At 48.2% G+C, this 51,979-nt stretch overlaps 1 protein-coding gene, 1 long non-coding RNA gene and 1 pseudogene across 4 annotated transcripts; 1 reads left to right on the top strand and 2 right to left on the bottom strand.

Moving 5' to 3' along the window:
• Positions 1-6,909: 6,909 nt before the first annotated feature.
• LOC146754966 (man(5)GlcNAc(2)-PP-dolichol translocation protein RFT1-like) lies at positions 6,910-16,832 on the top strand. Of its 3 annotated transcripts, XM_085526580.1 has the most exons (13): positions 8,214-8,327; positions 8,446-8,531; positions 8,641-8,757; positions 9,145-9,334; positions 9,960-10,061; positions 10,506-10,640; positions 11,335-11,413; positions 11,684-11,734; positions 12,472-12,602; positions 13,724-13,868; positions 14,481-14,586; positions 15,662-15,911; positions 16,363-16,832. In XM_085526580.1, exons 1-13 carry the CDS (start codon positions 8,265-8,267, stop codon positions 16,525-16,527), a joined length of 1,620 nt encoding a protein of 539 aa, XP_085382706.1. In that variant the 5' UTR covers positions 8,214-8,264; the 3' UTR covers positions 16,528-16,832. The 3 variants fall into 3 exon arrangements, with proteins under 3 accessions (XP_085382704.1, XP_085382705.1, XP_085382706.1); XM_085526578.1 differs by lacking the exons at positions 8,446-8,531; positions 8,641-8,757; positions 9,960-10,061; ... (3 more) ...; positions 15,662-15,911; positions 16,363-16,832 and having other exon boundaries at positions 6,910-8,327; positions 11,684-12,406; XM_085526579.1 differs by lacking the exons at positions 8,446-8,531; positions 8,641-8,757; positions 9,960-10,061; ... (3 more) ...; positions 15,662-15,911; positions 16,363-16,832 and having other exon boundaries at positions 7,158-8,327; positions 13,724-13,743.
• Positions 16,833-18,776: 1,944 nt separating this feature from the next.
• Positions 18,777-24,781, bottom strand: LOC146754965 (maestro heat-like repeat-containing protein family member 7; annotated as a pseudogene).
• Positions 24,782-41,995: 17,214 nt separating this feature from the next.
• Positions 41,996-45,639, bottom strand: LOC146754964 (uncharacterized). The gene is made up of 3 exons (XR_014938549.1): positions 45,488-45,639; positions 44,893-45,047; positions 41,996-42,056 (listed from the first exon to the last, which is right to left on the bottom strand). It is a non-coding gene; the product is annotated as an uncharacterized LOC146754964 (long non-coding RNA).
• Positions 45,640-51,979: the final 6,340 nt, after the last annotated feature.

Raw genomic sequence — 51,979 nt, 5'->3', positions numbered from 1 at the left:
GGTGTTCTGCTTCACCAGGCAGAGTGCATCACAGAGCATCCGTTTAACGTGCGATTAAGAACCTATGAAGCTTGATAGATCAACTGCCCGGGGAAATAAAGTTCACTTTGTTTGGAAGCAAAGACAGAAGTGGAGCACTGTGTTCACAGTAAGGTTTGTACTTCTTTCCCCTTTTTAAGAAGAATAAGAAAAACAACTGAGCACCTGCCTGGCAGAATAGTTGTTCTCAGTCATATGAATGGTAGTAACTACTTTTGGGATGTTGTCTTAGATCTTCAGCACTTCAGTAGTGTTTAGCATCTGATTTAGGCCTTAAAAGGTATGCAAATCAGTATTGGTACTCCCCAGAACCTCTTCTCTAGGCTGAACAAGCCCAGCATCCTCAGCCTGTCTTTACCCGGGAGGTGCTCCAGCCCCCTGAGCATCCCAATGGCCCTGCTCTGGGCCGGCCCCATCAGCTCAGGGTGCAGAAAATGAAATCCTTCTGGGCAAACGTAAGCCGTGGTATTACTGCACTGATTTCATTTGCCCTACATGTTTGCTTTGGATTTTATGCGGGGTCTCATACGGGTTTTATGCTAATCATGCTAATGGTTTTGCAGAAGAAAACGTCTTAGAAGCACAATTTCCTTGTAGTATCTAAATCTCCGTCATGTAGAACAGTCCCAGGTTGTACATTACCTACAGACAAGGCCGCATTTAAATGCAGAATAACTGGGGGAAGAACCTGTCTTTACAGTGGGGTTGGGAGCACGTGATTAATGAGCTGGAAGACTTGCTGGAGCTGAGCCCTGACAGTGACCGTTCTTATTCCTGCTCCAGATAACATTATGCTTGCTCCATTTTATTGGCACACATGAAACACCTAAGCATGGTGCCGTTGCATCCCTCCTACTATACTAGGATAGTTGCCACCACAAATTACTGGGTCATGACTGACCGAGAAGGGCAGGGCTTGGTCTCTTGTACCTTTTTATGGTATTGCAAATAGCTATGCAGTCATCCTGGAGGAACAGTGCAAGAAAACAAATTACAGGCTAAGCCAGTCTGCCGGTGTCTCGGTGCAAGAGTTTGTTTATGTTAGTTTCACTCTGCCAGTTCTTCCAGAAAAAGGAAATACAGGGAATGCTGCCGTATCAACAAGATCTTCAGCAGGTGTAAGGTTACCAGTGAAATAAGCCACCTGGGAGTGCGCCCTGGGTGCTGCACTGGGGTAGAACAGTTAAAGACACTCGATGGTTCCTTCCTTGGATAGGAACGGGGAAGTGGACTAAATGAATGTGAAGTTCAGTTGGGACAAACACGCTTCTCCAGAAAATCATAGAATGACCCAGGTTGGAAAAGACCTTGAAGACCATCAAGTCCAACCGCAGCCTAACCAGTACCCTAACTCTAAAAACCCTCCGCTAAATCATATCCCTGAGCACCACATCCAGACGGCTCTTAAACACATCCAGGTGCAAACAAAGAATCCTCTATAGAAACGCAGTCCAGCAGAGAGAGATTTGAGAGATGCAGTGACTTATAGCCTTACTAAAACAGAACCATGTGAGCTGTGATCCTCAGGAACAGCACAAGTGCTGTCCTGGCCTGCAGCGTCACTGTCCTTTATGTCTCATGGTACCCGTTTTCTCTGTAAAATGTGTGTATTGTCAGCAGTTCTTAGTCTGTTCTTGTTACAGTTAATAAAAGATAGGATAGAATATTTTAGCTAACCATTGCCATGGGGTGTGGTTTATTTTAGCTCTCTGCTGAGTTATTTCTGAGAATGGCCATCCTTCTTTCAAACATGTTTTACGTTTTGTTCCTATTCTCAGATACCGGCTTCTGCTGAAGTCTTTGCAGGGCTATGCAAATGCTAGTTTTAGCTCTAAATAGCTTCTCTATTTATTCAGAACTAAAGATTTGTGGCAAGACAAGCTTTTTTAAGAGCAAGTCTGTATCTTAGAACCAGTGATTTGGCTGCTGTGCAAGAGTTGAACTGACCCTAACCGATGCAGGTGAGGATTGGCCTCTGCATGTCCCACATCTCTGCCTCATCTCTGGAGGCGAATGGTGCCTTCAAGGCCAGGTTGGATAGGCAGCCTGAACTAAGGGGTGGAGACCAACCCAGCCCATGGCAGGAGGTTTGGAGCGAGATGATCTTTAAGGTCCTTTCCAATCCAAGCCTTTCTATGTGTCTGGGACAAATAGGCACAAATAAGCAGTTAGATGAATGATTACAGTCAAAACCGTGGTCATTCCTGAACAGGCTGTTTGCTCTGGGAAAAAAAGGGGTGATGAAAAATATATGGTATGAAGTTCCATGACTGCTGACGTTCTCAAGCCCCATAAATAGTCCGTGACTGCAAACACAAATTCAGATTTGTTAATCAGCCCAATCCCTGGAGAGAAATGGGAGAAAACTGTATCGCAGATACTGCATCCATCATTGGTGTCATTACTGTCGCTTCCTATTTGCTCTAATAAAGAGACAGAGACCTAGAAAAGGAGTCTAAGGCTGTGATTGGCAGCACAGGGAGGAACCTTTGCAAAATGGAGCCAGCTTGTTTCCAAGTCACTTCAAAACTAACAAGCTTTCTGCTACTTTTAGACTGCAAAATATGTAATGTCTCCTGTGCTCACCCTGATACACGGGGTGCTTTTATCGTCATTCTCATCACAGTCATGCTTTAAGAAACCTCAGAAATATTGTCTTATCTGTCATAAAATCTAACCTTTTATAATAGCTACCAAAACTCTTAATTCGTGGCTGCTCTGCTTCATAGCAGGATTATGGTTTCCATTTAAGAGGAAAGAAAAAAAAAGCAGTTTGCCCAAGATTAGTGACAAGAGGCAGCAGTTTCAGTAGCAGCTATAGCCATTAAGAGTGCTTTCTTGCTAAGCCCTGTCACCTTTCTTTTAAGACAAGTGTTTCTGCATCTTTTTGATCCTGTAGTCTATAAAACAGTACCATATTTATTTGGCACACTTGTGTTTTTCTTGTTAGTCAGATTTTTCTCCTTTCTAACTTGAAGGCTGTAAACTGTTTCCAGTCAGTCTGATGCTTAAGGGCCAGGAGCCTAATGAGAACAAACGAGAGGCTAAATTTTGCTTTTGCTTACAGTGGGTTTGTGCCAGAAAAACTCAGCTGAAGTTACTGGAGTAGAGTTACCCTTGTGCAAAGCCAGAGTAATAGAGTGACCTGGATTAATTCCACTCCATTAATTACAACTTTCCCTCTAGTCTGATTTTCTCATTTCAGCAGTAATAAAGGCTGGTAGTGAGAGGGACTATCAGAATGAAGACTATGGTTTTTCATTTCCACCTTACAAACGATGCTGACTTTCTGTGTGCTTTAGTGACCCGTTACCTTTCCTGTTCACAGCTGACTGTAACGTTCAGTCACCTTCAAATCACAAAACAGACACTGGACACTCAGCAGTGGAAAGGAATCAGAACAGATGGACATTTACATAGGTTAATAGCTGCTAAAAACAATTCACTGCAGCAGTTCTGGAATTAACTTTCCAGTAATTGTAGAGCTGCTTGAGAACCTGCATAATTTCAGAGTGCCACGTTTGGACCAGCAGCTGAGTGTCCATGTAGTAGAGCTATAGAACAGGGACTTCTCATTGTCAAGATTTAGTTGGACTGTGGATGGATTTGGAAGTCGAAAGCTGCTTGATTTCGGTCATCCTAGCACAGAAAACAGGCAGCTTTCCCAAAGACATCCAACCCAAGAACGTCAGTAAGGAAGAGTACAGAGCACTTTCTGCAGGCGGTGCTGCACAGTCTTGGAGTAGTTGCTGGCACTCACTTGGCAGTTCTCTTCTGCAGGGATGAACCTGTCCACTGCCACGGACTGAGCCTGTTTATTAATACTGGGTGTGGGCACAGATTTTAACCATATTCAACCCAAACAACAAAAGCTAACTGTCGTTAACCTTCTTGGCCTGTATCCCTAAAACAGTTCTATCTAAAGCTGGAATACTCACGCCAGTAGGCAAGAGCAGCAAGGCAGGAGCAAGACTGTGGGTGGTGAGAACAGATGCAGCACGCAGAAATATTTTAATGCTGCAGTTTTACTTTAGCATGGAGGCGGGCTGTGTGTGTTTGGGCAATGCTGTGAGCCAGGAGAAGAGCCCCAGGCTGCCACCCACATTTGTCAGTATTCTCACAAGGGGAAAAAAGAGAATATTTTCTGTGGGGGGGTGGGCTGAGGCCAAACACCCCATGGTGAAGCTGGGAGGAGTCTTTATAAAGTCTCAAATAGGTTGTGGATTTTTGGAGGGTTTCCTCCCCTGCCCCAAGTTTTTATGTGCATGTTTGTTTCACGGTTTGTGGTGGGTTGGCTTTTGTCAGATCTGCAGCATGGCTATTTCTGTACAAGTTATTAAGCAGTAAAAAGGGAGAGAAAAGGAAGGCTGTTTGCAGTCTTGGAGGACTTTGTTACAAAAGCAAACATTAGAGTTTAATAGATTTTCACGGATGTGAAAACAGCTCCAGCAGGGGAGCTGAAGAGAGGATGGTGGATAAGATTCTGAAAGAGTTTTTGACTGCTCAGCCTCTGATCAAACCTGGCTGCTAACAGCATCAGTGGGGCCAAGCAATCACAGGTGTGTGTCTGTACACCACTTCCTTGTCTTCGAAGTACACAGTGCTTTGTGGGTATGTAAAAGGACCAGGAATCTCTGAATGCTGCGTGCATCCTGGATGACTTCAATGAACGTTGGGTACTTTCCACTGTGCAGGTGTACGTGTGAGCTCTGATGCTCATCGTTTTATAATGCAACAGGAAAGATCTCAAGAACCCCTCTGTGAGTGAAGATCAGTCAGTCAAGACTGCTGTGATCTTTGTGACCTGACTGTCCTGGCTGCTTTCAAAAAGCACCGTAAGGATACTGGCTGTTAAACCCCTGTGCTGTATGACATGTGTGTGCTCCCTGCTTCTATACACAAGTCACTAAGCAGCGCGTCCCTCATTCCAGTGAGTGGCCATGTGAATTACTAGCAAAACTGCTCGTAGTTGTGGACAGCTCATCCTTGCTGTTTAGCTGAGAAGTTAAAGCAGTAAACTGAAAACATCATTTGTCCTTTCAGCCTCAGCTTTTTCAGTCTGTTTCCCAGAGAGGTGAAAGTAGCTGCGTTGGCTGCCTCAGTACATGTCTTCCCATGCATCTCCTGGGAGCACTGTGCAGAGTTCTACTTGTGCTTACTCTTTGCTTGGAGGGGGGAGCAGCCTTAATGAGTCCTGTGAGAGTCATTCTTAGGTTTTTGCCTTGGAAAACGAGAGGATCAGAGGCATGCTATGAAGGAGCTGGCGTGCTCCTTCAGTGACAGAAAGGGAGACAGATGGTGAGCTTTGGTTCTTGAAACCTCCATCCATTTCTGCAAGGAGAGGACATTCATTCTTTTAGGCTTTCTGCATTATTTCAGTCTCTAAATGCAGTTAACAGTTTCACTTAGTGAAGTGTGCTTTAATTCCTGTCCTGTGCCTTCCAGCTGTAATGCTTGAGCAGTGGAAATGCTGTGTTTTCCCCAGGAGGGGAAGACGGTCTTGTGAAGGACAAAGTGTTTGGGAACCATTGGGATGAAAAGGAAGTTCAGGAACCGCATGGCATAAGTTTCAAAGAAAATCCCCAGGATGGTTTTTTAATCTTATAAAGGAATGATCTGCTCCACTTCTCCCTTATTTGTGACTTGTGTTTAGTTATGTCGGTGTGTGCTGTAAGGTGTGCTGCTTCAGTTGACGTTACCCAGGCTGAAAACACCAGAGGAGAGCAACAAGGATGAGACAGTATCGTGGAATACAGTGCAGTTTATAGCATGCATGTGCTGTACAAGCATTCTGACTATCAATATGCTTTCCTTGTTGTCCATAAAATTCCTCTCATTCACTTCCAGGAGAAGACTGGGAAGTCCTTCTTTTCCACGTGTTGTCTGTTCACCTTACAGACTGCATTGGAATAGTTAGACTGACATTTCCTATTTATGCACAGCTGGGTACAGGATGGGCAGTAACACACGAAGCTGTCTCGGATTTGCCCACCTGGCTCTGGTGATGTCAGCACATTTCGGTCCCTGTAGCAGTTCAGTGCTGCTGGTTTTTGCACTCTGCTGGTCAAACACTTCAGAAATAGTTGCAGAGGAGAGTTCTGTGTTTTTTTGTTTTGAATCCACCTCGGTGTGTGTGGGGGAGGCAGCTCTCGGCCCTACAATGACTGCTTTGGCAGACCCATCCAGTTTCCTCTGTAGTGTTCTCCACATGTGGTTGTGAAATCCAGTGGCTGACCTCTTTTCTAAATACTGAGTCACCATTCTTTTAAAATAAGTGATGCCAGAATTCTCCCTTGTTTTCAGGACCTTTCTTTCTACTTCTGCAAGTATTGAGCATTTCTCCCTTGTCCATTCTGCACAATCACTTTTCAAGTAACTTTATTATTCTTTTTGCTTTACTGTGTTCTGGTGTAAGTAACTGTTTGGTTTGTCTTCCAAGCAAAAGATCTGCTAACAAAGACTGCTTTCCTTCAGCAATGCAGGAGCAGCCACCGAGGAGTGTGCTGTGCCCCACAGTTAGCACAGAGCGTGTTCTTCACGTGGGCACACCTTCTGTGTGTAGAACACGGACAGTAACGATGGTGTTAGCAAAGATGAAATGTTCTGTTTTCTCAGTTCAGTTCTGAGCAAATAGCTGATATGTCTTCACTGCACTACCCAGCTGGAACCACCTGATGTCCTGCATTATTAACGTGGTTAAATGGTATTGCGTGTAAGTAAATGTCTTAGCTTGGCCTCTTGCTAACGATGCTAGACTTTGGCTCAGAGGTAAAAAGGGACCAAATGTAAGCCTGGGCTGCAAAACAGCCAGCAGACTGAATGAGTTCACTTTTTATTGGTGAGTCGTCATATGCTTCAAGAAAATGACACGCAAAGCTCATAGCAGCCTCACATGGATTTGGTTGAAAAACCCAGTGTTGCACAGTGAAAAGGGCTGCTCACCCTTTTATCTGTATGGTTTAACAAGGCAAGTCTGATTTTGGGCCTCCCCTGTTGCAAATTACACATTCCACTCTCTGTACCGCTGATCTGATCTCATTGTTAAGCACCACAGTTCTCTCTTTTGTTTTAATAATCACACAAAGGTCTGGAAAACTGCCATAATTCAATAAAAAAGCAAGGCTGACTTCATGGTTTCCTGGCTAGCTCTCTCCTAGGCTGCAGTGAACCTGCATATACCCTTCGGAAACGTTACTGACAACATTACGGGGTTTCGTTCTGTACAATGTAATGTTTGTGAGAGGATGAAGTGATTCAAGTCACAGGCTCGGGGTATGGTGTCACTGCAGTAGTCAGAAGTGGCATTTGTGCCTTGCTGCTCCCATAGGGATGCTGTGGGGCTCTGTTTCTGTTGGAAAGATTTCAGGTTCGCCACAGACAGAGAACAGGTTTTTGCTTTCTGTATTGTGCTTTCAGCATAATTGATCGCATCAGGTTTTGTGTGCGGATGGACAGGAGTTTGCTCCACATCAGACATGGAATGTTAGGAGTATGGTGTGCACGGAGGATGTCAGTGCTGGTTTAGCCTCAGACGTGGGGTCAGAGCCTCTTCTTTGAACCTCTCCACATTCCTCAGGATGCGATGGGAGTGTTCTACCGCTTAGAACAGCCTGAGGTGACTCCTGAAGTGTCTCTTACGATGAACCTTCGGTACTATTGGATTCTCAGAAAAGAGTCTTACATTTTAGGTAGGATGATAAGGCACAGATAAAATGAGGTGGTGAAGTTGTATTGTACGGGCTGCTCCAAAAGTAATGCCTGCCGTTTATTTCCATGGGAACTGCACCGGGTGCAAAGAGCACAACAGCACAGTTGTGTGGAGCAGTGTCAGCTACAAAGCGCCGTGTCTCAGCACTGTCACTACCAGCAGCTCCGTGTTTTGGCCAGCAAAGAACAAGAGCCGAATGCGGCGCTGCTAAAAGCTGCATGGCCAGATCTGGGGCTTTTCTTTCCTGTCCGTGCCCCCAGTGCTGCAATGCACCACATCACTGCGCTCACACGCGCTGCTTGTGCTCCATCCACATTCACAAGTGGAGCTGGACGCCTCTGGCTGCCATTTCCCCGCACACTGAGGCCGTACATTGTATCGCTGCACACCCCGCTGTGTCACCCCGCCGCCACCTGCTGACAGGCACCACACGGGTCGGGTTCAGCTCTGCTGCCGTCCGCCCCCTCGTGACGTCATCGCGGCGCGACGCCGTCCTTCCGGCCGGTCGCTCGGTGTCATGGCGGCCGTCGGTGCTCTCCGTCAGACCGCCCGCCTGGCCTCGTCCAGCGCCCTGCTGCAGGTGCGGGCCGACCCGGGACCCCCGGCCCCGCCTCCTCCCGCTCCTCGCCCTCCTGGGCGGCGCCCGCGGGAGCCGGCCCGGCCCCCCGGCAGCGCTTTCCTCCCCCGTTCCCCCGCAGGTGCTGTTCCGGGCGGTCACCTTCGGGCTGAACGCGCTGACGCTGCGCTACCTGTCCAGGGAGCTCCTCGGCGTCGTCAGCGTGAGGTGACGCCGCTCTGCCCCGGCAATGGGAGCCGCCGGGAACCGCCTCTGGTGGCCGGGTTTCCTTGGCACGGAGCGGGGCCGACCCCGTGTCCCGTCGTGTCTCCCGCAGGCTGACGCTGCTCTATTCCACCGCGGTGTTCCTGGCCAGGGAGGCGTTCCGCAGGGCCTGCTTGAGCGGCGGCGCGGAGCGGAGCTGGGCCGCGACCATCAACCTGCTGTGGCTGACGTGAGAGCGGCTCCGCTTTGCTTTAGAGCTCACTCCTGGTTCCGGCTGGAGGAGGCGGCGGGTCCTGCAGCGGGACCTGCACGAGGCGGCCCGTGTCTGCAGCCCGTGTCTGCACTGCATGCCGTGCATGTTTTCTTCTGCTGACTCCACTGCCGTTGCCTGGAAGGCTCACTGTAACAGTTACATTGGGGCTATCAGACTCATAGCTGCAAGTAGTAGCTCGCACTGACAGGTTTTACACCAAAACTTGTAGCTACAATAGCAATGAGTTTGTCTGATCTCTTTCGACATACGTAAAGTACAGCAGCGTGGGAAATTTGAATCAGATTTTCTCTTGTTCTTTTTTCTGCTGAAGGAAACCTGACTGTTTTTACATTAACTTTTTAGAGTCCCTCTTGGTGTCTTCTGGTCTGTTTTCCTGGGCTTCGTCTGGCTGCACGTACTTGAAGTTCCGGATCCATCCGTGGTTCCTCACTATCAGGCTGGCGTGGTGGCGTTTGGCCTCTCTGCAGTTGTTGAGCTTCTAGGGGAGCCATTCTGGGTTTTAGCCCAGGCTCACCTGTTTGTAAGGCTTAAGGTTAGTAGGGAAGCTGTGAGCATAGGGCTGTGTGGGACGGAGAAACTTCGTGCTGAAAAAGTGACGTAATGGAAATGAAGACCAGATTCCTGAACTGGATCTGTGCATGTTCAGGGGTGCTTAAAAAACAAATGAAGCTATGGGTTGCTTCGTGCTGTACGATGTAGTCATAATGTATTTGTAACGTTAATTTGCTCCTGTTTAAAAAAGGAAGTTAATTTGTTTAGAAGTTACCTCCCTAATGCTCATTAAATGTATAATCACAAGTGTTGCTCAGAGGGAGGCACAGACACCTTCCACACTTCTGCTTTTCACTGTCGGTGTGAGGCTGTGAAATGCAGCAGCTGGGGTCACGATTGTGCCAAGCAGGATTTACTCCCATGTGGGTCCCACACAAGGGAGCGGGGCAGTGTGATGGGGGAAAAGTGCCCTATAAGACTTGAGAATGTGCAGAGATGCTGCAGCGTGAGGTGGTCAATGCAGCAGCAGAACTGTGGTAGCCACACTGACTGTGAATGCCTTACAGGTCCTTTGTGGGTTGTGTGTGTGAAACTGGAGTGCTTTGCCTTCCTGTAGGTGGTTAAGCTGGCAAAAATGAGCGTTGTCTATTTTCTCTTTCTTGAAGGCAATTGCTGAAAGCCTTTCGATAGTGTCAAAATGCACTTTGACACTTATCTTAGTCATCCTTTATCCGCAATGGGGCCTTCACATTTTTTCCTTGGCTCAGGTAAGTTTCCTGTATTCTGTATATAAATTCTTGCTCTGAAATGTTCTTTGCTGCTGTCTGTGACATTTAACCTGCTAGATAACACTGAGGAGGTGAGAGAATGTTCCTCCGAGGTGAGGGTTTAAATGTGAAGGATTTTGGTGATAGACGTTACTTGGCGCGTTGAGCCCAGTCAGTTTAATGGGCACCTTTGTTGTGTGCCTAAAGGTACATTTTGTGAATAAGGTTGTTACGTTGTGTGTGCTTTAGCTGTTCTTGAGGGCAGAGGGCTGTGATGCTGATCTGCTGATTAAAATGAATTTAAATCAACAGTACTCTGTGTGTGGGGAGGGGAGTTACAGTAACGCCTTCAGCTAGGTTCAGAGTTGACAGGAGGAAGAACTGCCTTCACTTCTCACTGAGTTCTCACTCATTCTTTGTTTTTTTCCTTCCTTGTCTTTCCAGCTTTTGTACACCAGTGTTCTGGTGCTGTGCTATGTGGTTTGTTTTGCAAAGTTCTTGGGGTCTCCTGAAGCAACAAAGAAGTCATTTCCGATTACAAGAATGAAAGGCCTGTTACCTAACTGGATGGCGGATAAGGTGGGTCACACAGTTCATTCTTAAGTCTTTGACGAGAGCGCTTTGAAAACTGGAGTTGATGGAGTGACTGAGAGATTATTTCTGCTCCTGGACACCATGGCTGGTTAGGAAGCATGGTTGCATAAAATTCCATTCACAGTTGTTGCATTCAAATCCTTGTCAGAAAACCACAGTGAACCTGGAGCTCTTTGTTTCTGGGCCTCGTTGGCTGCCTCATCTGTTGATTGGAGATGGAACATTTACAGTGTTAAAGGGAGTGAGCTGGTATCAGGTAGAAGAGAATCCAGGGTTGTCTTACAGAGCTGGTACTTCAACTTCTCCTCAGACAGAACGTGGTGGTGCACAGCGTCCTGCAGATACTCAGATCTCTGATGTCCTCCAAAAAGGAAATGGGGCAAAGAAAGAAATGAAAAGGCAAAGATGAGGAAGAGACTGAGAGATTGAGGACATGAAGGCAGTTCTGTCTTGTGAGGCTTGCAGGAGTGCTTTGAAGAGCACTGAAAGATGTACAGTACTGTGAGGGGCAGAGTTATATTGGTCTGCTAAACAACTTTTCCCCCCTCTCTGGTTACTGTTGAGTGATTTACTCTGTAGAAAACTTATGCAGTTCCTTTGTGTATCTGCAAAGATGGTGATTTTCCACAAGGGAGAAAGTCAGCCAGACCAGGGTGACGCTGCTTCTTTGATTTTGCAGGCTTTCCTTAACTGGAAGGAAGCATGGCTGACTTGGAGCTTCTTCAAACAGTCCTTCCTGAAGCAGATTTTGACAGAGGGTGAGGCTCGATGTGTGGGAATGCTGGGGGAAGGAAAGTGGATACAGGTCACAAAATGGACAAGGAGCCTGGGAAGGCTGGGAGGGGATGGTGGTCAGAGCGGCACCAGCAGGTGTTGGCAACCCAGGTGCAGTTACGGAAGGTTTGTGGAGGATCAGAACTGTACCGTCCTGCTGGACATGTCTCTGGAATGCGTCCTGTTAGCAGGGCCTGGACACACACGGGGAGAGATGTGGGGGTTTGTCCTTACTTCTGTGTTTTCAACTTCAGGTGAGCGATACGTGATGACTTTTCTGAATGTGATAAACTTTGGCGATCGGGGTGAGTGTGGCGATGCTGTGCAACAATGACATCATTTTCTAGTTGCTCCTTTTTGTCTGCTTCTGAAAATACTGAAAATATTAGAAACCATTTGAAAATAACATGAAAATGTTGGAGGATTTCAGTGGCGCTGGGACGTTGAGGTGCATTTCAGAGAATGATGGGTAAATGGTTATTAAATATAACACACACCAAAAAACAAGAAACAAAACCAGAGCAACTTGTTTGAGGGTCGTGGATTTAAGGAATGCTTCTCCCTTGGATCAAAACTTGGCAGTTGTGCCTCTTCTGCTGTGCGTCTTGTTTCTGTTTTAAAAACTTGGAAGGAGGCAGCATAGTATCTGATACATTGCAGTTCCTTCTCTTCATTTTCTTGGCCCTGTTGTCTTCCTTTGCAGTCTGTTAGCTGTTACAGCAGGAACACTGTTGTTTGTAGCATCACATCTCCAACTGAATGTGCTCCATAAAAGCAGTGTCCTTACAGAGTAATGAATGGCAGCAGCAGTTCAGGTGACAGCACTGGCTGTGCCACAGGCTGATTCTCTTGCATCTGGATCTTTTATCTTCCTCTGTAGTAAGAACTGAAGGGGCTGCCTGGGGGTGTCTGGGGCTATTGCTAGATTTGCTCTAATGCTGCATTAAGTTCCACTGGTTCTCTCTTTGTTTATCAGAAATGTGGAATAGGAATTTGTGCCAGAAAAAAAGTGACAGCTTGTTGGTGTGTTTTGTTTGTGAAGGTGTGTATGATATCGTGAATAATCTCGGGTCGCTGGTGGCCAGGTTCATCTTTTTGCCTATTGAAGAGAGTTTTTATGTCTTTTTCGCTCAAGTATTGGAAAGAGGGAAGAATGTAAAGGATCAGAAGCAGGTACGTTTGTTAGTATTGGTTCCACATGAAATGCTTACCTTCTGTTGGAGATCAATTGTATCAGGAGTGTGACTGACGTGTGTTTAAATTACTGAGTGTAAAGATATTTGGAAAGAAACTTGAAGTGGAGACCATGCCGAAGGAGTCTGGACAAAAAGCAAATGGATAAAAAGGTAGCGAAGTAGGAGTTACGAGGTGCAATGACATAATGCTGCATTGTCTGGTAATTGAAGTTAAAATCCTCTACTCCAACAGCATGGTGCTTGTGCACCATGTCTGTGCAGCTGTGCTGAGGCAATTACTGTAGGTTCAATCTCTTTCCAGCAAATAAGTGGCACTTGACAATATTTGACTGACTTGAAAATACAACAGGCTGGTAAGCATTGAGAGCTTCAGAGGGTGCCCTTTCCAGAGGAAGACAGCTGTGTTTTGGCTGAGCTTTGGGATTGTTTGCGCAGTAACGATGGTTACATGAAGGAGAGGTTTCTGTATGCTCTAGAAGAAATTCTTGGTCAGATAGGAAGGTCCCAGTCAGCCAAGTGTCGTGTCTCACGTTAATGGTAGGCTGACAGAGGTATACCTGTGTGTGTGTTTGACGTGGAGTGTTCATGGTGTGTTTGTGTGTGGGCTTATCCCGTGACCTGGCAGGAGGTTTGACTCCTCATGAGGGGTGTGGGCAGCTGCATCTTACCATGTACAGAACTCACAAGTGGCTCCTTATGCTGTGGCGAAACTTGTAGTCCAGTGTAACAATGAAGACGTGGCCCTTTTGGTGATTCAGGCTGTGGCCCTGGGCAAATGCTGTGCTTTTCTTTGCTATTTACTGGCTGCTGTTTGCCCCTTTCCTTAAGCCCTGAAACAGAGCTGTCAATGGCTGATCTTTGTTGAGAGTTCTGCATATAATACGGAAGAGAATAAGAATACCTGAGCACAGCTGGAAGCCAGGACCAAGTGTGTAGGTGTGTCAATACCAAAAAATAGTCTTGGCTGTGCCTTGCATTGTGCCAGTGGACTTTTTCCCCCTGGAACAGTTTCTCTTGGTGACAGCAGCAGTTGTGCTGGTTCTAGTTCGTGTAATTGACTGCTGGGTTTTGTTGTTTTGTTTCTGTTTTTTTCTCCAGGATGATGTTGCTATGGCTTCGAATGTGTTTGAACTGCTGTTGAAGCTGGTGCTTCTGATTGGCCTTACCATTGCTGTTTTTGGATGTGCCTTTTCTCAGCTGGCTCTGGATATTTATGGAGGTTCAATGCTCAGTTCTGGAACAGGTAAAAAGCTTTAGCTGTGTTTTTTGTTTCTCAGCTCTGTTCTGAGCTCTTGGCTCGGTCAGCTTTCTGTCTGAAAAAAATCAGCTCAGGTTAAAAGGAGCTTCAAGTAGCCTCATTCTGGTAGAATTATTTGATTGCTTTGCCCTCCTGTAGATGCATGCATTTAGAATATTCCAACTGTAGCACCACAGCTCCCAAAGTTACCTGCAGGGATGCTTGCAGAGGCTGGAATGTAGCCCAGCAGTAGTTTTAACAATATTAGGAGGTTTACAAGGAAGGAAGGATAAAGCATTGGCTTTTCCTGACTTGTGTCATGTGTACCAGCTTATGGCCCAATAAATACAACCACCACTTTTGTGGAGGAGATCTTGTCTGTTACATTAATAGCTGCTGCCGCCTTGTACTTTGTGTTTGGGTTCCCCTTGCTTTGTTTATTCTGTTTGTCATCTTGTCAAGATGTCCAGACCAGAAGCTTCTCGAAGGGACACAGAAGTTGCTGTTATCATCGGTGATAATGTTACAGCTTCTGTTGTGGAGTATGAAACTGTGGCTTTATAAAAGAAATAATGATCTCTTTATCCTTGTAATGCTGCTGTCTTTATTTTGTTGTAGGTCCCGATCTTCTCCGGTGCTACTCGTTGTATGTCCTATTTCTTGCTGTCAATGGAGTAACAGAATGTTTCACGTTTGCTTCGATGTGCAAAGAAGAAGTGGACAGGTGAGGAGTACCCCCAGTGCATCTGTGTGTGATTTGCATGGAGTTAAGCATGCAAATGGGGAACAATTGTTCTGCTTGGATATTCGCTTGGAAATGCTTTTCTGTTACTGAGAAGGCAGTTTCTTTTTGCAGTCATTTTAAGGACTGTGTGCAGACCTCGATGTGAAAGCTTTAGTTTAAACCTTTGGGTAAAAAGGATCCGAACTGACAAGGTTATTAGCTTTTAATACACAGCAAACTGGGAAAGTAATTTAATGTGAAGTCTTATTTTCTGTACATGTACGTGAATAGAAGCTTCAGTTTTTAAGGTGGACTGTTATGTTAAACTCCTTAAAGTCTTGCAGCTGTTAAAACTTCTCAGTCACAGTTTCTATAGATCACATTTGGGATGACATGAGTTCAGTGGTTTATCGGCCTTGAGGAGAGCTCTGGACAAGATGACTTCCTGTGATGTTTTGCAGCCTGGATGTTTTCTTGGTTCTCTGTTGTGGTGTGTTGGCACTGCAACCTGATGGCTGCCATCGGACTTGTTTCACTTCCGTGGCTGTTGTCTATTACAGCTCTGTTCCAAATTAATTAGGCCTTTATTTTTTTTAGGTCATTAATTAAAAGAGATCCTCTTTTAGCAGTTTAGCAATTGAGCAATTCTTTTTAGATGTGCAAGGACTGCTTTTGTCCCCCTTTCCAAGTGTGATCTTCTCTTTAAAGCCACTGTTTGGAGCAGGACTAAGTGTCACCCTATTGAGCGTTATTGTTCTTCAGTACCGAATAGAGAAGGAAAAAGTCCTCAGTGTTTGATACTGCTAATTATTGTTAGTAGGTTTTCTGAAGTGAATGCACAGGTGAATAGTAGGATAGAATTTCCTTCACTTAAAGTAGTTGTTGGTTTAGTTTACTCAACGTATTTTTCATTCTTGTGCTGCATTTCTTTTCTCAGCCTTGCCGGCTGTTAGCAGATGACAGGAGTTGTTGCTCCCATGTTTTAGAAAGCGAATGGATTTTTATCTTCTGAAAATGAGTTTAGTAATTAAATAGTGCAACTGCATATGTTGTTTATATTGTTTCTTCTTCCTAGGTACAATTTTGTTATGCTGGCCTTGTCCTTCGTGTTCCTGTGCATCTCTTATTTCTTGACCCGCTGGCACGGAAGTGTTGGCTTCATCCTTGCCAACTGCTTTAATATGGGTATTCGCATTGCTCACAGCATCCAGTACATCTATGAGTACTTCAAGGAAAGCTCCTACAGACCTTTGACAGGCTTGCTTCCCTCACCGTTTTTAATACTCGCTTATGTCATAAGTGGAGGAATTACTGTTTATTCAGAGGTAAGTATCTGCCTCGGGATGTTCCTTTCACTACGGAGGTTTGTCAGATGGCTTCATTACCAGAAGGAAAGAAATATTATCAACAGGAAAGGCTTACAACCATAGCCTTGGAGATTTCCATTACATCTTGCAAGGCTGCGTATAGATCTATTAAAAATGAAACAAAGACATGCAATTATATTGATCTTCAGATGTGTGCCTGCTTGCCTTCTCCAGGTGGCAGAGAACTGTGTACCTAATGAGTCAGACAGTTCTGCTGGCCATCTGTATATCCACATTCTTAGTTCTTGGTAATTGATGGTGATAGTGCAAAGAAATGGTCACTAAAGATTCGGTTAAAAAAATAAAAAAGCAGTGCAGGGGGAATAAAACAACAACATCTATCATGTATGTAGCTGGCCTACCTTGTGCCAACTGGTTTTCCTTCAGTTGCTGGTTTCCTTTGTTTTAGGCATTCTTCTGCTGCGATAAGGGTTGGATGTCAAGGCTGATTCACATCAGCATTGGGGCGCTGTGCTTTGCAGCTACCACCATTACCATGTTCTGCACAGAGACCAAGCTGGTCCACTTTGTCAGAAGCCAGTTCCTCTCCCAGTATATGAAGAAAGGAACATGAAATGCTCGTGGGCAGAATAATTCTTGTTCGTGGCTGCAGTTATGGAGGGTTGTATTCTTTGCACGGGTCTGCCTGGATAAAGGTTTCCACATGAGTTTGTTGGAAGTATTGATAGTGACAGTATAAGTGGTTGCTGACTAAACTACTCTGTACAGTGAAAGAGAGCCGAGTAATTTTCTCTTCATGCATCATTCGTTCTTAGCTTTTCTTCCAACAGCCTCGTTGGTGATGAAGGTCTGTAGTGCACCTGCCTGACATGAACTGATGGCCAGAATTAATGTGGGGAGCTCCCATTCTTACTGGTAGGGAGATGCTGCATATGTGATGGTGATGAAGGTGATGAAGGTCTGTAGTGCACCTGCCTGACATGAACTGATGGCCAGAATTAATGTGGGGAGCTCCCATTCTTACTGGTAGGGAGACATATATGAAGGCATTGTATGGCTTACGTCTTAATTAACATGTAATTAAGAATACCCTTATTGAGGATGGTGGGCTGTTGAAAAAGTTAGCAAAGAAATGGTTTGATGTTGAAAAACAAAAACCAGAACCAAAACCTGAAGCAAACACTGGAGCGAGGACCAAGCACGAAACCAGTACCAAAGTGGAACGTAATGCAGCGCAGAAAAACCTGAGTTATCGGTGCCCTGAAGTGAGAAGCATTAAACAGACAGTTCTGGTACTTGCAGGGAAGCTACTGGAATATGCAGCATGTCCAAGTCCAAGCTGGCTGTGTGAGTTTACTTCTGTCAGCATCATTCATGTAAGGAGAGAATCGATTAGCTTGTCAGAAATGCTCTGAAGCTTTTCTCTAGACAGAAGTGTGGTGGGTTTTTGAGCAGTGCCGAACAACAGCTGTGAATTACAGTCACGTCCAAGTTCCAGAAGGTAGAGTTAAATATCATTGACTTCACTGCTGTTCTGTTCCTACCTGAGGTGATCAGTGCAGTTATGAGCAGATTTGTCTCGCCTTTCTGCAAAGTGGAACGTTGTGTATGTTGAATGAGATTTCCTTCTGGGTTTGTGCGTGTTGGATCTCTTGCTGCTTTTTCTTACAACGAGGTTTTTCATCTGGTTGCTCCTTTTTGTGTTTGTTATAAACCTTTGTGTTGATTTAATTTATTGAAAATGTCAATGCTCAGAAGCAATAAAGCATTGAATTTTGTTTCCTAAGGGCGCCATGTCGTATTGCTGGTCTAAGATGTGACTTCAGAGCATACGAGCAGCACGTTGTAACAACCAGCATTCCCTTCACATGGTTTGAGTGGAGCAGGAAATGCCGAGTGTGCTGAGACGTACAGCATGAAGACTTCACTGTCATCACATAGCAAACTCCACAGGTCCTGAGACAGCTCTAGAAGCATCTTCACTTCCAATGGCAGTGAGGAGTTGGTACCAATGGACAGAGCTGACGGGGTGAAATGCTTTCTGGTATCACTGTGGTACCGTTAGAAATGTTTGGTTCTGTTAGAAATGTTTTCTTAACTGTCGCCTCCAAATCCGGCGACAAGTCAAGGCTGCGTGTGAAAGTACCGTGCCTCCGCACATGGGGAACAGATGAGACTCACACACAGTGCGTAATGCCAAAAGAACAATTTTATGCCTTGCAACAAATAGTATATACCGGTACATGTGACCGCCCCCATCAGGTACTTGTGACCTCCCTGACTCCAGCCCAGGTGCACCCAACAGCTTTGTCTCAAGTGATGCACGGTCATAGTTTACAAATCCTGATGAGCGGGCTGAAAGGAAGTGATCACACTATGATACAGGAACATCCCCTTCACCCGAGATTTCTGTCCAGGTTTTGTCTTCTCCAATTTAGAAAAGGCTCATTGGTAGGCTAACAGCATTGTAACCAGCATTACTAACACATCAAATGCCTATTCCCATAGATTCCAGCATTGGTAACATTAGATCCTATTTGATTCACATCCGATTTATTAATAAAATAGAAGCACACTGGATAATAACCTGGATAATGCCTAATAATTGCAGTTCCTGAGACTGCATTGGAAATGCTAGAAATTCTCCCATTATGTCGCTCCGCTGTTATCTGCAGTATAACAGGTTACAAAGCAGCACACGGGCCCAGTCACTATGAAAACTGGATACTAGGGCCAGTCCTAACGACTCCCATTTACTTTCCAAAAGCACAATTTGTGCGGGCGATGGGGCAAAGGGAAGTGATGTGCCCGAGGAGTGGGGCTGAGCAGCAGGCAGGAGATGCTGGGAGCTTTGCAGGGCGCTCAGCTGTCTGCCCGGGAGGAGCGCCACCTCCTCCATGTGCCACGGAGCCTGGTGGAGAGCTGCCCAATGGCTCCTTGTGGATGTGGCCCCGTTTCCTTCAGGATCTTCAGGGCCAAGGAAGCGACAGCTGGACTGGGGTCATGCTTCATTCCCTGAAGGCCTGCGATAAGAGGAACAGAGAGGCATGATGACCCAGCTCTCCCCTCTGGCAGGAGGGAGCGAGGGACAGGCATGTCACCTGCTGGCTGCCCCAACATCCCACTCCCTGGCTTACTTTGGTAGATGTGCTCTCTGTCAGCCCGCTGCTCATCCCTCATGTGCCGCCCTAAGAGCCCTGCGAACACAAAGCCCCGTCAGCGACCCCCGCTGTTCCGTGGGTGCAGCATGGAGGGCCGGGGATGGGGGAAGCTCAGCCTCGTGGCTCACCGATGAACCTCACGGCCTCCAGTCGCAGGGTTTCCTGCAGGCTCTGCAGGTAGAGCAGGCAGTCGCCCAGGTAGTCCTGCGCTGCACTCTGTCTCCTCCTCTTGGTCAGCTGAAGAGGGAAGAATGTGAGGTCAGTGCAGGCTGGTCCCGACCCTGTCCTGGGGTGTGGGAATGGGCATACTGTTGCGCATACACACCATGCAGTTGCTGATCTGCCAGAACTGCTCTGTCTGCACCAGGTGCTCCAGCTTCCTCCAGCGCAGGAACCGTGCAGCACCAAGGAGGGCTTTCTGGGAGGCCTGCCAAAGAGCTGAGATAGCACCGCAGCCCGAGCAGCCGCAGAGCCCGTGTCCCCAGAGCCCCTCTGCAGGGAGGATGCAGCAGCAGGGGCTGATGCTGCTGTGGGCTGCAATACTCTTGATGTGTGGGGGGCACCACGGGAGCAGCATCACCCTCCCCCAGATGAACCTGATTCCCACCTTGGACACGTTCTCTTCCTCATCGTGCAGGTGTAGATACAGCAGGACCAGGTTCCTGCACACCGTCTTCTGCATCTTCCTCTTTTCTTGGCCCTCCACAAAGCTCAGCGTTTTGAGGAAGAAGTCGATGGAGAGCTGACGCACCGTGCCGGACTCCTGTGGAGGAGGAAGGAAGGACATCTGTGTCAGCAGCTCCAAGTCCATGGCAAGCAGGGACAGCACCACCAGTGAAGTGGGGGCAAAATCTCCGAGCTGAGAGGATGCAGATCTTGAGGATGCCCTCAGAACTGCTCCAAAGTGTGCAAGCTCTGCCCAGCGGAAAGTCTGCCCAGGACCACGCAGTGCCTGAACCTGGTGAGCGGCCAGGAAAGTCCCCTGGTGCGCTGTCACAAGGCAGCAGGCATGGGCACGCTGGGCTGGCAGCCACATCCCTCGTGTGCTGGACTCCCTATCATCCTTACATCGTTAAGCAGAGCTGGGAGCTTGCCGGCCAGCTCCAGAGCCATGACGCTGAGCTTAACCTCCTTCAGGAGGTGCAGCAGGTTGCTGAATATTGGTAGGGCCGTGGCACGGATGTCACTATCTGCATCCTGCAGCTGCTCCATGATGCACGGCAGGAAGATGATCATTGTCCTTGCCTGTGGGGAAAAACACCCCATCCTTTAGGTACGGCAGCAAGCGTAATGAGGGCAAGGCTACTCCAGTACCAGCCCTGAATAGCAGGCAGTGATGGGGTGGGCAGAGCGCACCAGCTCCTCACTGCCTGAAGAGTTGCCGAGTTGTACATGGCCCCGCTACAGCCCCATGGCAGGCCCAGCCCAACCTGTGGCATTCCTGGCCACCCCTGCTCACCGTGTCCTGCCTCTTGCTGAGCTGCAGGATGCCCCTGAGCACCAGCTGCTGCATGCCCACCCTCTTGCTCTGCAGATAGTGGGCAAAGATTCCTATGATGCGGTGCAGCTCTTTGCTGAGGTCCATGCATTCCAGCATCTGCAACAACACACGTGGCTCTTAGTGCTGGATCTAACAGTCAGCTTGGGGAAAGACAGCAGGCCCCGAGGGAGGCAGCAGGGCTCGTGCTGCCAGTGGCCTTGCAGCCTCCAGTGTTCTCTGCTTCTGCAGCTGTTGCTCACCTCAACGAGGAAGACCATGGCCACCATATCCCAGGAGTAGAAGTTGGTGCTGAGCAGCTCAACCAGCTGCTGGAAGATGGGGTCACGCAGAGCAGCAGGCAGTTCCCTCATCACCCTGCAGGGATAAGAAGGCACCGTGAGCCCTGAACCAGGCAGACGCAGCTCTGGCTGTGCAGCCCTCTTGCCACTGCTGCAGGGGCCACAGGCTCTGGTGCTGTGGCTGCAGTTTGGCTGAGAACTGGGGACCCCCGTGACACCACAAGGAAGGGCTCCCACCTGGCCACCACCTGCACACCCTGGAGGTGGGTCACAGTGCTGAGAAGCGCGTCCCAGCCCCCCTGCTCCTGGATGGCCTCCATCTGCTTCTGGAGGCCCACGCTGCAGAGCAGCACCTTCAAGGACTGCACCGCGGACCTGCAGGTGGAGAAGGGTGCGAGTCACATCAGGAGCCCCAGCACCGGGTCCCTGGGTGCAGCAGGGGGACGGGGATGTGGCACCTTATGGGAGTGAGCTGGTGCTGCTGTTGCCCCTCCCAGAAGATTTCCACCTCCTGCAGCGTCAGCTCCGTGGTGAAGGACACTTGCAGGAGAAGGGCTGGGAAGAGCTGGGGGAAGATGGCTTCAGCCTCCTTGAGGACCAGAGGCAGCTGGAGTATCTCTGGTAGGATCCTTGCTGCCTGAAGAAAGCACCCGGATATGATTCTTGCCCTGTCCCCTGGGTTTCCACCCCGTCTCTAGAAGTGTAGGGATGGAGATAGGGAGGGGGGGGGAGGGAGACCCCCAGAGCCCCAGGCAGGTCTATGGATGCATCCCAGGGCAGGAAGAAGGCTCGGGGGTGGACAGGGAAGGGGAGTGGGGACTCAGCTGGGGTTCAGCTGGGTGAATGAGGAACTCACGGCCAGGGCAAGGACACGTGGCCTCTCCTTGATGAATGGGGAGGTGTGCTGCAGAGTGTGGTTTATGAGCACTTGGAACACCTCCTGCAGCACCGTCTTCACGGTTGAAGACTCCGAGAGCATTTCCCTCCACATGGTGACAGCAACTCTGCAGGTCCCCAGGGCTGTCAGCGTGGCTGCTCCTGCCTGGCTGACGGCCGTGGGGTGGGGAGGGGGGGGGAGAGGAGCCCTGAGGGCTGTGGCCCCATACCTGGAGCAGGTGAGAGAGCAGACCAGCAGGCTGCTGACCATCTCCTTTGGGAATTTGCTGGCCAGCACAAGCAAGGCCCTGCTCAGGCTTTCAAGAGCTGGCTTGGCTTTGATGGAAGGCAGGCTGCTGTGGATCGCCTTCACAATCTTTTGCACCTGGAGGGGGGGAGCATGGGTGAGAATGGGATGGCACCAGAGCAGGGCCCTGCTGCCATCCCCACTGCTGCCTGCTGGCCAAGCGCAGTGCCAGGGATGGAGCAGAGCCCCCAGGGCTGGAGCAGAGGCAGCAGCAGGTTCCCACCTGCTGTGGAGGGAAGCGAGCCTCTCCTGCAAGCACATCCACCATGTGGGCAGCCAGCTGGGTGCTGTGGAGGCTCGGTGCTTTCATGCTCTCAATGGCTGTGAGTAAAATGTTGACCTTTTCAGGGTACAGGAGGTATTTCAGAAGGACCTGTGGGAGGGAGGAGAGGAGGGATGACTTATCCTCTGCTTGGCTGCTCAGCTGTGCAGGTGTCCCAGGAGAACTGGGAGCAGAGGCTGTGCTGGGTGATGCCAGGGATATGAAGCGTGAGGGCCCCAAAGGCACCAGGGCTGCTCGGGGACAGTGCGTGCACTCTTCCTGACACTGCAGGCCTGGGTTCTCCTGTGGGCTCAGGGTTTGCTCTTTGTACCTCGAAGATATTTCTGGCTCTGTCCTCACGGGAAACCTCCTGGTGGAGCGAAGTTTGGCTGTCCCAGAGCTGTGGTACTGTGCGCTCCTCCGGTTGCCATGGCAGTCCTGGACAGGAGCACACACGGTGTCAGTGAGGGGTCTGGGCATCTGGAGGGACCTAGCCCAACACAACTCCTCTCACTTGGGGCAGCGATGAAGATGAAAAGCTGATGAACAGCATTAATCGCCTCATCTCTGGTCCTGTCATCCGTGGAAGTGCAGGACAGGATGAGGTGTCCGACCAGCTTTTCCAGCACGGGGTAGCGTTGGTTCTCCTGGCACTTGTGCTGGAACACCGCGGTTCCAACGAAGCAGGTGCACAGCTGGGGAGAGAGGCAGCACGGCTGAGTGGGCAGCAGGGCCCAGCCCAGGCTCTGTGCAAGCCTGGACACAGGTGGGCTCTGGCTGGGGAGCCAGGATGTGGTCCCAGAGCTGAGCGCGCCGGGACTCCCTACCTCAGGCAAGACGCAGGTGTTGCTGAAGGCGAGCAGCCTGGCAATGCACACCACAGCCCTCTCCTCCACGGCCGCCAGCTGGCACGTGGTGAAGGGCAGCAGGAGCTGTGGAGAGAAAAGTTGCTGTTGTGCCCACAGCACGGGGCACTCGTCCTTCCCCTTGCTCCCCAGCTGCAGCGGGGTGGGTGGTTGCGTCCCTGTCCTGCTGCAGCCCTGCCATCTTCCCGCTGCTCCCCACCCATCCCTCTAACACCACACGGGCTAGTTTTGGGCCAGCAACCCCTGCCCGCAGCAGGCCCTGGGGGGACCTCGTGTGGATCCCTCCTTTGTGGCCTTGAACCATCCCCACAAACCCCAGCGTTGCCACATCCAAACCTCCATGATGTTCTGCAGCTCCACGAGGACAAAGCGGCCAGCGCTGCTCACCAGCACCTGCAGCAGGTGGTGCAGGGCTTCCATGGTCTGCAAAGGAGGACAGGGGTCAGGGCGGCCTGCCCTGCTGCGTCCTGCTGGCAGCAGAGGGGCATCCCGGGTGCTGGTGCCCAGGAAGCGTCCCCAGGGCTCAGCTGATGCGCACCTCCACGTAGAGTGCCGCATCCAGGTCCGCGTCGTCCTCGTAGCAAGGGAGGTGGAGGACGCTGCCGAGGCAGGCACGCAGGAGACCGTTCTTCTCCTCTGGAAGCAGCCATGCTCCACTGCGAGGGGAGAGAGGGCAGAGGTGTGATGCTCCGCTCAGCACCCTGTGCCCTGCAGCCTGTCCCGCTCAGGGCCCCGGCTGGGACCGATGCCTCCACGCTGGCAAAGCCGTGCTGGGGCGGTACCTCATGGCGGCGATGGTGCTCATGGCCTGCTGCCGGAGCTCCGTGTCCAGGTGCTCGGCGGGCTCCTCCTGCAGCAGCGCCTGTGGGCACAGCAGGATGGGATGGGATGGGATGGGATGGGATGGGATGGGATGGGATGGGATGGGATGGGATGGGATGGGATGGGATGGGATGGGATGGGATGGTGCAGTGTGCCCTGCTTGGTGTGCAGAGCCCAAGCACCCCATCCAGGCCCCCAGTCCTGGCCCTCGTTCAGGGCTCCCCAGTGATCCTGCAGTGGAAGGGCTGTGCCCTCAGCCCAGCCCTGCAGTGCTCCATTACCTCAATGCACAGCACCACCTTCAGCACGTAGTCACACAGCTGGCTGTGGACCACGCTGTCCGTGATGGCAGCTGTGCAGGCAGTGCGGACGCAGGCCAGAAAGCGCAGCTTCTGTTCCTGTGTCTGAGACAGGAGGGGAGTTACAGGGGTTGGCATCGGGAGACCCCGGCACCCTCTGGGCACAGCCGGGCAGGGGCAGCCATGGAAGCACAGAGTGCACACTACCTGCGGTCTGCATGCACAGCAGGCGTCGATGTAGCTCAGGGGATCCACGTCCCTGAGGTGACACGACGGAGGCAAAAGGATCCTCAGCTGAGCCCACGGGCCCCTGCTGGGGCTGCACCCCATGCACCTCGCCGGGCCCCTGCGGGGCCGTGGGGGTGCGGGATGCTCCGTGCCTCTCTGGCCAAGCCTCTCGAACTCGGAGTGGGGGTCTCTGCTCCATCTCGCAGCGAGGAACAGCGGCGAATGAGCCTCGTGTTCCAGCTCTGCCTCCTGGTGGTCAAAGCCCATTGTAACGGGGCTGTGATCTCAGCCCGTTCCATCCGCCTCCACATAGAACTCCTCCTCTTGCCCTGGGCTCGCCCCAGAGCCCCACAGCCGTCCCTGTCCTTGGGCAGGTTCGGTCTGGAAGGAGCCCTTGTATTCACTGTGTGTGTTTGCCACAGCTGCAGTGTTGGGATCCGGGAGTCCTTCTTCAGTCCATCCCCGCATCCCCCCCTGTCAAATTAAACCATGTTCTGGTCTCCATTGGGACGGAGTTGATTTTCCCTTCTTGGCATCTGGTGCTCTGTTTCGGCTTTAGGAGAAAAACAGTGTTGGTAACGCAGCAGTGTTTCTAGCTGTTGCTGAGCTAGATGGGATGGGATGGGATGGGATGGGATGCGATGGGATGGGATGGGATGGGATGGGATGGGATGGGATGGGATGGGATGGGATGGGATGGTGCAGTGTGCCCTGCTTGGTGTGCAGAGCCCAAGCACCCCATCCAGGCCCCCAGTCCTAGCCCTCGTTCAGGGCTCCCCAGTGACCCTGCAGTGGAAGGGCTGTGCCCTCAGCCCAGCCCTGCAGTGCTCCATCCCTGCAGGCATTCAAAGGCAGGCTGGATGTGGCTCTGGGCAGCCTGGTCTGGTGGTTGGCGACCCTGCACATAGCAGGGGGTTGGAACTGGATGATCTTTGAGATGCTTTTCAACCCAGGCCATTCTATGACTGTACAGTTCCATACTGGAACAAAGATAAAATGCTAACTATGTAAAACATGGAGTCAAACCTGTGTGATTTGTCCACACCAGGAGGTGATTAGAAAACAATCTGTAAGCTACAAAGCTGCTTGCATGAAAGGAAAAGAAAATGTATAAAAATGTATGAGGGAAAATTGTATCGCATTGAGATTTCCAGTTTTTACTCTTTGCAGATCTAACTAGCTGCTGGAAGAATCCTGTACGCCATGTTCACACCATTTTCAATGAGCTGGATGAGTCTGTTGTTGGCATTTTAATACCACTGACCAGGCAGGCAATATGTATGGAGTATTTGGCTCTCTCTACAGTCATGAATGTTTGAGTATCTTCAACATGTGGCTCATTGCTTCCATTTAGGCTGCCCAGAGAAGCTGTGGATGCCTGTCCTTGGTGTTGAAGGCGAGGTTGGATGGGTGATGGGCAGCCTGAGCTGGTTAGTGGGCAGCCAGCCCATGGCAGGGTGTTTAGAACTGGATGATCTTGAAGGTTTCTTCCAACCCAAGCCCTCCCGTGATCCTATGATTCTGTGATTTCATTCAGGTTTATTAAGATGAGATGAGTTCTCCTAAATGCGCTGTTCTCCATATGATTATAATTGGAGTCTAGATGGATGACTTAAACCAGACACCAAACTTTCTGATGGCCAAAATGAAATGAACTCAATCCTTTACTGTGTCAGTAGTCTGTAACTAGAGCCCATCAGGTAATTCCCAGCCTCCTGCCTGTATCAGAGGCTGCACACGGTGAAAAAGTCTGATGGGATTTTAACCTCTAAAATGTTCAGAATCAGCCAGAGGGTGAATATATTCACTGTGCAAATACCTGCAGGAATAAGCTTGTCATGTATGTCCTCAGGTACCACAGTAGTTAATGGTGGGACTCAGTAGGTCATGCTGAAAGTTGAGTCTGCTGATCTTGAAGGCCTTTTCCAGCCTAAATGATCTTATGCTAATATTTCTGTATTTATTTCTGTTCAGCTCCCAGAAAACCTCCCACCCAGCCCCCAGCTGACCCCGTGGTGAAAAATAAAACAGAAACCTCAGTGACGCTGGCATGGTCCCCTCCGAAGATGCAACCCCCATTCCAGTCGATGGCTACATTGTGGAACCCAATAAACTAACTGGCTTCACGTGGGTGAGGTGCCACGAGTCTCATGTCCCCGTCCCAGAGTTCACGGTGAGCAATCTGTCTGAAGAGGCTGATGATCAGTTCCGAGTGTCTGCAGTCAATGCACATGGATAGAGCCTGTATCTGGAATTCCCAGGGAACGTGCACCTTGGTAAGCACAAAAACCCCAATGGAAATGGGTCAGTGTGTGCTGAGCAGCTGTGTTGGTTCCCTAAAGATGTTTGCTTTGACTTTAAGGATAGTAGTGCATTAACACACCAAAGGCTTTCCCTTCTTCCTAGTTCTCCTATCAACCTCCAGCTACCACTAAAGTGATACAAGTTCTGTTTCTGTGACAGAGACATGAATATCCTTATCTTTTGATATCTCACATGTGCAAGAGGCAGAACTTTCTGTAACAGATTTGAAACATAGAAGTGCTTCTTCCAGCACTCATGCAAAGGGTGAAGTAGAAATGTCCCTATGATTTAAACTTCCATCTCTAAATGAGATACCAGACTTGCATCTAAAGAGCATTAAGACATACATACACTTTGGTTGGCCAGAAGAGTTGGCCAGAAGAGACAGGCCAAAATGGGCGTGCCTACTCTGGTAAATTTAAAAGGAGAAATGGCTTCAACAGATAAAGAGAAAGCTGAGGTGCTGAATGAGTTCTTCACCTCGGTCTTCACTGGTGGCCAGGATTCTAGTCTTTTTCACGTCCCTAAGTCTTGCACCCCCATACCTCCATGTGGGGACCAAGGAGGTAAATCCCTCCTCACTGTAAGGGTAGAGCAAGTCCGAGAGTGCCTCCTTAGACTGAATGAGTATAAGTCTATGGGGCCAGATGGCGTGCATCCCAGGGTCCTGAAGGAGCTGGCTGAGGTGGTTGCTGAGCCGCTCTCCATCATATTTGAGAAGTCGTGGCTGTCAGGTGAGGTCCCGGATGATTGGAGGAAGGGTCACGTCACTCCCATTTACAAGAAGGGGAGCAGGGACGACCCGGGTAACTACAGGCCGGTGAGTCTCACCTCTGTGCCTGGGAAGATTATGGAACAGATCCTCCTGGACAACATGCTTGATCGCATAAAGAACAAGCATGTGATCCGAGACAGCCAGCTTGGCTTCACCAGGGGAAGGTCATGCTTAACTAATCTTGTGGCCTTCTATGATGGAGTGACGGCGTTGGTGGATGAAGGGAAGGTGACCGATGTCATTTACCTGGACCTGAGCAAGGCCTTTGACATGGTCCCCCATCACATCCTCATCTCCAAATTGGAGGGAGGTGGATTTGATGGGTGGACAACTAGATGGATAAGCAATTGGTTGAAAGGCCGCAGACAGAGGGTGGTGGTCAAGGGCTCTATGTCCAGGTGGAGGCCGGTAACGAGCGGCGTCCCTCAAGGGTCTGTCTTGGGACCGGTGCTCTTTAACATCTTTATTAATGACATCGATGAGGGAATGGAGTGCACCCTCAGCAAGTTTGCTGATGACACCAAGCTGAGTGGTGCAGTCGATACGGTGGAGGGAACGGATGCCATTCAGAGGGACCTTGACAGGCTGGAAAGCTGGGCTCGGGTGAACCTAATGAGGTTCAACACGGCAAAGTGCAAGGTTTTGCACTTGGGCCGGAAGAACCCCAGGCACCTGTACAGGCTGGGAGGAGTGGTCCTTGAGAGCAGCTCGGCTGAAAAAGACCTAGGGGTCCTGATAGATGAGAAACTTAACATGAGCCAGCAGTGCGCTCTGGCAGCTTGGAAAGCAAATGGGATCCTGGGCTCCATCAGGAGAGGGGTGGTCAGCAGGGATAGGGAGGTGATCGTCCCTCTCTACTCTGCTCTTGTGAGGCCCCATCTGGAGTACTGTGTCCAGGTGTGGAGCCCTCAGTACAAAAAAGATATGGAGATTTTGGAAAGGGTCCAGAGGAGGGCCACAAAGATGATCAGGGGGCTGGAGCACCTCCCCTATGAGGACAGGCTGAGGGAGTTGGGTTTGTTCAGCCTGGAGAAGAGAAGGTTGCGGGGTGACCTCATTGCAGCCTTTCAGTACCTGAAGGGAACTTACTCCCAGGAGGGGAGTAAACTCTTCGAAAGGGCTGATAATAGCAGGACTAGGGGAAATGGTTTTAAGTTGAAGGAGGGAAGATTTAGGTTGGATGTTAGGGGAAAGTTCTTTACTAGAAGGGTGGTTAGGCCCTGGAACAGGCTGCCCAGTGAGGTTGTGGATGCCCCGTCCTTGGAGGTGTTCAAGACCAGGTTTGACAGGGCCCTGGGCAACCTGATCTAGTAAATGTGTATGTTTGGTGGCCCTGCTAGGCAGGGGGGTTGGAACTACATGATCCTTGAGGTCCCTTCCAACCCGGGTAATTCTGTGATTCTGTGTGTGATTCTGTGATACATGTTGTTCTTCCTCAGAACCAGTCCTGGCTGTGAAATCCCCCCTAACAACTGGTGAAGCTGTACCTGGAGGGGATGCCATGTTTACTATTGACCTTATAACAACGTGTTGCAGCACATGGTACCTCTATGGTAAAGTCTTACAAGAAAGTGAGACCTGCATCATCAAGAGAACCCAAACTACTCACAGCCTAATGATAAAGAACGTCACCAAGAACGATGATGGAGCAGAAGTGAAATTTGTTGCCGAAAATGTTGATGTCAGCAGCAAGATGAGAGTGAGAGGTATTTGCTTTGATCCTTCTCCTTTCATCTTACAGTCAAGGCATAGTTGCTGTGATCTGTTGATTAGAACTGGGGCTGCAGGCATTCACTGCCTGTACCAAATACCTGAAATTGCATCCCATGGACTGACGTGAGTCCTGGTAATGACCTAAACATGATAGCACTGAGTGTAGGGTAAGCCAGTCTACCCAGCTGCTTGGTATCTGAACCAGATTGCTTCATGCCAGCTGATGAATGTCTGCAGTTCACAGGTATTGGCCAGTGCATTCAGTCAGCAGGTTTACCACTGCATCACCATAGAGCAGTACTTTCAGCTCCAGGTTCAGACAGCCTTTCTGATTGCACTGGAATAGTTTAGAAGTAGGGGAGCAATCATTCCAATAATATCTCTATCAATCAGCTTTGCATGACAAAATAGAACAAATAAACATTCATTATGGGAGGACCTGTTTGTCATTGGGTGGAAACCTCTGCAGAAGCATGTTTAGAGCATTCTTAATCAGTAGAAGGAGATGTTTGGTTGATTTTTACTTAGTAAATCCGGCAAGAAGACCAAATGAAATATCTTGAATTGCTCAGCACTGACCCAATGATGAGTGCAGGAACAGAAGGTGATACTTTTTCAGAGATGTTGCAGCAAACATTGACCACGTTAGCCTGATCTAAATTGAAATAACGAGGTCTTTGCTCCTGACAGGTGCTGCAGTGAGATTTACCAATAAGAGCAAAGATGTAGAAAAGATCTGCGCTCGGCTGTATGAGGAAGCCAAATTGCAGGCTGAGCTTTCAGACACAGGCGCTACTGTGGGGTGGATGAAGGATGGGAAGGAGCTCAAGGCCAGTGAAAATTATGAACTGCAAATTGTGGGGAAGAAACACACCCTGAAAATTCACAGCATCTCAATGGATGATGCTGGAAGTTGTCAGTGCATGTGTGAGGGGGATAAAATGCTCTATCAGCTTTCAGTGAAAGGTATGTGACAGTCTGGGCTGTCCTCTTCCTGCCCAGGGCCAGCAGACTGCATTCACCTGACTCCCCGACAGTCCAGCTGTTGTCAGACAGCATCTGGGGTGTTTTCAGTGGGTGTATTGACTTGAACTGGCCAATCTGCTTTGTAGAGCCATTTGATTTCTGTGTTCTGTGCTGTGATTCGTCCCTAAGATATAGAGGAAATCAAGGGAAAGATAGGAAAAAGAGCATCCCAGCCTTCCTGCTCTTCTCTCAGGTTGGCCACGAGAGATGATGTCAACATCTCTTTTTGTAGCAGTGATCCCAAGTGTAGAAGAGACCTGTGAAGAGTCACAGGGATGTTTACTTAGCTGTCATTCCATGGTGGGCTTTTTCTGACACAGATGTAGAGAGAAACTGAACTTTCCCACGCAGGTCTCTGTTTTGCTGCAGGGTGTAGGTCTGATCTCTGAGATCCACACGCTGGGCCTTGATTGCAATAAATGAGAGCCCTTTGTTTGCTCCAGTGGAAGACTTTCCATTTCTGCAGTACCCTCTGCAGATGACACAAATGCAAATGCACCTTCTTCCCAGCAACAATTGCCTTTTTTTTTTTTTTACACTGAGTATGCATGAGGCTCTTCATCATATTCTGCTGGCTTGTCACCCTTGTTGATCCATGGAGAGACGAGAAAGCCCTAGAGTAGTGTATGCACTTTGGCATTGGAGAGCTTACTTAATTGCTTCTTCTCAAAGAACAAACTCCAGAGAGGCATGGAGACAGCTCCAAAGAGAATTGAATAATGGGTATAAATTTAAGGAGAGCAGAACACCCTGCCAAGGCTTGTCAGCTAGTCTTAATTTTGCTTTTCTTCTCTTTCTTTGTCACGATAGCATAATATTTCATACTGGCAGTTCTGCCCACAGAATTAACTGGCACAGGCTGCCCGGGGAGGTGGTGGGATCCCTGGAGGTGTTCAGGACCAGTTCTTGGGACCAGTGCTTTTTTACATGGTTATCAGTGACACCAATGATGCAATGGAGTGCACCCTCTGCTGTTTGCTGAGTGGTGCGGCTGATGCAGTGGAAGGAAGGGATGCCATTCAGAGGGAGCTCAACTGAGAGGTTGGCCTAGGTGAATCTAATGAGGTGGAACACAGCAAAGTGCAAGTTTTGCACTTGGGCTGGAGGAATCCCAGGCATTTCTACAGCCTGGGAGGAGCAGTCCTTAAGAGAAGCCCCGCAGAGAAGGACCTGGGGGTCCTGGTGGATGAAAAACAGAACGTGAGCCATCAGCGTGCTCTTGCAGCTCAGAGAGCAAATGGTCCCCCTGGGCTCCATCAGAAGAGGGGATGGCCAGCAGGGACAGGGAGGTGATTGATCTTCATGATCCTTGAGGTCCCTTCCAGCCCGGGCCATTCTATGATTCTGTGATTACACTTGCTGTCAGAAATAACGGCAGCTGTACAGAAGCTGGATATATTGTGGGACAGTTCTTGTAACCAGCTGATTTTAAGACCCTGCCAGAGTTGAGAGTCTAAATTGCATGTCAGAAGAAAACTGGGAAAGTGGTTATTGCTCATTCTTTTTCATTTGCTGATTCTTTCTTTAGTGTTCCTTTTCCAAAGGAGATTCTGGTGCTGGAAGCAGTTGAAGAAAGAACCTAAGCAGCTCTTGCCAAGAGTGCTTGAAGTCCCTGTGGAGAGAAGCAAAGAACTTGGGCTTCCTCTGGGATGCTCCCCACCATGTCTCAGGAAGGAGACAACTGCTGTTCCACTTTCTGCTCTGTGTGTGGAAAGGTACGTCTGGGTTTCTTCTGCTTGTTTTTTCTTTCTTTTTCTGGCTTTGAAGGAGAAGGGGTGGAGCAAGGGGAGACCCACTGGTCATTTGTTACCTCAAGAACAGGATGGATTTTACATTCATTGTGAAAAACCTGGGCTAGTAGCATGGGCATGTTTCAGGCTGGACTCTTCTTTGGCTGCTTGGTTTCCTTTTGGCTACAGGGAGACAGCTGTCTAAAGGTGTGTTTTCAAACCCACTCTCCAAAACCATGTTTCACTGTTGCAGGTGGTTCAGTGTGCTCTTGCAGTGCAGATGCTGTAGTTTGCTGTAGAATCTGAATGGTTTCTGTTCCTAGGGGAGGACTGGGAGGAGGTAGTGAGAAGAGAATTCAATGCCTATGGGGAGGGGAGATCGGGGATTGGTGGGAGAGGGAGCCAATAGGAGGGAGAGAGAAGTTGGGCGCAGGGTGATGGTAACATCCCTTTGTGACGTCATAATGCTCCTTTGTGACATCATAATGCTCCTTTGTGACGTCATAATGCCCCTTTGTGACATCATAATTCCCCTTTGTGACATCATAACGTCCCTTTGTGGCGTCACAATGCCCCTTTGTGACATCACAATGCCCCTTTGTGACATCATAATGCTTCTTTATGACATCACAATGCTTCTTTGTGATGTCATAATGCTCCTTTGTGATATCACAATGCCCCTTTGTGATGACGTAATGTCTCCCCTTTGTGACGTCACAATGCCCCTTTGTGACATCATAATGCTTCTTTGTGATGTCATAATGCCCTTTGTGATGTCATAATGCTCCTTTGTGATATCACAATGCCCCTTTATGACATCACAATACCCCTTTGTGATGTCATAATGCCTCTTTGTGACATCATAACGATCCTTTGTGACGTCATAATACCCCTTTGTGATGTCATAATGCTTATTTGTGATGTCATAACGCCCCTTTTTGACATCATAATGCCCCTTTGTTACATCATAATGCCCCTTTGTGACATCATAATGCTTATTTGTGACATCATAATGCCCCTTTGTGACATCATATCACCCCTTTGTGATGTCATACTACCCCATATGAAGTCCAGGCAGAGTCAAAACTTATGGACCTGCACGAGGATCACTTTCAAGACAGTGGCTCTGTTGCTTCAAGCTTATTTGCTTCGTCCTGCCGCCACTCTATTACCAAGTATCAACAACCTCTTGCATGATTCAACTTGCAAACGTTTGACACTAACCCTTGTGTTTCTGTGCCTTCCTAGATAATTCGAGCCCTTGTCAACCCCAAAGATCCAAACCAAGTAGTGATGTGCAGTGTGTTTCCATCAATGGAGAGTTCTTATTAAGCACAAATCGCTGCAATTTGGATGACAGCCTTCCACATGGTAACAGTGATGGACACAAGGGGCTCATCCACGTTCATGCTCTCATATCTCCTGGCTCTGCTGAAGCTCCTGACCTGAGCCTGCCAGACACCACAGTCACCTGCCTGGATTGTGACCCAGCGCCTTTGCAGTGCTGCCCATCCCAAGCACAGCCCGAGTGCCCCAGCAGCAGCACCACCATGCAGGAGCAGGGCAGCATCAGTGAGGTGAAGCTGAGCATCTTAGATGGGGACTTAGAGTCAGGCTGCCAGTCCCAGGCACCAGGCAGCAGCACCAGCTCTGAGCCACTCTCATCTTGACAAGAGGAGCCCTATCTTCACCCTTGACCTCTCAAGCCCTCCTGTCTTTTATTGAATAAAGTCACTCTCATGCTCAATCATCACCTTGACTGCATTCCGAGTCTTCATTCACAGGGATTGGGATGAATGCAACAAACAGCAAGGCAGCTCAGCTTGCAATGCTATGGCTGTGGGGTTCGTGCAGGCAGAGCTCTGGGTTCCCATTTTGCATGGCTTTGGGATGTCAGCAGCAAGATCTCTACCATTTTGTATGGCAGCAAATAATCTCTAGCATCCAGGTTGCTGCTCATGATAATCCCAGTCTTCCTGGCTGTCGCTTTGTGATACCTTTTAAAGCCTTTTGATACTCTTTGATGCCTTGGCTGCTCCCTAACACCTCTGTCCTCCTGCCATGTTGACTCACGTCTCCCACTTTGAAGCTGGCTTTGCAGATCATCTCCAGCCCTGTCATCATCACGCTGCAGCAGGAGGTGCTCACCTGGCCCAGTGTCTGGCAGTGCTGCTTGTTCTGCAGATGAGCAGCTGCCTCCTCATCTCTTCAGCTACAGTAGTTTTTCTCAGGGCAGTTAGATGCAGTCATGTTCCTCTGGATTTGGTGTGTTAAATCCATGCTGCATGGCAGCAGTCAGTGCAATACAAAGGTGTTCTGTGTGCCACAGCATTTCTCCAGGGGCTGCCAAAGGTAGAAGCACAACACAGCACCATCCTTCTGACAGTAATGTCTGTGAGTGTTAGACATGTGAGCACTGCATCATCCCCAGCGTGTCAGTGCTTTTCCACACCAACCTGACTCTCACACTCTGCACTGAATGTAACTCTGCTCTTGTGGAGACAAATGCTTTCTGTCACATCCTCCATCCCTGCAACCATTTGCCGGTAGGCAGCTCTTGCAGAAGAATCAAGCAGCAGAACCTTTTGCTCACCTTACAGCATGCAAATGCTATGAAAGCAGAAATAACCTGGCGTGCTCTGGGTCTGCAAGGCTGCACAGATGGGAGAGGTAGATTGTGTTTTTGCAGTGGAGGTTTCCAGTATTTTCAGTACATAGTGTAGGCCCTAACTGAATGTATAACCCTCTTGTAAAACAGCTGTATAAGTAGTTTTTGCACCAAGAAAGTTGCTGAACAGAGTTAAGTTCAGACTGGGGGCATTCTGACATGGGTAGAATTGAGACAAGCACAAGATAAATACAGGGTGGGTAGAGCCCAGCACAGCACAGAATGAATGTACTGACTGTTGGAAACATTGCCCTTCTCTCTCCGCAGAAAAGTACAAGGCAAACCTAAAAACAAGAGGTTGGTAATTGACCTTCTATGGAAATGAATCCTAGCAACAGTCTGGAGGAGTCTGTGAGCCTGAGATGAGCCAATGAGAGCCATGAGAGCATCACCTGACTCCCTGACACTCATCCATCTCTCATTTTCAATATCCTTAAACAATTCTCTCACTGACTTCCTGCTGTTCATCTTCATGGCATCTCGCTCAAGCTGAAACCCATCAGAAATTCAAAAAGGTGCCACTTATCCTAAAGACCGGGAGGTGGGAGCTGATTTTACAGTTCAGTGTGAAAGAACATGAATGAGAGGAAGCAAGTCTTGAGAAACAACTTCACCAGCTGGAGTCAAACAGGCACATCTGGAAAGGACTGTCAGATGCAGCTTTTTCACTTATCAATTCAGATCCAAGCATGACATTCAGAAGACAAACGCAAAGTGATGCTGAGGGAAATAGAGAACTGTGGTAGAGGTCATGAAATACTGAGACAAACACAGGGTTTAAAAAGAGATTTTCAATAAAAGAACTACATAATTTCAAGTTGTATATTTTTCTCAGGTTGTATTACATGTCTAATGTCTGGACTGTGGCAGAAAAGAGGCTGCAGTGTTGTTCTCTGTAGGAAGAGGCCAGTAGTTGCCCCATGTCAGACAGAACCATTTCAAGTGCTGGCCAAAGCTGAGTCAAGGAGTGATGCTGCTGGCACTTCTGTGATAACTTTGTTAAGGAAGGTTCAAACCACTGCATAGCATATGTGAGAGCTATGAGCAAGAATGATGTGAGACAAACAGCCCTGCAGTCACCAAGGTCAGTGAAGAAGGAGGAGAGGAGGCTTAGTGGACATGGTGGTGATGGACTGATGATTGGGCTGGATGATCTAAGTGGTCTTTTCCAGCTCTCATGATTCTATCATTCTGTGACAGGTGATGTTAGTTTTGTTGACAGGTTCAGCAAGGTGAACTGGGACCAGAGGTACATCCCAAAACCTTTGAGTTGCTGGACTGGAGATAATCTTCCCAAAATAACTAATGAAAATAGTAGAACCATAAAAGGAATTTCTTTATCACTACGAGAAAAAGGGAGGGATCCTTTGGCTAATGAAGGCCTGATTTGGCAAAGCCAGAGACAGTTTGCTTTGCACCACATTTATTTGACTTTCCAGAATGGTGTACTTACTTTCCAGGTATTTCTAAACAGTGATTTTTTATTTACAAACATGGCTAACAGCAGGTTAAAAATTCTTTCTTTTCTTTGTTTCCTTTCTGCTAAGAATGAATGAATTTAATGTAGTCTTTTTCTTGCTTCCTTCTTTACGAAGGAGACAGCTGCTGCATCATGGCAAACAAACATTCAGATGGTTTGGAGAACAAGTCCTTACACAGACTACAGTGTACAGCAATAAAGGGCACACACAGCAACATGCAAGTGTGTAGTCCAACCACTGACTCATCCCCACCACACCCACTAAATCATGTCCCTCAGTGCTATATCAGGGACTGCACCACTTCCCTGGGCAGCCTGTTCCAAAGCATTGCAACCCCATCTGGGAATCATTTTTTCCTAATACTGAACCTCTCCTGGCACAACTTAAGGACATTACCTCTGGTTCTACGACTATCAAAAAGAGAATTCAGTAGATATAAACAGAAACTTATCCACCTGATATCTGATAACAGACACTGGGTTCCTGTTTCCTTTCTGTTAACCTAATCCATGGCAATGAAAATTGGCACTAAAAATCTTCAGCTACAGGACAAGAGGTAATGGCCTCAAGTTGCACTAGGGGAGTTTCAGGTTGGATAGTAGAATAAATTTCTTCTCATCAAGAGTAGCAGTGCACTGGAACAGGTTGCCCAGTGTGATAAAGTGTTTGCTCATTAAGACCAGGATGTGGTCTTAGGAAAATTGATGATCATTATGGTCCTTTTCAACCCAAGCCATTCTGTGATTCTATGATATGCCTTGAATAGCTGAGACAATGCATCCTTTCTTGTTTCCCTCTCTGTGTTACACAGAGACAAGACTGATGGTGAACTGCCAGCACTGCTGAGCAGAGATGCAGCTTTAGTCTTCATTTGTGTGCATGCTTTTCTACAGGCCCACGCACTGCTAACATCACAGAAGATGAAAGTGGTTTTAATCAGAGCAGAAAACGTGGAGAAAAATATCACACTGTAGCCAATAAAGAAAAACTTTCAGTGATACTCAGTTCAGAAGGCATTCATTCTGGCCTCCTTTGTAGTTTGTTTCATTTAGGCTCTTTTTGTTGTTATTACTGTTGTTCAGTTTTCTGCTAGAAAGAGACTAAATGAATGGAAATTGATTGGTGTATCTAAAGTTATGTACAGGGATAATAATAATAATAATTCTATAATCAGTGATTCCCATCTCACAGTAACCTTGAAGATAGAAATGTCAACATGGATGCATGGATACACCACTGTATAAACGAGCATTGCAGTCATTTCAACTTTTACCTGTTGAAATTCTTTTGTGGAGTAAAATTCAGAAGGCAAAATCAGCCCAGTCAAAGACATGTCCCTGTAAGGTAGTCTCGTAGAGAGAAGCATGCCGTACTTGTTATGAGAGAAGAGTTGACGTCTACACTTGAAATGCCTGCCAATTTAAGCAGGCAAATCGATACTCATGGTATTGTCTTGCTGCTCAGCTTTTTCTGACTCCCTATGTAGACCAGCCCTAGGCAGAGAGGTAGGGTACATTCTTATGTGCATCCCATAGTTTTAGATATAGTCTCAGTACAGCTTTTTGACAGAGCAAAGTAACTCCTCAAACAACTACCTCCCATTCTTTCAGTAGACTGCTGAAATCCCATTGAGCACATTGTCTTTCGCTGGCCCTGCACAAGGGATTCTCTGAGAAATTTCAGGCAAAAATGTTAATTCCCAACAATCTCTAGCTAAATTTAATATAAGGGTAAGACTTGTACGGCATATCTACAGAATCACAGAAGCGTTAAGGTTGGAAAAGAGCACTAAGATCATCTAATCCAACCATCCAACCATCACCACCATGCCTGCTAAATCTTGTCTGTTAGTGTCACAGGGAGCATGAGTTGAGATGGAGAAGACAGAAAGGGAGTAGACGTGTTCAGGGTATTCCTGCCACCCTTTCTAATGACACAGCTGTGCCATTGGCAGTCCCAACTTCATATATGCAAACCAAACAACTTAGCCAGTGTTTTCCTAGCCATACTGAAAAGAAGTCTTCAGTATTCACAGAATTAAAGAATCATTAAGGTTGGAAAAGACCTCAAAAGATCAAGTCCAACCATCAATCATATTGCCAAGGAATACTGTGTTAGTAAGACAGTTCAATACCTACCATCTGTCTGTGGATTGCATCACAGGTGTCTGGATACAAAACCTACTGTGCCCTTACCCCATACCTTTCTGTTCCATTGCCTCCAGCAGTGGGTTCCTAAAATTTGCATTAGATATAATGTGAAAGCAGTATGATACTCAGCAAGTTGAACTTTGTAAAGCACCACAAGCATTAAAGGCATTCAGTAACCAGTAACTGCTGCTCCTGAGCATGGGCTCAGGTCCATTTTGATACTTAGGCTGGCTTTCGCAAAGGCTGAGGAAATTCTTTCCTTTACAAACAATTAGAGAAATCATGTGTGTATCCATGCACAGCCTGTTCTCCACCAAGGCAAAACGTAAGTCAATTGCTAGTACCACAAATCTTAGAAATGGCAGGCTTCCTCATCCTACAGTTTAATTCTTGGCAGTTTTGATAGATTTCTAAGGCAGAGGTAAATAATCTTGAAGAGTCTTTTAAGGTGATTGTGCCAGCATCAAACCACCCTCATTTAAATATACAAAGAAATCTAAGGTAGTATCACAGACCATGTCTGAAAGTACTTTAAAAGGAGGTGAATAAATTAGAAATGTTTTATTTTTACACTCTTTCAACACTCAGAATAATTTCTTCCCATAGATTTAAAATAGGATGAATAGGCCCAGTGCTTTCCAGCTAGGGATCTCTGAGGACCATTTTCAAAACGGTTACTACAGCTACAGAAATTTAATCTCATCCAAATTTCTTACTGCTGATGCTCTAAGAACTGCATAGATTCGATATGAAAAATATACCATTTGTTGCCTCCACTTTGTATTGGTTTCCAACCTGGATTATCCCCATCTGAACTTTGCTGTTTTTTATTCTAGTTGGCTACAGTACTGAATGGGAAAGAAAGGAATTCAGCAATGACATTCAGCACAAGTTTGGAACTCATTCAGTCATGACCCCAGTGGAAGAGTTCAGACTAAATATCTCAATGAATTTCACTGTTTCTTGTTTAAGTAGTGATTACATGAGGGCAATAGGATTCTATGTCCCAACTGTTGGCTGAGTGATGCACTTGACTATTAATCTAGAGTTACAATGCAGGTTAATGCTGTTATCTTTACAGCTCCTGCGAGAGTTGGGGTCTGGGTCAGGTGTTTAAAAAATGAAATGAAAAAAGAATTAAAAAAATATATTGAAAGCTTCAGATTTCCTTAATCTTTGTGGGAATCATATAATGTGCAACTCAAATCTACCTCTTTGTGCAGTGACTGCCTGTAAATTTGCTAGAGCCTGATATAATATGGCCTTGTGCTTTCCGCTAACTCACCTTCATTTCATTTTCATTACATTTGCTTGGTAGTCAGATTTTGGTGTGTGGATATTTTAAAACAATCTAACTGACACTGGCAAAAAATTAAGAATACAAAAAAAAAAAAAAAAAAGGAACGACAGCATCAATTGTATCAATTTTTATAGATAAGATAAAGAAGAGCAGTTTTCCTTAGTTTTCTGTGCCTCTTTACTTTCTTACCCTCTCCCCTTGTGTGAGAAACTCTCAAAGTCAAATATTTCTAGTTAGGCAAAGATGGCAGCGATAGCAGCAGTGCTTATTCATTACTGCAATACTGCGCGCACATCCCCTGTTGGCAAGGGAGAAATTGCTCACCAGTCAGTGACATTAATTCTGTTCTATGCCCTAAACCCAATGCAGGTGATGCTCTCATGGCTCTCATTGGTTGAGCATCTCAGGCTCACAGACTCCTCCAGACTGTTGCTAGGATTCATTTCTCCTGGAGAAATGCTGTGGCACACAGAACACCTTTGTATTGAACTGACTGCTGCCATGCAGCATGGATTTAACACACCAAATCCAGAGGAGCATGACTGCATCTAACTGCCCTGAGAAAAACTACTGTAGCTGAAGAGATGAGGAGGCATTGATGGAAAGACACTGCTTGGTTTGGATCTTTGGGGTTGACAAGGGCTCGAATCGAAACACAAGGGTAAGTGTGAAATGTTTGCAAGTTGAATCATGCAAGAGGTTGTTGATATTTGGTAGTAGAGTGGCGGCAGGACGAAGCAAATAGGCTTGAAGCAACAGAGCCACTGTCTTGAAAGTGATCCTCGTGCAGGTCCATAAGTTTTGACTCTGTCTGGACTTCATATGGGGCAGTATGACATCACAAAGGGGTGATATGATGTCACAAAAGGGCATTATGACGTCACAAATAAGCATTATGACGTCACAAAGGGCATTATGACTTTAAAAAGGGGCATTATGACGTCACAAAGGGGCATTATGATATCAGAAAAGGACATTATGATGTAACAAAGAAGCATTATGACATCACAAAGGGGCATTATAACATCACAAAAGAACATTATGATGTCACAAAGGGGCATTATGACATCACAAAGGAGCTTTATGACATCACAAAGGAGCTTTATGATGTCACAAAGAGCATTATGACGTCACAAAGGGGTATTATGACATCACAAAGGGGCATTATGATATCAGAAAAAGACATTATGATGTCACAAAGGGGCATTATGACGTCACAAAGGAGCTTTATGATGTCACAAAAGGCATTATGATGTCACAAAGGGGCATTATGATGTCACAAAGGAGCTTTATGACATCACAAAAGAGCTTTATGACGTCACAAAGGGGCTTTACGACGTCACAAAGGAGCTTTATGACGTCACAAAGGAGCACTGCGACGTCACAAAGGGGTATTATGACATCACAAAGGGGCATTATGACATCCGAAACTGACATTATGACGTCACAAAGGGGCATTATGATGTCACAAATGAGCTTCATGGTGTCACAAAGGGCATTATGACGTCACAGAGGGCATTATGACGTCACAAAGGGACATTATGACGTCACGAAGAAGCATTATGACATCACAAAGGAGCTTCATGACGTCACAAAAGGACATTATGATGTCACAAAGGGGCATTATGACGTCACAAAGGAGCTTTATGACATCACAAAGGAGCTATATGATGTCACAAAGGGGCATTACGACGTCACAAAGGAGCTTTATGACGTCACAAAGGAGCATTATGACATCACAAAGCGGCATTATGACATCAGAAAAGGACATTATGACGTCACAAAGGGGCATTATGACGTCACAAAGGGGCATTATGACGTCACAAAGGGGGCATTATGATGTCACAAAGGGGCATTATGATGTAACAAAGAAGCATTATGACATCACAAAGGGGCATTATGACGTCACAAAGGGGTGTTAACATCACCCTGTGCCCAACTCCTCACTACCTCCTATTGGCTCCCTCTCCCACCAATCCCCGCTCTCCCCTCCCCTTAGCCCCGCCCCCCACCCCCGTTAGGCCCCGCCCTGCCCCTCACACCCCACTCCCTGCCGCCATCTTGCCCCGCTCCGCTCACCCACCTGCCCGGTGTCGCCCGGCCCGAACCGGGAACGGCTGAAGGGACGGGGAGGGCAGCAGAGATGGGGACGGGGTCTAGGGCGGCCATTCTGAGAGACAGCCCTTCTGAGGGCTGAGCTGCAGGGCAGTGGAGAAACCCACCCGTGACCAGGGTCACATCAAAGCTGCATGAGGCTGTGTTACTAAACACGGTGCCACACGGCCTGCAAAACCATGCGGGGGGACAAAACATGGCACGTACCTGGCAGTGAGATCACCTCAAGCTATCTGCAGCAGTTCCTTGTCGCTTTGCTCGGATGAAATGAGAGCAAAAGCTGCACCGAGGCAGTGGGTGGAGGGCGAGGAGAGGAGAGAGAAAGAGCAGGTCAGTGAGCAGGGCTAAGACAGTCATGGAATAACACACACAGCACAACCGTCCCATCCACTTGCTGCAAGTCATGCTGAGTCTCAGGCTACGTGATGCCTGTCCGCCCAGCAACTTTACGATGCTTCCACAACTGAGCAAAGAAGAGCTGCACCAAGCCCTTGGATGATGGATTCCCTGCTCCTGCTGGCTTCAGCCTTCTGCATTCCAATTCCAATCTAAACCATTCCTGCGGTGGTAGTACTTGAATCCTCATTTGGGGCTGGACCTCAACAGGTCAACACATCAGAAATAACACAACGTGCATCTGGAAGACGTGTCTCAAAGCCCAGAAAATCCAACTCTCTGACCTTGGCACAATTCACCAACCAAGAGCCAGGCCTTGACAACTTGGCTGATCTGAGCATGCGGGAGGGGGGCAGACAGTGGACCACAAGTGTCCATTTCCACTGCAGCTCCCTGTAGAGAACAGCACCAATCAGCAGGCGTGAATCAATTCATTCACAAGCTGCACAATGACTCTGTTCTTTACATGATAAAAAAACACACAGAGATTCCTGACCAAAAAGTTGGGAGTTAATAACGACCAAAGAGGTTCCTGTTCCTACGCCTCATCCTCTCACCCCAACTACTGGGTGATGCCCACAGGCTTCAAGTCAGCTCTCAAATCCACTGAACTCCCGTCACGGAACTCCATCAAAAAGGATGTCACACATGTGACACTTACATACATGAGAATGTATGTATCAGAAACAGTGATGCCAGCAGGAGCAGAGAGGCGATTGTCCCCCTGTACTCAGCACTGGTGATGCCACAACTCGAATTCTGTTTCCAGTTTGTGGCCCCTCACTGCAAAAAAGACACTGAGGCATTGGAACGTGTTCAAAGAAGGGCAACAAAGCTGGTGAGGGGTCTGGAGCACAATGGAGCCATATGAGAAGAGGCTGCGGGAGCTGGGAATGTCCAGCCTGGAGAAGAGGTGGCTCAGGGGAGACCTCATTGCTCTCTAAAACTTCCTGAAGGGAGGTTGCAGTGAGCTGGGGGTCGGCCTCTTCTCTCGTGTCATTACTGATAGAACTAGAGGGAATGGTTTCAAGCTGCGGCAGGAGAGGTTCAGGCTGGACATTAGGAAATATTACTTCTCAGAAAGGGTGGCCAGGCACTGGAATGGACTGCCCAGGGAGGTGGTGGAGCCATCCCACCTGGGGGTGTTCAAGGAATGACTGGATGTTGTGTTGAAGGACGTGGTTTATTGGGAGCTATTGGTAATAAGAGAACGGTTGGACTGTTCTTTTAGGTCTTTCCCAGCCCTGGTGATTCTATGATTCTGTGATTCATACACTAAGAAGCAAGGAGAGTCTCTTTTGTTAAATCTTTCAATAGAGAGAAGAGTTGATATCTGCTTCTCCCAACAACAGAAACACGGAAACAACTTTCCAAGCCCACCTGCCATACAGTAGGCAGAAAACGCACATTGTAAAGGAGCACGCACATCCCCTCTGGCATAAGTCGAGCCCAAAACCCACCTTCAGATCTCTGTGCATTTCCCTTGTTTTACACCAATGCAGCCTCGCTGCAGCTCCGTGGGTGTCACACAAGGCCTGCATGTCCTCTTTCTCCGCAAACCCCACCCTCAGGCCTTGCTCTGTGAGGATTGACACCTGAGCAAAAACAAGCACTAAGAACGAGAGTAAAGCACACTGGATTCGCCCTGGCCTGGCCCAAGCCACAGTCCTACCAGACAGACCCTGGAATGAAAACTGCTCCACAAACCACAGATGGACACCAGCACACAAGAAGTTGATCGGATACAATCCCATGCAAGCACCAAGCCTCCTAAGGAAGCTCTTTGCCATCAGCTCCTTCATCGCCTTTCCTTCTCACCTCAATCTTAAAGTGTCTTCAACATCTGCCAGCACGTCTTACCACGCACCTGCTCATCACACAGTGCTTCAACAGCAACAAATTTGCTTCCGGGGCCCTCCTTCAACTCACTGTGCTAACACTCATGATTCAAATTACACAGAAATCCTAGCAGAAGTTCTCAGTGAGAACTGCACCTAACATTCCTCCTTCTACAAGCAACAGCCACAACAAGTGGTCATGAAAATGCTTTCATCAAAAAGAAGCAGAGACGGCACGGCAGGACAGATGTACTCTGTGTGCACGTCTGAAGCCTTTTGAGAACCTAGTCGTTCTTCCTGCAGGACCCCTGTCTTCTGTTAAAAGCTGAACGGTCCCCAGAGCACCTGTTTCCATCAGCTGCCACCATCCAAAGCAGCCAGCCTTCTTACAGTCACCTGGCCCAAACATCCCTTTTGCTCTACACTTGATTCACAGAATCACAGAATTGTAGGGCTTGGAAGTGATGGGAGCTGGGCATGCACACCATCCTTCCAACAGCACATCCCAGCAGCAAGGGATCACAGCGCTGGCACAGCTGAAACAAAAAGGGTGTGCGAGTTTCCTGTTAGCACTCAGTGTAAACAAATCTACCACTGAGCAACACCGTGAGCCCCCACTCACCTCAGCACAGGTCAACCTGTAACCCCAGCCTTCCCCTATCCATGTGCACATGCACACCCGTGTGCCACCCTGCCTGCTTTGCACACCTCCATGCACACACCGCATCGTGTGCCCTCCTTTGTATTCACAGACGTGTGCAAACCACCCCTGGGAACACGTACGTGCCTACACCTTCCACAAACACCCCTTTGTGTGCACCTGTGTGCAACCCAACTCCTCAGCACACGCACACGTTTGTGCCACCCTGTCCACGCACTCACCACGTGCCCTCCAGCATCACTGCTGCCTCCTCTGGTACCAGACCCGCAGATGCTCCAGAGCTCATTAGCATGGACTTCCTTCCTCCCCTCAGCAGCTGCTCCTGCACTCACCTTCATTCCTACTCAGATACCGGCTGCTTCCAGCACCAGCTGACCTGCAAGACACAGAAAGGAAAGGTGGGAGTCATGCAAATCCCCAAGAAGCCCAAGGCTGCATCACCACCACGTATGGCAGCCTCAGGAAGTCAGCTGCAACTACAGACTTTGTCAGAATGGAAACAGGAATCGTCAGTTAATTGTGACCTCTGAACTCATTGCCACCATCAGAAACAGGCACTGAAATCGCTCACTTCACTGCAGCTGGTTACCTCCTGATTTTGGGAAAATGCAGACACGGAATTGAAGGACACCAGCAAAGTGACATCTACTTCATTGTAGGTGGTTAAGCTTGGAAGCAGGACTTGAGCAAGAAAAGCTTCTCAGCTCCTTGTAAGGCACTAAGTGATGGGATGATTTCCCATCCCTGCAGAAATCCTGACCTCTGCCACAGGTGGCTGAGTGACACAAAAGCTGTGTCCTTGGTTCCCAGCCTTACCTTCTCATGTCGTTCATCTTGCTCTGCAGCTCCTGCTCTGAATAGTCTTCTTATATTCCCACATGATGTACCCTGAAATACATCATTTAGTGAGTCTGAACAAAACATAAGACATTAATTGGAACTATGAAGAAATGTCTTTTGCACTTTACTTGGAGAATGTTCCATCCTATAACTTCTGCTCTCAATTGTAACACATGATTTTTTATAAAAAGAAAGATAACAAGTCAGCTCTTCAGTGTGCACATTGATGAAACTTGGTGAAATACAACTTTAAGAAAAGGTAATTTGAAAACTTCAATATTCTTATCAGAATCTCTGCTATTAGTTACCGTTCCAATGTTCTGATCTGATGATGTGTCTCTCAGAGCTGTTTTGTCACTCCCCCCCTCAAATGCACTTCAAGTGCTTTAGGAGCATCACTGGAATTTTGAATAAACTCGATATATCTTAGCAAAGCTGCTACAGCTGCACAACTGAAGTACTTTGGAAAAAAAAGAAATCTTTAATGAACGCTGAACAGTGTTATTTAATTATAATCCAGGTAATTAAATTAATTAAACCAAGGAAATCACCTTCCAGTCACTCAGCTCTCACCAGGGAAATCGCTTCCCTGCCAAGCAGATGCAACCAACACAAGCTGCTACATCACTCTAGGGCCCCACTGAGTCTTCCCAAGGGGTCTCCAAAGGCTTCCCTGTTGACTTCTGGGAACCTGGGAACACTCACATGGAAGCCAGTGCCCCCTAATGTGCCCCAGAGGTTTCTCAGGGCCCCACAATTAGCTCTACAGACATCCAGACATGCCCCAGAGCAAGTATGTGTGCTGTAGGGAGCCCAAGAGACATTCCAGACCACCCTAGTACTCCTCAGTGCACTCATGGATGCTTCACCTGTCTCTAAATATGCCCTACTGGACTTTGTTTTCTCTTCTGGAGCTTTCCTTAGTTCTCAGCTTTGCTTTCTCATGCCATTTATCTCGCTCCACAGCTTTTGCTCGCAATATTCTCTCTTGCATTCCCACCTTCCAACAGAATCACAGAATTGTAGGGGTTGGAAGGGACCTCTAGTGATCATTGAGTCCAATCCCCCTGCCATGGCAGGTTCCCTACACCACGTCGCACAGGTAGGTGTTCAGGCGGGTCTTGAATATCTCCAGAGAAGGAGACTCCACCACCTCCCTGGGAAGCCTGTTCCAGTGCTCCGTCAGCCTCACCGTAAAGAGGTTCTTGCACACATTTGTGCGGAACTTCCTATGCAGAAGTTTCAGCCCATTACCCCTAGTCCTGTCCCCACGCACTACTGAAAAGAGACCAGCCGTGCCACTATGGCCCCCACACCTCAGGTATTTATAAACCTGGATCAAATCCCCTCTCAGCACCGCCAACGACAACCCTCTGCACTCTGCCAGTCAGACAGTTCACGACCCACTTCACTGTCCACTCATCTATCCCATACTTCCTCAGCTTTGTTATAAGGATGTCGTGGGGGACAGTATCAAAAACCTTTCTGAAATCAAGGTAGACTACATCTACCACTCTAGCCCCGTCCACCCAGCCAGTGACATCTTCATAAAAGGCCACCAGGTTGGTCAAGCACGACCTCCCCTTGGTGAACCCATGCTGAGTACTCCTGATAACCTCCTTATCACCCAGTTCTCTGGAGATGGCATCCAGCACAAGCTGTTCCATCACCTTCCCTGGGACAGAGGTGAGGCTGACTGGCCTATAATTACCAGGCTCTTCCTTCTTGCCCTTTTTGAAGACTGCAGTGACATTGGTCATCCTCCAGTCTTCGGGCACCTCCCCAGTTCTCCAAGACCTCTGAAAGATTACAGAGAGGGGCTCAGCAATGACCTCCACCAGTTCTCTCAGCACCCGTGGATGCACCCCATGCACCCATCCCATGTATTTATGGACATTAATGTTTCCTAGGCAATCACAGACCACCTCTTCCCTGACTAAAGAGAAATCTCCTATTGTCCAGACTCTCTCATTAACCTCCAGGGTCTGGGATTTCTGAGGGAGAGCCTTTTCACTAAAGACAGAAGCAAAGAAGGCATTCAGTGTTTCTGCCTTCTCAGCATCTTCTGTTATCAGAACGCCTTCCTCCCCCCCTTGTTTTTTGTTTATTAGCAAACTATTAATATACTACAAAATAATAGCACTAATTACTAAGTAACATCACCATGCCAGCATCCCGACCACCTGCTTTAGAGATTTCTCCTTCATTTTGTGCACAACTTCAAAACCTGCAAAGGAAAAAAGCAAGTACAGAACCAGGACACCACTTCCCTCAGGATTTTACAGTCTCATTCATGTCTGACAGATGGAGGCCCTGACAACAAGAGCTGTGTCTGTCCATAACAAGGACTCACCTCTGCAGGTGCAGGGGCAGCTCTCAGAGAAGCCTTCTTCATTTCTGCTTTCTTCTCTTTTTGTCTTTTGACTGGGAGGTGGTGTTGATCTGCCTGAGGGAAGGGAGGCCCCTTCAGAGGGATCTAGATAAGCTGGATCAACCTCACTGGGCTGAGGTGAATGGGATGTGGTACACCCAGGCCAAGTGCCAGGTCCTGCACTTTGGCCACAATAACCCCATGCAGCGCTATAGGCTTGGGGCTGAGTGGCTGCAGGACTGTGCAGAGGAAATGGACCTGCGGCTGTTGGTCGATGCTCAGCTGAACATGAGCCAACAGTGTGCCCAGGTGGCCAAGAAGGCCCACGGCATCCTGGCCTGTCTAAGAAATAGTGTGGCCAGCAGGAGCAGAGAGGTAATCATCCCCTTGGACTCAACACTGGGGAGGCTGCGCCTCAAGTCTTATGTTCAGTTTGGGGTTCCTCGCTACAAGAAAGTCATTGAGGCACTGGAACTTGTACATGGAAGTCTGTCCCTCGAGCAGCTCCCATTCATCATCAGCTCCCATTCTGAACCCCACTGTGCAAAACAGCAAAACTTCTACTGCAAATGGCTGCAGTCACCAAAGCTCAGCCCACTATCCAGGTATCAGCCTTCTCCCTTCTGTTTTCCATCTTAGCCCATAGTTTTGCTTCCAGAAATGGAACTCCTCTTTAACAGCCAAAACACAAACTAATACATCACTTTCACTGCTCCTTCCCGCACCCCCATAGGAATGGTTACCTGACATCCCCTACAGCACAGCACCTGCTCACAAGTATCATTCAAACTCTATTCTTTCATACTGCTTGAGAGAGGACGGTAAAAACTCCCTTCTGCATGGCACTAAGGACAGTCTGTCCCCATCACATCCCTCTGTGTGCTGAAAGCTGCCATTGGATCTCTTGCAGCCTGCTGGCTGCTGCTCACAAACACAGGGAACTGCACCACACTGATTCTAAAGAGAGAAAGGAAGAAACTCTGGTGGGAATGAGCACCCAAGGTTTGCAGAGATGCTCCAGATTGTGACAGAGATGGAATATCAGAGTGCTGGGACATGATTGATCACTAAGGAAAACACTTGGAAGCACATTCAATCTGCAGAAGCTGTAATTACTGGGCACAGTCAGCTTTCCTATGGCTCATCTGGAGGAGGCGGGTGGTCTCACACATCTGCTCAGGGGCTTCAGCTGAGACACTTGCACAATGCTGGGATCATTCTGATGGAAACTATGTCTTCAGATACCATGGTTAAATCCATCCAAAATGATCAAGCCGAGCCTTAGCTCTTGAGCAGCACTTCTTCCCAACCCTTCACTACTCCAAGCAGCTCCAACAAACTTCTCAGAAGAAATCCAGGCCAGCACAGACCTGGCAGACCAGAACCAAGTGCCGCTTGTGGGACGGCAGTGCCCACTCCTTGCTTCCACCCTGCTCCAGCAGGTTAAGGAGTCTGAGCCTCACTGGCCTTTGACAGCTCAAGACTTTCAGCACCTCATGCCAACATTTATCACAAAGATACACCTCAGGCATTGAATTCTCTTCTCACTACCTCCTCTCAGTCCTCTCCTAGGAACAGAAACCATTCAGATTCTACAGCAAACTACAGCATCTGCACTGCAAGAGCACACTGAACCACCTGCAACAATGAAACATGGTTTTGGAGAGTGGGTTTGAAAACACACCTTTAGACAGCTGTCTCCCTGTAGCCAAAAGGAAACCAAGCAGCAAAAGAAGAGTCCAGCCTGAAACATGCCCATGCTACTAGCCCAGGTTTTTCACAGTGAATGTAAAATCCATCCTGTTCTTGAGGTAACAAATGACCAGTGGGTCTCCCTTTGCTCCACCCCTTCTCCTTCAAAGCCAGAAAAAGAAAGAAAAAACAAGCAGAAGAAACCCAGACGTACCTTTCCACACACAGAGCAGAAAGTGGAACAGCAGTTGGTCTCCTTCCTGAGACATGGTGGGGAGCATCCCAGAGGAAGCCCAAGTTCTTTGCTTCTCTCCACAGGGACTTCAAGCACTCTTGGCAAGAGCTGCTTTGGTTCTTTCTTCAACTGCTTCCAGCACCAGAATCTCCTTTGGAAAAGGAACACTAAAGAAAGAATCAGCAAATGAGAAAGAATGAGCAATAACCACTTTCCCAGCTTTCTTCTGACATGCAATTAAGACTCACGAGACTTGGGCAAGGTCTTAAAATCAGCTGGTTACAAGAACTGTCCCAAAATATATCCATCTTCTGTACAGCTGCCGTTATTTCTGTCAGTGAGTGTAATCACAGAATCATAGAATGGCCCGGGTTGGAAGGGACCTCAAGGATCATGAAGATCAATCGCCTCCCTGTCCCTGCTGGCCATCCCCTCTTCTGATGGAGCCCAGGGGACCATTTGCTCTCTGAGCTGCAAGAGCACGCTGATGGCTCACGTTCTGTTTTTCATCCACCAGGACCCCCAGGTCCTTCTCTGCAGGGCTTCTCTTAAGGACTGCTCCTCCCAGGCTGTACAGATGCCTGGGATTCCTCCAGCCCAAGTGCAAAACCTTGCACTTTGCTGTCTTGAACCTCATTAGATTCACCTAGGCCAACCTCTCGGTTGAGCTCCCTCTGAATGGCATCCCTTCCTTCCACTGCATCAGCCGCACCACTCAGCAAACAGCAGAGGGTGCACTCCATTGCATCATTGGTGTCACTGATAACCATGTTAAAAAGCACTGGTCCCAAGACAGACTCCTGGATGACACCACTTGTTATCAGCCTTCACCTGGACATCGAACCATGAATCACCACCCTCTGTCTGTGGCCTTTCAACCAATCCCTTATCCACCAGGTGGTCCACCTGTCAAATCCACATCCCTCCAGTTTAGAGATAAGGATGTGGTGGAGGGCCATGTCAAAGATCTCGCTCAAGTCCAGGTCAATGAAATCTGTTACCTTCCTTTTGTCCACAAATGCCGTCACTCCATCATAGAAGAGCACCAGATTGGTTAGGCATGGCCCTCCCCTGCTAAAGCCACGCTGGCTGTCTTGGATCACATGCTCATTCCTTATATGATCAAGCATGTCTTTGAGGCAGATCTGTTCTTCAGCATTTTCATCACAGTTCTACATTTGAATCAAATAATTGGTGTTGCTGCCACCAAGAAAACCTCTTTGTCTTCTACTCCTGCTGCAGCTTTCACCAGAAGCAAAGGGAGAGGCCACCTCCTAGATCCAAATTTTAAGAAACCAACACCCAATAGGTGTCATCTGAAGTAAAATAGGAGAGAAATCAAGATGACTCTTCTGCATCCAGCTTGGATCACTCCCTCACTCAGGCACACCACCATCAGATCAAGGAGATGCTGCCTTCAGCTTAGAGACTGTATGGGAAATCACAGCTTGAACCTCTGATTAATCAGCTGAGGCAAGTGTTGGGTCAGCTGCGGGAGCACAGGTGAGAGTAATGGAGCTGTGCTCACAGAAGGGGTGGACCTCGACTCCACCTCCTCTGAGACCTCATTTAAGGGCTGACCACCACTGAGGCAGCATCTCTTGGAGATTGCTCCCCAGTTGAGACTGCCTCAGCTTTCTGGTCAAAACATTGACATTGGTGAGTTTTCCTTTGCTAACAACCTTTGACTATTTACCACCATCTTGGTTAACATCTTTTTATTAGCCACCCTTACAGAGACCATTAGGGTTTGGGCTTCCAAACTCTCAGCAAGCATTTGGATCAGACAGCTTCCTGTTGGGGAGCCCCCTGCATCACTGCAGCCTCCTTTGGTACCGTACCTGCAGATGCTTCAGAGCTCATTAGCATGGACTTCCTTCCTCCCCTCAGCAGCTGCTCCTGCACTCACCTTCATTCCTACTCAGATACCGGCCGCTTCCAGCACCAGCTGACCTGCAAGACACAGAAAGGAAAGGTGGGAGTCATGCAAATCCCCAAGAAGCCCAAGGCTGCATCACCACCACGTATGGCAGCCTCAGGAAGTCAGCTGCAACTACAGCCTTTGTCAGAATGGAAACAGGAATCGTCAGTTAAGTATGACCTCTGAACTCATTGCCACCATCAGAAACAGGCACTGAAATCGCTCACTTCACTGCAGCTGGTTACCTCC

This window comes from Coturnix japonica, chromosome 37 (assembly GCF_054131305.1).
Source record: "Coturnix japonica strain WE chromosome 37, WE-NBRP24, whole genome shotgun sequence".
Taxonomy (NCBI): Eukaryota; Metazoa; Chordata; class Aves; order Galliformes; family Phasianidae; genus Coturnix; species Coturnix japonica.
Note: the sequence above shows the minus strand (reverse complement) of the source record. Positions and strands in the feature narration are given on the sequence as shown.

Bases quoted from the DNA above. Each gene is read 5' to 3' on its own strand.
- LOC146754966 (XM_085526580.1), top strand. From the start codon at position 8,265: ATGGCGGCCGTCGGTGCTCTCCGTCAGACCGCCCGCCTGGCCTCGTCC. The intron at 8,758-9,144 runs GTGAGAGCGGCT...TTAACTTTTTAG, and splicing joins ATCAACCTGCTGTGGCTGAC to AGTCCCTCTTGGTGTCTTCT. The intron at 13,869-14,480 runs GTAAAAAGCTTT...ATTTTGTTGTAG, and splicing joins AATGCTCAGTTCTGGAACAG to GTCCCGATCTTCTCCGGTGC.